Here is a 72089-nt window from a genome sequence, read left to right as displayed (position 1 = left end):
ATCAAGTGTGTTGCTATGAAACAAGAGCCACAAGCCTACTTTTTTCTAGAATGGAAATGGACTAGTAACAGGGACACGTGTGCATGCTAAGTTGCTTCAGTCGTGTTTGACTCTGTGCAACCCCACGGACTGCAGCCCGGCAGGCTCCTCTGTCCATGGGATTCCCAGGCTAAGAGTACTAGAGTGGGTGGCTATGCCCTCCTCCAGGGGATCTTCTCGATCCAGGGATTGAACCTGTGTCTCTTATGTCCTCTGCGTTGGCAGGTAGGTTCTTTACCATTAGTACCACCTAGGAAGCCCCAGTAACAGGGACAAGGCATGCTAATTCTGACCACATAGAATAACCCAACTTTCTGCAGTTGTTTCCCTGAAAACTGAAGAATGTGCTCTGTTCTTGTCTTTGCTGGTAGGTAAATTGAAAAAAAAAGTCCAACTTCTCTTTAATTCAACCCTATTAATTATGACTAATAGCCCCTGGCTTTATCACAGCTGCATGAAATATGATGTCTTCTGCAAGCTCTCTGCACAGGGATGAATATATATTTCCCTGTTTTCTCTCATCTTGACAGACCTTGTCCAAGAGAATTGGTGATATCACGGAAGGGGTTCTAGGACAGCATTAGCTCAGGGCCTAATAAAGAGATTTCTCTCGTAGATGTGGGTAATTAGGAATGACTCACTAACTGTGGAGTGCAGGATTAAAAGTGTTATTATTGTCTTATTAGAAGTGATGAGCCATAGGCAAGAGTATTTGCCTGGGAATGAGTCTACTGACAGCTTCTTGTAACTCTCATCTCTGATTAAAATGCTTAATTGATTCTAGAGCTTGGGTGCTAAAAACTCCAGTTCGTTTTGATACTAATGAGAGAAAAATGTTCTCCAGAGATATGCACATGGGGAGAAAGGAGGGAGGCATTCTTTGCTAATTAACAGCAGGTCAGCTGCTGAGTGTGAGGTAGTGAAGAGCGGCAGACCAGGAAAGACAGCTAACCCTGGTCGGTCCTCACTGTGCCATCTTGGCAGAACGGGTCTCTACCTCAATTTTCACATCTGTGCATGCGTGCAAAGTTGCTTCAGTCGTGTCCATCTCTTTGTGACCTTATAGACTGTAGCCCTCTAGGTTTCTCTGTCCATGGGATTCTCCGGGCAAGAATACTGCACTGGGTTGCCATTTCCTCTTCCAGGGGATCTTCCTGATCCAGGGCTCAAAGCTGCATCTCTTAAGTCTCCTGCATTGACAGGCAGGTTCCTTACCACTAGTGCCCCCCAGGAAGCCCTTCCACATCTGTAATAGGAGGATAACAATGCCTACCTCAAAGAGCTCTTGGGCACGAGACAAAGTCAGGGACATTGTGGGAGCTTACAAATGCTTCTCTCTCTCTCTCTTTTTTTAAAAATATTTATTTATTTATTTGGCTCCACCAGGTCTTAGTTGTGGCATTGCAGGATCTTCAATCTTTGTTGCAGCATTCAGGTTCTTTAGTTGTGACATGCGAACTCTTAGTTGCGGCATATGGGATCTAGTTTCCTGATCAAGGATGGAACCCCGGGCCCCCGCCATTGGGAGCGCAAAGTCTTAGCCACTGGGTCATCAGGGAAGTCCCTAACACCTTTCTTTTTCTTTCTTTCTTTCTTTTTTTAAAAAAATCTCTTCTTGGTTTTGTTAATTCTTTTCAAATCCCGACTAAGATATTACAGTCCCATTTGATGCATTATCATACTAGAGATATAGGCCAATACAGAAGGACTATTAAAAATGCCCCTCTATAAACTGGTAGATTACTTCAAATTAACTCTTATTCCAAAAGTGCTTTGGCCCCAAACTCATTTAGACATTCTCTTTGGAAAAATAAGAGAAATTCTCTTTGTTTCATCCATCCTGTCCATTTTCTTGCTGGTTCCTCCTACCTCTCCCCACTTCATTCAGTTAAGACAACACTTGGTCAGCAGGAAGAAGCCGGGAGGAAACAGAAAGGAGGGACAGAAACCATACTAACATACTGCTGGCTTCATTTTCCCCGTATCCTGTGATGGTTAATTTTATGTGTCAACTTAACTTGATCATATGGTACCTAGATGTTTGGTTAACCATTTTGCTGGGTATGTCTGTGAGGGTGTTTCAGGATGAGATTAGTAGACTGAGTAAAGCATATTGCCCTCCTCAATGTGGGTGGGCCTCATGCAACCCACTGAAGGCCTGGGTAGAACAAAATACTGGAGGAGAGAGAATTCTCTCTCTCTGCCTGTCTTAGAGCTGTCACTCTTCTGTCTTTGGACATAGGCTGAGCCTGAAATCACACTGTCAGCTCTCCTAGGGCTCCAGCTTGCCAACCACAGACCCATGGAATTTTCCTTGCTATGTTTTGGACTTGCTTTGTACCCATCACCCCTTCTTTCCAGTTTCTCCCTTTTGGAGTGAGGATGTGCATCCTATGTCTGTCCCACTAAGGTGTTTCGGAAGCACATAACTTGTCTTGTGGATCACAACAAACTCTGGCAAATTCTGAAAGACATGGGAATACCAGACCACCCGACCTGCCTCTTGAGAAACCTGTATGCAGGTCAGGAAACAACAGTTAGAACCGGACATGGAACAACAGACTGGTTCCACATAGGAAAAGGAGTACATCAAGGCTGTATATTGTCACCCTGCTTATTTAACTTCTATGCAGAGTACATTATGAGAAACGTTGGGCTGGAAGAAGCACAAGCCGGAATCAAGATTGCCTGGAGAAATATCAATAACCTCAGATATGCAGATGACACCACCCTTATGGCAGAAAGTAAAGAGGAACTAAAAACCCTCTTGATGAAAGTGAGAGAGGAGAGTGAAAAAGTTGGCTTAAAGCTCAACATTCAGAAAATGAAGATCATGGCATCCAGTCCCATCACTTCATGGCAAATAAATGGGGAAACAGTGGAAACAGTGTCAGACTTTATTTTTTGGGCTCCAAAATCACTGCAGATGGTGATTGCAGCCATGAAATGAAAGGACGCTTACTCCTTGGAAGGAAAGTTATGACCAACCTAGATAGCATATTCAAAAGCAGAGAGATTACTTTGCCAACAAAGGTCTGTCTAGTCAAGGCTATGGTTTTTTCCAGCAGTCATGTATGGATGTGAGAATTGGACTGTGAAGAAAGCTGAGCACCAAAGAACTGATGCTTTTGAACTGTGGTGTTGGAGCAGACTCTTGAAAGTCCCTTGGACTGCAAGGAGATCCAATTAGTCCATCCTAAAGGAGATCAGTCCTGGGTATTCATTGGAAGGACTGATGTTGAAGCTGAAACTCCAATACTTTGGCCACCTGATGCGAAGAGCTGACTCATTTGAAAAGACCCTGATGCTGGGAAAGATTGAGGGCAGGAGGAGAAGGGGACGACAGAGGATGAGATGATTGGATGGCATCACCGACACAATGGACATGGGTTTGGGTGGACTCCAGGAGTTGGTGATGTGTGCTGCGGTTCATGGGGTCTCAAAGAGTCGGACATGACTGAGTGACTGAACTGAACTGAACTGAACTTGTCTTTTTTTCCACATTCAGAACTGGAGAGGAACTTATCTCAGGGTGAATTGTACCTGGAGTCTCACTCATATCTGATTTAGATGACATTTAAGTGAGACTTCAGAGTTGATGCTGCAATGATATCAGACTTTTGGGACTGTTGAGGCAGAATGAATACATTTTGCATGAGAGATGGGCATAAATTTTGGGGGATTGGGGACAGAATGTGTCCCCCTAATATTCATATGTTGAACCTCTAATGTGATGATTTTTAAAGATGAGTCTTTGGAGTATGGTTGGGGTTAGATGAAGTCATGAAGGTGGGACCCGAATGATGGGGTTGTGTGCATGCTTAGCTGTGCCCGACTCTTTGCGACCCCATGGACTGTAGCCCATCAGGCTCTCTGTTCTTGGAATTTTCCAGGTGAGGATATTGGAGTAGGTTGCCATTTCCTTCTCCAGGGGATCTTCCTGACCCAGGGATGGAACCGTATCTCTTATGTCTGCTGCATTGGCAGGTGGGTACTTTACCACTAGCACCACCTGGGAAGCCCCACTAATGGAGTTAGTGGCTTTATAAGAAGAGAAAGAGAAAGATTGCTTTCCCTCTCTTCCACGTGAGGACACGATGAGAAGGTGGAGGTCTGTGAGCCAGACAGCCCTCGCCAAAACTTGACCTGGCTGGCACTTTGATCTTGGGCTTCCATTCTCTAGACTGTGAGAAATATCTTTGTTTAAGCCACCCAATCTGTGCTATTTTGTTATGGAAGCCTTAGCTGACAAATACAGGTCGCTTACCTTTTTTTTCCCCCACCAAGCTGTCCTCTTTCGTTTGGAGCTTGGGTATGAAGTTTGTGTGAATGTGCATATAGACAGTGCTAATTTCTGTGAAGTCCACCAGTGTCCAGAAAGTCAGCAAATGAGAGCTGACCATCACTTTGGGAATGTCACTCTTATTATACATCTATTGTACAAAAGCTTCTAATTCCCCAAATTATCTGAGCTGAGAATCTCTTCGTCAAGTAGAAGGGGACACAGAATAAAAACGTAAGCATTTATGTATTTGCAGTTTCAGAAATGGAGAACAAACTGGAAACTATGAAAAGATGAACAACTCATAGATGCTGATCTGGGAAGGAGTGGACCTCTCCCACCTCTTCCTCTCTCCTTCTCTTCTTCTATACCTGCACTCTAAAGAAAAGTGGATTGCATTTTTCCTTTTTAAAAAGTTCTCTTCTCCCCATCCCCCAACATAACTCTTTTCTCTGGAATCTCTGTTTCTTGGTAGCTGTTGTTTCTTAATGACTCAACCACTTACCTGGGACTTAAGACCATATGGTAGATAATGATGGTACCTATGTGGTAAACTATTTGGGAGATGCAAGGAATACTTAGTATTTATTTACTCCAGTCGTTAATTTGGAGTTCTGAGCCATTCAAAACCATGTGACTCCACCCCGGGCAAGGTTTGGTTTCTTCCTTTTGGAGAGAGGCTTTCAACACACATGGTTTCAAAAAAAAGTAAAACTCCATCTAATTGATCACTTTGCTAGATAACCGCAAATAGCAATTGTGAAATGCTAATAGCTCCTTACTATGAGCTTACATTTATTAACTAAACAGGTCCATGGATTAAGAACAGAAGTGTCAATGAACTTTTAAAGTCTGCTAATTTGTTGAACATTTAGGGCCGTTAATAAGTGCCTATTCATTGGAACATACACACACCTTTCCTCTGCTATATAAACGTTAGCTAACATCATAAGCATGTTGTTAGGAAAGCAGGATTGCAGAAGAGACTGCAGGTGCTGGGGTTGACTGTTGATAAGGCAGGGGCTCTAAATAGGATTTTGAATACTCATCTGCCATATTGCATGAACATTACAATACATGAATCGATTTGAAAAAGTATTGAATTAATTGCTGTTTTTCAGGAAGGTGCAGCAATTTCAACTTCTTTTCTTCTTTTTTAACAGGCTCCTGATATCCAGACCTGCAAAGGCTGCAGGATTTTGCTTAACACAATTAAGAAGTGCTGGTTCAGGCTTGGGTACAGTTGGAGATGAAGGACCCATTGCTGGAAGAGCTAGCTTTGAGGGAGAAACTGGTTTTTGCTGTAACAAAGGGTAGACTGTTAAAGATGAGTCATTTGATGGTAGTTATGTGTGTGTGTGTGTGTGTGTGTGTGTTTGGTGTGTTGGCTTAAGTTTCCAAATTGGGAAAACAAGAGTGAAGTTTCAGACTGGAGACTGCTGCTGCTAAGTCACTTCAGTCGTGTCCGACTCTGTGCAACCCCATAGATGGCAGCTGACCAGGCTCCCCCGTCCCTGGGATTCTCCAGGCAAGAACATTGGAGTGGGTTGCCATTTCCTTCTCCAATGCATGAAAGTGAAAAGTGAAAGTGAAGTCGCTCAGTTGTGTCCGACTCTTTGCGACCCCATGGACTGCAGCCTACCAGGCTCCTCCGTCCACCGGTTTTCCAGGCAAGAGTACTGGAGTGGGGTGCCATTGCCTTCACAGGCAACCTTTTTTATTTTTATTTATTTATTTATTTTTGTCTTTTAAATTTTATTTAATTTTAAACTTTACATAATTGTATTAGTTTTGCCAAATATCAAAATGAATCCACCATGGGTATACATGTGTTACCCATCCTGAACCCTCCTCCCTCCTCCCTCCCCATACCATCCCTCTGGGTCGTCCCAGTGCACTAGCCCCAAGCATCCAGTATCGTGCATCGAACCTGGACTGGCATCTCATTTCATACATGATATTTTACATGTTTCAATGCCATTCTCCCAAATCTTCCCACCCTCTCCCTCTCCCACAGAGTCCATAAGACTGTTCTATACGTCAGTGTCTCTTTTGCTGTCTCATACACAGGGTTATTGTTACCATCTTTCTAAATTCCATATAGATGCGTTAGTATACTGTATTGGTGTTTTTCCTTCTGGCTTACTTCACTCTGTATAATAGGCTCCAGTTTCATCCACCTCATTAGAACTGATTCAAATGTATTCTTTTTAATGGCTGAGTAATACTCCATTGTGTATATGTACCATAGCTTTCTTATCCATTCATCTGCTGATGGAAATCTAGGTTGCTTCCATGTCCTGGCTATTATAAACAGTGCTGTGATGAACATTGGGGTACACGTGTCTCTTTCCCTTCTGGTTTCCTTGGTGTGTATGCCCAGCAGTGGGATTGCTGGATCATAAGGCAGTTCTATTTCCAGTTTTTTAAGGAATCTCCACACTGTTCTCCATAGTGGCTGTACTAGTTTGCATTCCCACCAACAGTATAAGAGGGTTCCCTTTTCTCCACACCCTCTCCAGCATTTATTACTTGTAGACTTTTGGATCACAGCCATTCTGACTGGTGTGAAATGGTACCTCATAGTGGTTTTGATTTGCATTTCTCTGATAATGAGTGATGTTGAGCATCTTTTCATGTGTTTGTTAGCCATCTGTATGTCTTCTTTGGAGAAATGTCTATTTAGTTCTTTGGCCCATTTTTTGATTGGGTCATTTATTTTTCTGGAGTTGAGCTGTAGGAGTTGCTTGTATATTTTTGAGATTAGTTGTTTGTCAGTTGCTTCATTTGCTATTATTTTCTCCCATTCTGAAGGCTGTCTTTTCACCTTGCTAATAGTTTCCTTTGATGTGCAGAAGCTTTTTAGGTTAATTAGGCCCCATTTGTTTATTTTTGCTTTTATTTCCAATATTCTGGGAGGTGGGTCATAGAGGATCCTGCTGTGATGTATGTCAGAGAGTGTTTTGCCTATGTTCTCCTCTAGGAGTTTTATAGTTTCTGGTCTTACATTGAGATCTTTAATCCATTTTGAGTTTATTTTTGTGTATGGTGTTAGAAAGTGTTCTAGTTTCATTCTTTTACAAGTGGTTGACCAGATTTCCCGGCACCACTTGTTAAAGAGATTGTCTTTAATCCATTGTATATTCTTGCCTCCTTTGTCAAAGATAAGGTGTCCATATGTGCGTGGATTTATCTCTGGGCTTTCTATTTTGTTCCATTGATCTATACTTCTGTCTTTGTGCCAGTACCATACTGTCTTGATAACTGTGGCTTTGTAGTAGAGCCTGAAGTCAGGTAGGTTGATTCCTCCAGTTCCATTCTTCTTTCTCAGGATCGCTTTGGCTATTCGAGGTTTTTTGTATTTCCATACAAATTGTGAAATTATTTGTTCTAGCTCTGTGAAGAATACTGTTGGTAGCTTGATAGGGATTGCATTGAATCTATAAATTGCTTTGGGTAGTATACTCATTTTCACTATATTGATTCTTCCAATCCATGAACATGGTATATTTCTCCATCTATTAGTGTCCTCTTTGATTTCTTTCACCAGTGTTTTATAGTTTTCTATATATAGGTCTTTAGTTTCTTTAGGTAGATACATTCCCAAGTATTTTATTCTTTCCGTTGCAATGGTGAATGGAATTGTAGGCAACCTTTTTTAAAAAGTAGCTTTCCTTCAGCCTTAGGACCGCACTCAGGTCTTTTGTGGAGCTAGTTGTACTTTGGCTCCATCATTGTTTTATATGTTCTTTTATGCCTGTGTTCTGTGATGACCTTTTATTCTCTTTCTTTCTCTCTCCCTCCAACCTTCCGTCCTAACCCTCAACCACATTCGAGAACTGAAGGACCTTAGATTGTTCTCTCCCCTCTAATCAAAGCTTGCTTACCCTTCGTGAGAGTTCTGAGCTGCCCAGTGTTCTTCCTCTCCCAGCAGTAACTATTGAAACATGGGTGATATAATGGGCTGACTGGTGTTCCCCTTGTAATTCATGTTGGAATCCTAACCCTTGGTACCTCAGAATGAGACCTCATTTGGAAACAGAGTTGTTGCAGATGTAATTAGTAATGATGATGCCATACTGGAGGGGGATGGGCTCTAATTCAGTAAGATGGCTGTCCTTATAAAAGAGGAAATTTGCACAAAGACATACAGAGGGTAAATGTAGTATGAACTTGAAGGTAGAGATCAGGGCGATGCCTCTACAAGCCAAGAACTACCAAGGGTTCCCTGCAAATCAGCAAAGGCTAGAGAAGAGGCCTGGAGAAGAGGCTTGGATTTTTCTTCACAGCAGAAGGAATCAAAACCTGCTGACTCTTTGATCTCAGGCTTCCAGCTTCCAGAACTGTAAGGCAGTAAAGTTCTGTTGTTCCAAGCCCAGTTCATGGTCCTTTGCTACAGCAGCCCTAGCAAACTAATATGGGTGCTATTTTCTACTCAAGCCCATTTTGGGCCATAGTGAGGTGGTGGGAGAAGTGTCTGGAGGAGGTCGGGCAGACCCCTGACCTATGCACAGACCAGGAAGACCTGCCATCTACTCAGAGGCTTCTACCCCTCCAACCAGAAAGAACAATTCAACCTGGCTATCGCTACAGTTCAGCTCCAGCTTGGCTAATGCCATTTTGTGTGGCTCCTTGAACCAGCTGTAGACTCTTTTTCTGTCTCTGCCTGTGCCCGGGTGACATGATGACCAGGGGGCAGAGGATCATTAAATAGTCATTACTTTGTTTTTAGTTATAACTTTTATTTATTTATATTTTTGGCTGTGCTGAGTCTGTCGTGGTGTGCAGGCTTTCTCTAGTTGCAGTGAGTTGGCTCCTTTTTGTTGGGATGAGTGGGCTTCTCATTGTGGTGGCTTCCCTTGTGGAACCCAGGCTCTGGGTGCATGGGCTTCATAGTTGGGGCTCTCAGGCTCTGTGAAGCTCAGGTTTCAGTAGTTGTGGCACAGGGTCTCCTTAGTTGTGGCTCTCAGGTCCTAGAGCTCATGAGCTCAGTAGTTGCAGCTCATGGGCTCAGGAGTTGTGGTGCATGGGCTTTGACTGCCAGCAGCATGTGGAATCTTCCCAAACCAGTGGTTGAACCCATGTCTCCAGAATTGGCAGGCAATTTTTTTTATCCATTGTACCATCAGAGAAGTCCCAATAGTCATTAACACTCTGAAATGTCAGTTCTTGCCTTTCCTCTTGACATCACATAGATGAGGGACTGTCCTGTTGATTCCTAGACTATACCAGGTAATTCAAATTCACAAAATATGATGTTGGAGATGCTCTGTGGGTCCCAGTGCAAAATGAAAATGTGAGGCCCAGTGGGGTGGTGAAGTCAGTCTCTGCTTCCCTCATGCCAGCTGCCCTAACCTGTGCCTGGGTGTGCTCAGTACCTGGGTTGAGTTTGCCCCTCCCTGTCCCCCAGGTTGCCCATCAAACGTGCGGCAGTGCTGCCAGGATGACTCAGTCTTGAGATGTTGTGGAGTGAACATTGTTCTCTGATCCTCCCCCTGCTGGGGGCAGAGGATGAAGGCAGAGGGCAGGCGTCTCCCCACAGTGTTACTTTGTTTGCAGTCCAGTGGAGTACACAGTGGTTTAGGGATGGGGTCAGGAATGATGGACGAGGGTACCAGGGCAGAGACAGCAGACAGCTGAGAGGAGAGAAGGTGGGGAAATGTTGGTTGGTAGGAAGCATGTGAGACAAATCTCAAGCCCCCTGTTCTACTGTCCTATGGATTTTACTTGGTTGCTTTTTTGTTGTTCAGTCGCTAACTTGTGTCTGACTCTTTGTGACCCCATGTAGCCTGCCAGGGTCATCTGTCCATAAGCAAGAAGACTGGGTGGGCTGCCATTTCCTTCTCCAAGGGGATCTTCCTGACCCAGGGATTGAATTTGAGTCTCCTGCATTGGCAGGTGGATTCTTTACTGCTGAGCCACTAGGAAAACTGGTACAGACTTCACTTACTAAGCCCAAATTCAAGGACAAAATTATTAAGAATTTCAAGATGGCAAGGGGACAGAATTAAACTCCAAGTGCATGCATGCCCCTTCTGAGGCTGGGGACCTCAATGACCACACTTGTCCTGTTAGAGGTGCAACTGGTGTGGATGGAATTTTGTTTCAAGAATTTAAACACTACAATGCCATGCATCATATTAAGTAGCTGGAGGATGAATTCTTTGGGCAGAAAAAACAATGAAGAAACCCATGGGTGACCATTCACCCTTGATGTTTGGTTTCAAGACTGGATTAGAAGAAGGCTTGGTCCTTGCTAGATGAGATCATCTAGTCCAATCTGCTCATTTGACACGTGAGGAAATGAAAGCTTTCAAAACAGCCCAATGGCACACAGCTGGTTATAGTCAGATCTGGGGCAAAACCAATGTTATTTTGCTATCACCTGGATTTTAGAAGGACTTGGGAAACTTTTGAAAGTGATGAGTATATTTCTTACCTTGACTGGAGAGATGGTTTTATGGATGTTTCAGTTCAGTTCAGTCACTCAGTCGTGTCCGACTCTTTGCGACCCCATGAATCGCAGCACACCAGGCCTCCCTGTCCATCACCAACTCCCGGAGTTCACTCAAACTCACGTCCATCGAGTCGGTGATGCCATCCAGCCATCTCATCCTCTGTTGTCCCCTTCTCCTCCTACCCCCAATCCCTCCCAGCATCAGAGTCTTTTCCAATGAGCCAACTCTTCACATGAGGTGGCCAAGGTACTGGAGTTTCAGCTTTAGCATCATTCCTTCCAAAGAAATCCCAGGACTGATCTCCTTTAAAATGGACTGGTTGGATCTCCCTGCAGTCCAAGGGACTCTCAAGAGTCTTCTCCAACACCACAGTTCATAAGCATCAATTCTTCGGCACTCAGCTTTCTTCACAGTCCAACTCTCACATCCATACATGACTGCTGGAAAAACCATAGCCTTGACTAGACAGACCTTTGTTGGCAAAGTAATCTCTCTGCTTTTGAATATGCTATCTAGGTTGGTCATAACTTTCCTTCCAAGGAGTAAGCGTCTTTTAATTTCATGGATGCAATCACCACCTGCAGTGATTTTGGAGCCCCCAAAATAAAGTCTGACACTGTTTCCACTGTTTCCCCATCTATTTGCCATGAAGTGATGGGACCAGATGCCATGATCTTCGTTTTCTGAATGTTGAGCTTTAAGCCAACTTTTTCACTCTCCTCTTTCACTTTCATCAAGAGGCTTTTTAGTTCCTCTTCACTTTCTGCCATAAGGATGGTGTCATCTGCATATCTGAGGTTATTGATATTTCTCCAGGCAATCTTGATTCCAGCTTGTGCTTCTTCCAGCCCAACGTTTCTCATGATGTACTCTGCATATAAGTTAAATAAGCAGGGTGACAATATACAGCCTTGACGTACTCCTTTTCCTCTTTGGAACTGGTCTGTTTTTCCCTGTCCAGTTCTAACTGTTGTTTCCTGACCTGCATACAGGTTTCTCAAGAGGCAGGTCAGGTGGTCAGGTATTCCCATCTCTTTCAGCATTTCCCACAGTTTCTTGTGATCCACACAGTCAAAGGCTTTGGCATAGTCAATAAAGCAGAAGTAGATGTTTTTCTGGAACTCTCTTGCTTTTTCCATGATCCAGCGGATGTTGGAAATTTGATCTCTGGTTCCTCTGCCTTTTCTAAAACCAGCTTGAACATCTGGAAGTTCACGGTTCATGTATTACTGAAGCCTGGCTTGGAGAATTTTGAGCATTACTTTACTAGCGTGTGAGATGAGTGCAATTGTGCAGTAGTTTGAGCATTCTTTGGCATTGCCTTTCTTTGGGATTGGAATGAAAACTAACCTTTCCTGTGGCCTTTTCCTGACCAGTCCTGTGGCCACTGCTGAGTTTTCCAAATTTGCTGGCATATTGAGTGCAGCACTTTCACAGCATCATCTTTTAGGATTTGAAATAGCTCAACTGGAATTCCATCACCTCCACTAGCTTTGTTCATAGTGATGCTTTACATTTGTTAAAACTTACCAAGTTGTACATTTAAACATTTGGAGTTTATTGTATGTCAATTAGTCCTCAATAAGGGTGCTTAAAAACATTTATGGCAAGAATAAAAAAGTGACTTAAGAATAAGATAAATAGCCAGCAGTTTAAATTGGCCAGGACTACGGAACAGAAGTGAGTAGTTTGTTAGACAAATAGACAAACTGCCATTGGTTTCAGGCTCTGGGTTTACAAAGTGCTAATATTATCTCAAGAGAGTCTTCAAGGAGGAAATTCAATGTGAGAGACTGCATGGAGAAGGAAACCCACCCAAGGCCCAGCATAAATCAGGAAGCGTGGGAGTCCTGGCATGTTGAAGGTAAAAGAAGCCTTAGGGTCATACAATAGGTGGAGGAATTCTTAAAATGAACCTCACTTCGGACAGCAAGTTTGGGAGGGAGCTGTAAGAGGTTTCATCTCCATTTAATGGGGACAGTGTCTCTGCTGTCTTCGTTGCTGGAAATAGGGTTCCTCGTCTACCTGTAGGCTTCTGTTTTGAGTAGAATAGAGGAAAGGGACCCTCCCAGAGCCAGGCTGCTCTCCTGAGGACTCCTTGCCCACCTCCCTGCCCTCTTCCTCCCCTCTTCCCTCCCTTTCCACAAGGAGAATTTTAAGGCCAGGAAGGGCCTCCTTCTGACCCTTGGCAGGTGCTTGGGCTCCAGAATGGTTTGAGGCATTATCTTTCTTCAGAGATACATGACTCAAATGAGTCAGCAGGGAGGCAGATTAGAGCAGTCGAAAGAAAAACAGTAGGAGCTGTGAAAATAAAAAGCGGAGATTTTCAGTTTCATTTTGCACATCTTCATGGACTGTGGATCCGGGACATGTTCAGAGGTCCCTTGGCTCTGTGCTCTCCAGAAGGTCCGACACTCCTATTCCCTCCTGTGGGGCAGCAAGGCCTCTTCTCTTTGCGTTCCTCTCCCTGCACTGGGGAGATTTGGTTGCAACTCCAGGAATGCCTGGGAAATCGTGGGAACAGGTGAGAACAGGCTGGAAGGGTGTGGCAGCAGCAGGGGTGAGTGCTTCAGGTGAGTGAAAGGCAGTTGCAGTCCTCCTGAGCCCTCTCAGGAGGACCAGAGCCAAGGCCAGCAGGCTGGTTTTCTCTGGATGCTGAGTTTTCATTTAAAGGAGAGAGCTCTCCTTTTCTTTTATTGTGGACCATCTTAAAAGTCTTCATTGAATTTGTTACAATATTGCTTCTGCTTTATGGATTTTTTTTTTTATTTTGGCCAGGAGGCATGGTAGGATCTTAGCTCCCCAACCAGGGATTGAACCCACACCCCCTGCATTGGAAGGCGAAATCTTAACCACTGGACCACCAAGGAAGTCCCAGGGAGCTCTCTTTGTTTGATTTTGTCTATGTTGCCTGAAAAGTGAGTTGATCTTTCCCCAGTATCATCATTTTGTCCCACTGGATGAGTTGCTCTTAGAGACCTCTCCGCTGAGGTGGGGGTTGTATGAGCCCCAGTGTCTTCTCTAAAGGACTGGAATCATTGCTACTTTCCTAACTTAGCATCTCACCTGGGAAGGATATGAGCTAGCTGGTAGACCCTGGGCAGAGCACCCCCATGCTCTGCTCTTGTTGGGAAAGGTGGAGTAGGGTGGAGAGAAGGGGCCAAGAATGGACAGTGAGAGTGGCATTGTCCCTTGGGGTCTTGGTGACCCGAGTGTGTTCTGAAAATCCAGGAAGACACGTGAAAGAGGGAGAATTTGTCCTCATGTTTTCACAGCTGCTATGGTTAGGTCAGGCTGGCACATCTTGGAATTTTTTTTTTCCTTAAAAATGCACTGAGCACAGAAGAGTGACATCCACAAAAGAAACTTTGCCTGTAAATGGGAAGGACCCACTTCTTTTTCAGTGCTGATTTTGTTTTCATGGTTAATTATTTATTCATACATCTTGCCTCAGAGGTTTTATTTTGGCTCCCAAGTGATAAAAGCTCAAGGTCACAGGGGAAGTGTTTTCAAATGCTAAGTGATCCTCCTCCAACCTAATGTTGTAAAATTTTTATTTCAGGAGTGGTGTTGCTCTCAGGAGGGGTGATGACTTAATTTTAGCTCCCAGATGAAATATTGACTTCAGTGCTGATGAAGGATGGAAGACAGCACGGATCAGTGTAATGAGGGCCTTGGCTGAGCTGTCTCTACCCTGACTTGGCAACCCCTTCACGGTGGGGTGACCTTTACAAAGTGATGATGTGGACATGTGGGGGAGGAGAGGGCAGGGATCTCAAGATGCTAGGCTGCTGCTGATTGACTTTTGCCTCCATTGGAAGCAAACAAATATACTGAGGAAAACTCTGATTTTTCTTGCACCCTTTTTTGAAAGCTATAGATAGACTTGTCCAAAAGCAACTTTGCTTTCTCGTCCATTGACAACAATGGCCTTAAAAAATGCTGTATTTTCCTCTCACTGCATCACTGTGGGCTACCTAAAGAGGGTGAGATTAATTCATATGGGATGAAGAGTTAATTTATTAATTTATTAACTCTTCATTAATATTTTAGCCATTCCAGCCATTTATTTTAGATTGGTTCACTATTTTGAGGCTTAAATATTATTCTTTTTGCATAGTTACAAATGGTAACGTTCAAAAGGCACCAAATATAAGTCCTTTTACTCCAACTCCCTACCTCCCATCTTCAGAGGTAGCCACTCCAAACAATTTTGTTGATATTTTTCCAGAAATATTCTATATTTATAAATTTTGTATATATATAAACATTAAAAAATTAGTTGCTGCTGCTGTTAAGTCGCTTCAGTCGTGTCCAGCTCTGTGCAACCCCATAGACAGCAGCCCACCAGACTTCCCAGCCCCTGGGATTCTCCAGGCAAGAACACTGGAGTGGGTTGCCATTTCCTCCTCCAATGCATGAAAGTGAAAAGTGAAAGTGAAGTCGCTCAGTGGTGTCCGACTCTTAGTGACCCCATGGACTGCAGCCCACTAGGTTCCTCCGTCCAAGGGATTTTCCAGGCAAGAGTTCTGGAGTGGGGTGCCATTGATAGGATATTAGCAATTTTTCTTTAGATTACTCCATATTAGTACAAATAGCAGCTCTAAGAATTTGTAATGTCAGACATTCCAGCATTTGGTAGCAGAATTGGATATGGAACTCAGAAACATTAATTTGACCTCTATTTCTTTGCAATAAATCTCACTTATTTTCTTTTGATCTGGGAAGTATCTGTGGCCAAAAAGACACCCTACATGTACTTGTGTTAGTATACAGGCTGCTGTAACAAAGGAATCCCAAGGTTCAGTCGTTCAAAAGACATAGAAACTGACTCTCCCTCCTACGACAGCTCAGAGGGAAGTGGTCTAGGGCAGTGAAGGTGTCTTCCAGAGCAGATGATTAATTCTTGTTCCTCTAACCAGAGGTGGGAAAAATCTGTCGGGGAAGCACACATGCATATTTCCTTTTAGAAGCACAGCCTGTAGGTGGCGCATCTCATTTCTTACATGCTGTTGGCCAGAGTTTATTCACAGACCACATAGGCTGCCCAGCTAAAACACTGGAGCTTTGCAATTAAAGAAGGCAAAATGGATATTGTTGGCCAATCGGCAATCTTTTTCACAACTGGAGGGCCCAGTCCCACCTTTTAAAAAGATTGTTTATGTGTTTATTTTTGGTTGGACTGGGTCTTCCTTACCTTGTGTGGACTTCCGTTGCGGCAAGTGGGAGCTACTCCTTGCTGGGGTGCTAGGGCTTCTCTTTGTGGTGGCTTCTCCTGTTGCAGAGCATGGGCTTTAAGTGTAGGGGCTTCGGTAGTTTCAGCACATGGGCTCAGTGGTTGCAGCTCTCAGGCTCTAGAGTGCGGGCTCAGTACTTGCCATGGGCTTAGTTGCTCCGAGGTATGTGAAATCTTCCCAGACAAGGGATTGAACCCATGTCCCCTGCATTGGCAGGAGGATTCCCATCCACTGTACCACCGGGGAAGCCCCCTATTTCCAACTGTACCCAAGCTGACATGTAGTCACGGGGCTATTTCCTTTCACCCCTCTGCTCCCATTCTGGCTCATGGTGACACACATGTAACTCTTGGGTCTCCGTGGCTGAGATGGTAGGTCTGACAATTTCTGGGTTTTGACTGGAGGAGAGGAAGGAAGTTTAGCTCTCGCACCTGCTGCTCCACAGGAAGATGATGTCTTCAGCCTTCCTAACAGAAGGCAGAACGGTGTCTTGTTGTGCTGCCTGGCTCCAGGGCAAAGTCTGACCCCAAATGGAAAAGGGAACGCTGGAAAAGAGCTGAACAGAGCTTTGTGAGAGTTAGGGCTCAGGTGAGATAGTTCCGTGCAGACGAAGGGCAACAAGGTAACTGTCCATCATTTCTGCATGGGACACACTGGTGTCCTCCAATGGAGAAAGGAATTTACATTCTAGGGGAATCAGATGGGTATACTTTGGCCACCTGATGCGAAGAACTGACCCATTAGAAAAGACTGATGCTGGGAAAGACTGAAGGCAGGAGGAGAAGGGGACGACACAGGACAAAATAGTTGGATGGCATCACTGACTCAACGGACATGAATTTGAGCAAGCTCTGGAGTTGGTGTGGACTGGGAAGCCTGGTGTGCTGTAGTCCTTGGGGTCGCAAAGAGTCAGACACAGTTGAGCGATTGAACTAACTAACTGGAGTCAGATGGACAATAAGCAGAGCACATTAGTATGCTGTAGGGCATTTTATACAAGTGTTGTAGAGATAAATAATGAGGAAAGACAACAGGGACTATTGGATGGCCGTGGTGGAGATTTTTGCAATTTTGAGAGTTGTTGTTTGGTCACTCAGTCTTGTTGATCTTTCCCAGCATCAGGGTCTTTTCCAGTGAGTCGGTTCTTCACATCAGGTGGCCAAAGTATTGGAGTTTCGGCATCAGTCCTTTCAATGAATATTGAGGACTGATTTCCTTTAGGACTGACTGTTTTGATCTCCTTGCAGTCCAAGCATCTTCTCCAATACCACAGTTCAAAAGCGTCAATTCTTTGGTATTTAGCCTTCTTTATGGTCCAACTTTCACATTCATACATGACTACTGTAATAACCATAGCTTTGATTATATGGACTTTTGTCAGCAAAGTAATGTTTCTGTTTTTCAGTATGCTGTCTAGATTTGTCATAGGTTTTCTTCCAAGGAGCAAGCATCTTTTAATTTCATGGCTGCAGTCACTATCTACTGTGATTTTGGAGCCCAAGAAAATAGAGTCTTTCACTGTTTCTGTTATTTCCCCATCTATTTGCCATGAAGTGATGGGATCAGATGCCATGATCTTAGTTTTTTGAATGTTGAGAGGATATCTTTCTGATATACCTTTCTGACAAAGTGAAATGCCTCAAGGTGAGAGCATGCCAGGTGTATTTGCAGAAGAGAAAGGAGGCCAGTGTGGTTGGAGCTAAGTGAATGTGAGGCCGAATGGGAGGTGAGGTCCCAAAGGTGAGGAGAAAATATACTGTAGGGCCTCATAGGCATTGTGAGGATGTTGGCTTTAATGTGGAGTGAGAGGGTAAGTTTCTGTGGGGTTTTGGGAAGAGGAACAAAGGGATCTGATTTACTTGCTCTATAGCATCACCCTGGCTGTTAAATTGAAAGCTGACCCTAAGAAAGCAAGGGCTATTGTAATTATTTAGATGAGTGATGGTCACAATTTGGTTCAGGAGAAGTAGCCAGAAGGTTGCACTGGGGATGTGTTTTCAGGGTAGAGCCACAGTATGATGAAGGATTGGACGTGAGGGGGTCAGAGAAAGAGATGAATGAAGAATGACTCTAGAGTGTTTTGCCTGAATGATTGAGGATGGAGCTGCAATTTACTGACATGCAGAATTTACATGAGGAGCAAGATTTTGGAGGGAGAACAGGAGCTCAGGTTTTGAGATGTTAGGTTTGATATGGGAACTGGACATCCAAATGATATAACTGGAAGCCTTGGATTCAGCTATATCTTCAGTCGTATACCTCTTAGATTTTCCAGGTCTATGAGCTAATAGAATTTTTTTTTTGTGCTGGGCTCCTTACCTCAATGACTGCAGCTAAAAGTCCTAGTTTACTCAACATCTTATAAATTCTTGACTGCCTCTTTTTTATGTTTACCTTATCAGAGTTCACTGTGCCCATCCATGTCACTCTCTTGTCTTGGGTTATAAAGCATTAAAAGGTGAGAGTTAAGACTGTGGCCTTCTCTTTGAAGTTCCACCTAAGACTTTTCTGTGTGTGTGTGTGTGTATGTGTATTGTGAGACAGACTGTGTATTGAGGAAAACCATTAATACATTATATTCGATGTTAACTCAATTTAAAAGACATCTACTGAGTGGTGAATACGATAGTATCTGCCGTCACAAGCAAGGAAGACATATCAGCAGAAAGCTCTAAGGCACTGTGACATGAACCTGTACTGGACTATGGGAGTGTAGTTCAGGGGAAAATTAGTCCTGAGCAGGGAACTCTGGGCTTCTTTCTCTTTTCACCAGAGGAAACTGTGAGAAAGCATTAAGACTTGGCGTTTGGAGACTGCTGTTCCCATTCTAATCTCACTTATGTGATCTTGGGCAAGATACTTACCTTCTCTGGATGGATGTTGGACATACAGGGATGTAATTGGGAATCCTGGATTCAGTTGGGCTTAGTCAGAACTTGGATTTTCCAGTTCTCTAAGTCAATAGAACCCTCCTGTTTCTCACCTATCAAATGGACACAGTGACTTCTGCACAGCTTATGCTCCAGGGCTATAGTGAGAATTAAGTGTGATAATGAATGTGAAGGTGTTTTGGATTAGTACAAGGCCAAGAGAGAGGTTTTCATGAAAACCAAAGGATTCTATGAAGTACCCCAACTTCTTTAATTATAGAATTCATTTTCAAGACAATGAAAGAAATCTCACAGGAAAGCAGGAAGTCCATGGCTTCGCTTTCGGGGACTCACTATTTTAACCCCTCAAGTAACACAGAAGCCTCAGAGCAAGTACAATGACCAGGGCAGTTGTCCCCAGAGTCTGAGATATGGGGCAACTGTTGTCTTTTTTTCTATCTTGTCTGATTGCTAACGTGCTATGAAAGTACTTAGAGGCTGCCCAGAGGATGGGAGACCAAGAAAGAATGAAAAGTGTGTAGAAAGTATATATATGGCCAAGCAGTTGTGTTTACAGGACTGTGGTGGGAATTTGTATTCACAGTGTCACCAAGAGAGGAAGTTAGAAGTCGATCTCCTTCCTAGATATTTTTTCTTCTAAAACTGCTTGGAAGACATACCTCAGAAAGTTGAAAAATAGGCATCTGGTGTGTTAATCTCACACCATCAAGAGCAGCCTGTCTGGGGTGTCCAAGGGAGCATGAGTTATCTTGCAAGTTAGGCAAGGCTTTTCTGCTCTGGCTAAATAGCCCATTTTCCCCTGATACTCTATTTAGTGTTATTTTAGACTGAGGTTTGGAATTCAAGACTGTAAGAGTACCTTCAAGGAGGTAGGAGGTAAGGGAAAAGATAAATAAAAAGGATGGGGTCCCAAGAGACCCAATCAGGCATGGTTGATTTCTTTAAAGAAATATATTCTGCATTTGAAAATGTATAAAGAATATAAAATGATCATTGATACATGCACTAGAGTGTTTTTTGAAGACAGATTTCAAAGATTTGAAATTAATGCTAGCATTTTTAACTAGGTGATGGTTATCCTTTTACACATGGAACCATAAAGATGTAAAACTTGTGGAAGAACTAACAATCTGCAAAGCATAGGGATAACCTTGAAGCTACAATGATAGAGAAGTGTGATGAGGACAGAATGTGATAAAACATGTAAGGAGCAAAATCAGATGATCTATTGACTTTGGATCTTACTATTTCTTTTTATTTCCTCCTTTCCTTTTGTAAAATTTGAAATGCAATTGAAATGGCATGGAAGTGTTTCTAGCATATATTTTAATCATAGCTTGGGTCCAGCTTAGTGGTTCAAATTTTGAGTGTCATAGATGCTTAAAAACATTAGGGCTGGAAGTTACTGCTCAGCCTTTTTGATGAGGGTTTGAAATCAACCCTCACTTGATGTCTTCTAGCACTTAGAGCCTACAAAAGTGTTTCTGAAAGTGTATTCCATGGGCATCTTCAATGAGGTCCTAACAATTTTTGGGAAAAAGGACTTGGGTCACTCTTAAAGAAACTTCCTTCCTTTAGAACCTATCGAGTCTCTTGTACCCTAAGGTAGAGAGACTATCCAAGATGGGGTAGGGCTAGATGTGAAATGTAGTACGTGTAGTATCTAGAGTTTTCCAAAAATATTTAAATTAGCTAACTAATGATATTCCCACTTGGACTTTTCTCTGCTTTCTGCTTATATTTCAGTGAAAGTTTACACTGTACACAACACTCAGGAATTAAATGGTAGTTTGTGTATGTGTGCTTTAAATTTTAAAAAAGTTTACTTTTTAAAATCACCCAGAGGGATGGTATGGGGAGGGAGGAGAGAGGAGGGTTCAGGATGGGGAACACATGTATACCTGTGGCAGATTCATTTTGATATATGGCAAAACCAATACAATCTTGTAAGGTTAAATAAAAAAAAATAAAAAAAAATAAAAGCATAATTAAAACTTTAATCTGCCCTACTAAATAAAGCTTTATTGAGGGGTAATTGATGTAAATGAAAAGTCCGTATTCATAGTTCACGTGTAATTTGGTAAGTTTTGCCATATGAATACCCTTGGGAAAAGACCGCCACCATCGAGATAATGAACATGTCTGTCACCCTCGGCAGTTTTCTCGTGTGCATTTCCTTCCTCTTTCCCCCATCCCACCCCCAGGCAACTGCTGATAAATTTTCTTTTCTTTTTTTTTTTTTTTTGCTGATAAATTTTCTATCACTTTAGATTGGTTTAGATTCTCTAGAATTTTGCATAAATGGAATCAGGCAGTATATAGTTTTGATTTTTCAGTGTGGCATCTTTCACATATCATAATTATTCTGAAATTGATCCATGTTGTTCAGTGTCCAATGATGAGTTCTTCTACACTGCTGGGTGGAATCCCATTGCATGGTTATACCAGTTTGCTTATCTGTATACTTGGCTTGCTTCCAGTTTTTATTATTACAAATAAATGAATGTGCTAGGAATATTCATTACAAGCTATTTTGTCATCGAGATATAATTGACATATAGTACTTTGTTAGTTATTAGTTTCATATGTATAGCATAATAATTTCATATTTGTGTATATAACCACACTATAATTTGATATTGTAAAAGTTTGTAAATGATTACCACAGTTACTCTAGTTAACATCTATCACCATACATAGTAATGAAATTTTTATTCTTGTGGTGTGAACCTCTAAGACTCACTCCCTTACTATCTTTCAAATATGCAATACAGTATTATTAACTATAGTTACTATGCTGTACACTACATCTCCATGACATTTATTTTCTAGATAGAATTTTTGGGTACAAATCTTTATAAAGAATGCTCAAACTACTGCACAATTGCACTCATCTCACACGCTAGTAAAGTAATGCTCAAAATTCTCCAAGCCAAGCTTCAGCAATACATGAACCGTGAACTTCCAGATATACAAGCTGGTTTTAGAAAAGGCAGAGGAACCAGAGATCAAATTGCCAACATCCTCTGGATCATGGATGAATATAGAAAAACATCTATTTCTGCTTTCTTGACTATGCCAAAGCCTTTGACTGTGTGGATCACAATAAACTGTGGAAAATTCTGAAAGAGATGGGAATACCAGACCACTTGATCTGCCTCTTGAGAAACCTGTATGCAGGTCAGGAAGCAAAAGTTAGAACTGGACATGGAACAACAGACCGCTCCCAAAGAGGGAAAGGAGTACGTCAAGGCTGTATATTGTCACCCTGCTTATTTAACTTATATGCAGAGTACATCATGAGAAATGCTGGGCTGGAAGAAGCACAAGCCGGAATCAAGATTGCCGGGAGAAATATCAATAACCTCAGATATGCAGATGACACCACCCTTGTGGCAGAAAGGAACTAAAAAGCCTCTTGATGAAAGTGAAAGAGGAGAGTGAAAAAGTTGGCTTAAAGCTCAACATTCAGAAAACGAAGATCATGGCATCCGGTCCCATCACTTCATGACAAATAGATGGGGAAACAGTGGAAACAGTGTCAGACTTTGTTTTTTGGGGCTCCAAAATCACTGCAGATGGTGATTGCAGCCATGAAATTAAAAGACGCTTACTCCTTGGAAGGAAAGTTATGACCAACCTAGATAGCATATTGAAAAGCAGAGACATTACTTTGCCAACAAAGGTCCGTCTAGTCAAGGCTATGGTTTTTCCAGTAGTCGTGTATGGATGTGAAAGTTGGATTGTGGAGAAAGCTGAGCACCGAAGAATTGATGCTTTTGAACTGTGGTGTTGGAGAAGACTCTTGAGAGTCCCTTGGACTGCAAGGAGATCCAACCAGTCCATTCTAGAGGAGATCAGTCCTGGGTGTTCTTTGGAAGGAATGATGCTAAACTCCAGTACTTTGGCCACCTCATGCGAAGAGATGACTCATTGGAGAAGATTCTGATGCTGGGAGGGATTGGGGGTAGGAGGAGAAGGGGATGACAGAGGATGAGATGGCTGGATGGCATCACCGACTCGATGGACGTGAGTCTGAGGGAACTCCGGGAGTTGGTGATGGACAGGGAGGCCTGGTGTGCTGCGATTCATGGGGTCGCAAAGAGTCGGACACGACTGAACGACTGAACTGAACTGAACTGAATCTTTATATGGACATGTTTTCATTTCTTTTGGAAATATGCAGAAGTGGAACAGCTTCATCATATGGTAGGTATATGTTCATTTGAAGAAACTGTCAAATTGTTTTTATTTATTTTTATTTTATATTATCTTTTAAAAATATTTATTTATTTGGCGGCACCTGATCTTAGTCATGGCATATGGAATCTTTATTTGTGGCATGCAAGCTTTTAATTGTGGCATGTGGGATCTAATTTCTTGACCAGGGATCGAGCATGGGCCCCCTGCGTTGGGATTGGAGAGTCTTAGACACTGGACCACCAGGGACGTCCCTGTCAAACTGTTTTTGAAAGAGGTTCTTCCATTTTCCATTTCTACCAACAGTGTGTGAGAATCTCAACTCCTCCACATCCTCATCGCTGCTTAATATGGTCAGTCTTTTTACTTTTCAGTCATTCTTATAGGTAGGTACTAGTATTTTTCTGTGGTTTTAATTTGAATTTCCTTAATGACAAATGATGTTGAGCATCTTTTCATATCCTTATTTGCCATCTTTATATTTTTATCTAGTGACGAGTCTGTTCATATCTTTTGCCCAGATGCTTGGGGCTAGTGCACTGGGACGACGCAGAGGGATGGTATGGGGAGGGAGGAGGGAGGAGGGTTCAGGATGGGGAGCACATGTATACCTGTGGTGGATTCATTTTGATATTTGGCAAAACTAATACAATTTGTAAAGTTTAAAAATAAAATAAAATTAAAAAAATATTAGATTGTTCTTCTCTTATTATATTTTCAGTATTCTTCCTATTCTAGTTTTTTGTTAGATTATGATTTGTAATTTTTTCTTCCAATTTTGGGCTTGTCTTTTAATCTCTTTACAGTGACTTTTGAGAGCAGAATTTTAAGTTAAAATTCAATTTATCAATTTTTAATTTATAGATCTTTCTTTTGGTGTTATATATAAAATTTTTGGTAAATCCAGGTCACAAAGGTTTTTTTCTCTTATGTTTTATTCTAGGAATTGTATAGTTTTCACTTCTATATTTATAATTCCAATTTTTATATTTCATGCAAGATATAGATCAAGGTTCACTTTTTTTTGTGCATTGATGTCCAATTGTTCCAGCGCCCTTGTTGAGAAGATTATCATTTGTCTATTGAATTGCCTCGCACCTTGATAAAAAATATCAGTTGTCCTCACATATATGGGTTTATTTTTGAATCTCCACTCTTCTCCACTGATCTATTCGTTTGTCTACATGCCAACACCGCATTCTTGGTTAGTGTCAGTTCAGTTCACTTCAGTTGCTCAGTCGTGTCTGACTCTTTGTGACCCCATAGATTGCAGCACTCCAAGCCTCGGGGTCCACTGCCAACTCCTGGAGTTTACTCAAACTCGTGTCCATTGAGTTGGTGATGCCATCCAACCATCACATCCTCTGCTGTCCCCTTCTCCTCCTGCCTTCAATCTTTTCCAGCATCAGTGTCTTTTCAAATGAGTTAGTTCTTAGCATCAGGTGGCCAAAGTATTGGAGTTTCAGCTTCAACATCAGTCCTTCCAGTTAATATTCAGGACTGATTTCCTTAAGGATGGACTGGTTGGATCTCCTTGCAGTCCAAGGGACTCTCAAGACTCTTCTCCAACACCACAGTTCAAAAGCATCAATTCTTCGGTGCTCAGCCTTCTTTATAGTTCAACTCTCACATCCAAACATGACTACTGGAAAAACCATAGCTTTGACTAGACGGACCTTTGTTGCCAAAGTAATGTCTCTGCTTTTTAATATGCTGTCTAGGTTGGTCATAACTTTTTTTCCAAAAAGCAAGAGTCTTTTAATTTCATGGCTGCAATCATCATCTGCAGTGATTTTGGAGCCCCAGAAAATAAAGTCTGCCACTGTTTCCACTCTTTCCCCATCTATTTGCCATGAAGTGATGGGACCAGATGCCATGATCTTAGTTTTCTTTTTTTTTTTTTCTTCTGATTTTACATTGTGTATATTTCTCTGTTTAAAAATTTTTTTTGGCTTTATTTTTGAACTTTACAATATTGTATTGGTTTTGCCATATATCAACATGAATCCGCCACAGGTATACATGTGTTCCCCATCCTGAACCCTCCTCCCTCCTCCCTCCCTGTTCCATCCCTCTGGGTTGTCCTAGTGCACCAGCCCCAAGCATCCTGTATCCTGCATCGAACCTGGACTGGCGACTCATTTCATATATGATATTATACATGTTTCAATGCCATTCTCTCAAATCATCCCACCCTCTCCCTCTCCCACAGAGTCCAAAAGACTGTTTTATATGTTGAGCTTTAAGCCAACTTTTTCACTCTCCTCTTTCACTTTCATCAAGAAGCTCAGTTCTTCTTCACTTTCTGCCATAAGGATGGTGTCATCTGCATATCTGAGGTTATTGATATTTCTTCTGGCAATCTTGACTCCAGCCTGTGCTTCATCCAGCCCAGCGTTTCTCATGATGTACTCTGCATGTAAGTTAAATAAGCAGGGTGACAATATACAGCCTTGACGTACTCCTTTCCCTATTTGGAACCAGTCTGTTGTTCCATGTCCAGTTCTAACTGTTGCTTCCTGACCTGCACACAGATTTCTCAAGAAGCAGGTCAGGTGGTCTGGTATGCCCGTCTCTTTCAGAATTTTCCACAGTTTTTTGTGATCCACCCAGTCAAAGTCTTTGGCATAGTCAATAAAGCAGAAATAGATGTTTTTCTGGAACTCTCTTGCTTTTTCCATGATCCAGAGGATGTTGGAAATTTGATCTCTGGTTCCTCTGCCTTTTCTAAAACCAGCTTGAACATCTGGAAGTTCATGCTTCATCTATTGCTGAAGCCTGGCTTGGAGAATTTTGAGCATTACTTTACTAGAGTGTGAGATGAGTGCAATTGTGCAGTAGTTTGAGCATTCTTTGGCATTGCCTTTCTTTGGGATTGGAATGAAAACTAACCTTTTCCAGTCCTGTGGCCAGTGCTGAGTTTTCCAAATTTGCTGGCATATTGAGTACAGCACTATCACAGCATCATCTTTTAGGATTTGGAATAGCTCAACTGGAATTCTATCACCTCCACTTGCTTAGTTCAAAGTGATGCTTCCTAAGGCCCACTTGACTTCTCATTCCAGGATGTCTGGCTCTAGGTTGGTGATCACACCATTGTGATTATCTGGGTTGTGAAGATCTTTTTCGTATAGTTCTTTTGTGTATTCTTGCCACCTCTTCTTAATATCATCTACTTCTGTTAGGTCCATACCATTTCTGTCCTTTATTGAGCCCATCTTTGCATGAAATGTTCCCTTGGTATCTCTAATTTTCTTGAAGAGATCTCTAGACTTTCCCATTCTATTGCTTTCCTCTATTTCTTTGCATTGATCACTGAGGAAGGCTTTCTTACCTCTCCTTGCTATTCTTTGGAACTCTGCATTCAAATGGGTATATGTTTCCTTTTCTCCTTTGCCTTTCACTTCTCTTCTTTTCACAGCTATTTGTAAGGCCTCCTCAGACAACCATTTTGCCTTTTTTGCATTTCTTTTCCTTGGGGATGGTCTTGATCCCGCTTTCCTGTACATTGTCCAGAACCTCCATCCATAGTTCTTCAGGCACTCTATCAGATCTAATCCCTTGAATCTTTTTCTCATTTCCACTGTATAATCGTAAGGGATTTGATTTAGGTCAGACCTGAATGGTCTAGTGGTTTTCCCTACTTTCTTCAATTTAAGTCTGAATTTGGCAATAACGAGTAGTGCAGGGGCAACAAACTTTTTCTCTAATGATTCAGATAGTAAATATTTTAGGCTTTGTAGGGGCGCATGTGTCCTCTGTAGAATTTTTTAAAAACAACCTGTAAAAAAATATGAAAACTGTTCATAGCTTGAAGGTTGTAAAAAACAGGCAGGGGGTGGATTTTCTTCACCATCGCTCACATGGTAAAGAATCTGCCTGCAATGTGGGAGACCCAGGTTCGATCCCTGGGTAGGGAAGATCCCTTGAATAAGGGAATGGCAACCCACTCCAGTATTCTTGCCTGGTGAATTCCATGGACAGAGGAGCCTGGCAGGCTACAGTCCATGGGGTAGCAAAGAGACATGACTGAGTGACTAACACTAACACTTTCACTTTCTTGTCTGCTAAGTCCTATTTAGCTTTCTAATATATTTGGAAAGTAGGTTATGCTGGTTCTCTATCTTTGTTCTCCATTTTCAAAGTTGCTTTGGCTATTCTAGGTCCTTTGCATTTCCATATGAATTTCAGAATCAAGATGTCAATTTCTATAGAAAAGGGGACATTGATTAGTTTTTGTTTGGTTTTGGGGTTGCATTGTTTCTCTTGGTCAATTTTGGGAGAAATGACATCTTAACAATATTGATATATTTCCTAATCCCTAAATCTCCTACATGTCTAGGTCTTTGTTATTTTACTTTAGCTATATTTTGTCATTTTCAGTGTACAGGCCTTGTATTTCTTTTTATCAAATGTATCCCTAGGTATTTAACATTTTTTAAAATTACTGTAAACAGTAATGATTTGAAATTTCATTTCAATTTCTATTTTTGTTGCTAGTGTATGGAAATGAAGTAAAACTTTGTATGTTGATTTTGTACATGGCAGCTTTGCTAAACTTAATAATAATTCTGTTCTCCTTTTTGTAGATTCCATAAAATTTTCTGCATACATGATCTTATCATCTGCAAATATAGTTTTTTTTTTCTTCCCATTCTAGGCTTTTATCTCTTTTTCTTGAACTGGCTATGCATGCAGAACACTAGTGAAGAGAAGCGATGAGAAGAGACACACTTAACTTTTTTGTCTGATTGTAGGGAGTGTAGTAGTTTGCTTGGGCTATTATAATAAAATATTACAGAATGAGTGTATTTGAACCACAGAAACTTATTTCTCATATTTCTAGAAGTTAGAAGTCTGAGATCAAGGTATTGGCAGCTTTGGTTTTTTTGAGACTCTTCTCCTTGGTTTATAGATGGCTACCTTTTCCCTGTGCCCCCACAGTGGTTTTCCCTGTATGTCTGTACCCTAACCTCCTTTTCCTGTGTAAAGGCACCAGTCATTGGATTAGGGCCCATTCACATGAACTCCAGTAAAGGCCCTGTCTCCAAATATAGTCACATTCTGAGGCACTTTGAATTAGGGAAACAGAATTCAGCTGATGACAAAGCAAAAGCCTGTCTTTATTATTAAGACTTCTGTTATTATTGTCTTTTAAGTATGATGTTAGCTGTAGGTCTTTTGTAAATTCTTGTTATCAAGTTATGGAAGTTTCTATTCTTAGTTTGCTAAGAGTATTTATCAGAAATTAATGGAATTAATGTTGGAATTTGTCAAGTACTTTTTCTATATCTACTGAGATAATAATATAATTTTTCTTAGTTTGTTTACACTGAGCTTTTAGAGTGTTAAATCAGCCTTGATTTCCTGGGATAAGCTCCAGTTGGTCATGATGTATTAATCTTTTGATATATTATTGGCTTCAATTTTCAGAGATGCACTAGGTAATGAAACAATAAAACTATCAAGATTTAAGTTGCCTTTTTGCCCCAAACATAAAGAAGTAAATTCAAAACCAAAGGAAATATTTGAAAGAAAATTTATAGAATTAAAAAGATGGGAGAAATAGATGCTTATTATTTCATGTATAAAATGGAAGTTCGTGTTGCTAGCACTAAAAACTACATATTATTTCTGAAACTGTTTTAAAGCTGTTTGCTTGGAGATGGGTTATTCAGTGTCACTTTTCAGTGACACAGTAGCTTGATTTATATTTTTTATTTTGAAATTTAGTTTTACTTTCGTTCATTCGGCTGCACTCGGTCTTAGTTGCGGCACCTGGGATCTAGTTCCCTGACCAGGGATTGACCCTGTGCCCCCAGTCTTAGCCACTGGACCACCAGGGAAGTCCCTTGGTATATTTTTAAGCTGGATATTGATACAGAAAACCAACTTAAAGAATAAATAAGCTAGAAATGTATGTTTCATTGCACCTTGACTTATGCACATATATTGCTGTACTTGCAATTTTTTTTCATCTATCTCCAATTTGATGATGGCAGTTTGAAGAATTCATGTTTTTCAGCTTCATTGTCAACAGTTACAATTGGCTCCAAAATATGTAAAACTGATGGATTGTAAAATTAATGGTATGTTTCAGAGTTAGTTCTGTGTGGAAATATACTCTGATGTCACAGTTGTGGTGAGAAGAAAACTTTCTGCAGTAGATACCCCAGGTCAAGGAGGTTGGACCAGAAGGAAATTAATGTACTGCTTCCTTTACTAAGAAAGTCTTGCTATGAAAAAAATCAGTCAAAATAAACAACGTGCTGAGTGACAGAAAAACTGTAAATAAAGGGTAATGCATTAAGTTCTAGATAATTCTTTCTTTACTATTATAATATGGAAGGTGAATTATAAATGACTTTCACTGCATATTGAGGCACAATGATTGTGGAGAAGAAAAGCTGAGAATGCTTGATCTATTTATAGAACAAAAGCTTAATGTTCCTGAAAGATAAGAATTCTGTTGGATCTCATCTTGTTAAAGGGGTAAATTGGACAGCTGGATCTGCTTATTGGCCTGCTATCCTTGGTATTATAATGATGCTAATACTTCTAGGCAAGGAAAAGGTGTAGCGTGATTTTGAGTGGCAGATAAGATCAAAGGACAAGAACAAAAGATACACGCTTAGAAGAGCAGAGCTCCTACACATGGTTATGACATGTTTCATAATTTAAAAACACTGGTCAAAAGGTTACAATCTTGATATTTCAAAACTATAAATCACCAAACACCTTCTGGATTTTGGCAGCATTTTTGCATTGTATTTTCCATGAAAAGAAGATCTTTACATTGAAAATCTATGGACTGACATTCATTCCTTTCATTGAGAGATAATTTAGATTAAATTATAACTTTGTAGAGTGAGTTTTTGGAAGTGGTTACTTCCAAAAGGATTAAACCTGAATTGTGAAAAAAAGATTGCTGTCTTCATTTTGGATAAAAATCAGACATGAATCATCTAAGCTTGCTAAAATTACTTTAAAAATCATCTCTCTCCTCTCAACATACCTCAGTGAGACAGATTTCTGTACTGTCAGTGTTATTAAAACAAAGCACAGAAATAATTTAGATATACATTTTGACCAGCGAGACCATTATGATCAATCCAAGCTATTAATAAAGCAGATATGTTAACAAGCACAAAGCATGCTTGTTTGCCATGTTAAGGACTTTAATACTGGAAAATATGATGTGCCTTCAAAACACGCATTTAAGCATTTCATATGGGGACTCCCACTTGCACACATAACTGTTTGGTTACAATTGCAGAATGAAAAAATTACTTATTCACTTATACATATGCTTTCTATAGATAAGGTACACAGTTTTCCTTATCTTTTCTTTTTTCTAGATATTGTTTGTTCTTACAGTTATAAAACTGTGGCCACTGAATGTAATAATTAAGTTTGAGCTTATATGTTGTTTGTCTTTTTTTCCTGTTTCATTTTTCCCAGTATGTACTTCATTTTTTAAAAAAAGAAGTGTGGAGATTCCTTAAAAAACTGGAAATAGAACTGCCTTATGATCCAGCAATCCCACTGCTGGGCATACACACTGAGGAAACCAGAAGGGAAAGAGACACGTGTACCCCAATGTTCATCACAGCACTGTTTATAATAGCCAGGACATGGAAGCAACCTAGATGCCCATCAGCAGATGAATGGATAAGAAAGCTGTGGTACATATACACAATGGAGTATTACTCAGCCATTAAAAAGAATACATTTGAATCAGTTCTAATGAGGTGGATGAAACTGGAGCCTATTATACAGAGTGAAGTAAGCCAGAAGGAAAAACATCAATACAGTATACTAACGCATATATATGGAATTTAGAAAGATGGTAACAATAACCCGGTGTACGAGACAGCAAAAGAGACACTGATGTACAGAACAGTCTTATGGACTCTGTGGGAGAGGGAGAGGGTGGGAAGATTTGGGAGAATGACATTGAAACATGTAAAATATCATGTAAGAAACGAGTTGCCAGTCCAGGTTCGATGCACGATACTGGATGCTTGGGGCTAGTGCACTGGGACGACCCAAAGGGATGGTATGGGGAGGGAGGAGGGAGGAGGGTTCAGGATGGGGAACACATGTATACCCATGGTGGATTCATTTTGATATTTGGCAAAACTAATACAATTTGTAAAGTTTAAAAATAAAATAAAATAAAAAAATAATAAAGGAAATGAAAATAGGATATTGAAAAAAAATTTAAATAAAAAATGGTTAGGAAGAGGAAAAAAAAAAGTTAAACTTATTTTTTAGGCCAGTTTTAGGTTTACATAAAATGTACCCTACATCCAATTTCCATTTTTTCTAACATCTTATGTTGGCATGATACATTTGTCACAATCAGTGAACCAGTAATGATAAATTGTTATTAACTAAAGTCCATAGTCATTTGGGTTTCCTTAGGTTTTACTTGATGTCCTTCTTCTGTTCCAGGACCCCATTTAAGACACCACATTACATTTAATTATTGTGTCTTTAGGCTTCTCTTGACTATGATAATTTATGGAAATTTCCTGTTTTTGATGACCTTGACAGTTTTGGTCTCTCTAATTGGATCTTTTGTATACCATCCCTTAACTGAGACTTGTCTGATGTTTCTCTCTTGGTTAGACTGGAATTAGAGTAAATCATTTTTATCATATATTACAAAAGCACTGGTGAGTGGTGGATTGGAAATTTAAAACAAATGGGTACTTCTCCACAGATAGTTGATGAAACCCTTCTCTAGTAATACTGGGGTCACTTATAGAATTGAGGGTGTTCTGAATGACCTGGGGAAAGGTGGATTCAGGATGCCTCTAGATTCTGCCCTACTCCCCACACCAGTAGTAAACTTTCGTTCTAAAAAACTTTCCTCCAGAATCTTTCAGTCTCTGCATCTCACTCACAATTTTTGGATTTCAGGAGAGGGACTCTGATCAACTCAGTTTGGAGAAGGCAACTAGGAAATGTATGGTGATGGAGACCTGGCTTCAATCCCTGGGTTTGGAAGATCCCCTGGAGGAGGGCATGGCAACCGACTCCAGTATTCTTGCCCAGAGAATCCCCATGGACAGAGGAGCCTGGTGGGCTACAGTCCATGGAGTCGCAGAGTCGGACATGACTGACTGTCTAAGCACAGCACGCACAGGGGTTGTTTGACAGGTGTACAGGTCAGAGTAGGGGAGCTGTGTATCTGAGCTCATCACCCCTACTTCCGTCACAGCCTCATCCCGATTTCCACTTGTATCTACTACACACTCCTTGTTTCATAACTCCAAAGCCCTGGCTTTTCGTTCCTCTTTCAGGGAAGAAATTCGTTTACTTTCTGAAGAGAATGAGTAGATTTCTCTTACTGTCTCATCAAACAAGCCAGCCTGGGATTTGCTGCCTAAGGTAAGGCAACTACTCTCCATTCAATGCGTGTAATCAGTAGGACTCATTTTTGGATAGAAAATGTGTATAGCTCTTCTCTCTCAAATATGTTTTTGTTTAATGTTGCTCACTGTTGATGCCTTAATTAAATAAATGGACCAGTCACTGCAAACATAATACATAGATTTGCCTATTATCATGTTGTATGAGGAATAAATATGGAGTTCAGTTCAGTTCAGTTGCTCAGTCTTATTCGACTCTTTGTGACCTTATAGACTCCAGCACACCAGCCCTCCCTGTCTATCACCAACTCCCGGAGTTTACTCAAACTCATGTCCATTGAGTCCGTGATGCCATCCAACCATCTCATCCTTTGTCATCCCCTTCTCCTCCCTCCTTCAATCTTTCCCAGCATCAGGGTCTTTTCAAATGAGTCAGTTTTTCACATGAGGTTGCCAAAGTATTGGAGTTTGAGCTTCAGCATCAGTCCTTCCAATGAATATACAGGACTGATTTCCTTTAGGATGGACTGGTTGGATCTCCTTGCAGTCCAAGGGACTCTCAAGAGTCTTCTCCAGTACCATAGTTCAAAAGCATCAGTTCTTTGGTGCTCAGCTTTCATTACAGTCCAGCTCTTACATCCATACATGACTACTGGAAAAACCATAGCTTTGATTAGGTGGACCTTTGTTGGCAAAGTAATGTCTCTGCTTTTAATATGCCGTCTAGGTTGGTCATAACTTTTCGTCCAAGAAGCAAGCATCTTTTAATTTCATGTCTGCAATCACCATCTGCAGTGATTTTGGAGCCCCCCAAATAAAGTCTGACACTGTTTCCACTGTTTCCCCATCTATTTCCCATAAAGTGATGGGACCAGATGCCATGATCTTAGCTTTCTGAATGTTGAGTTTTAAGCCAAATTTTTCACTCTCCTCTTTCACTTTCATCAAGAGGCTATTTAGTTCTTCTTCACTTTCTGCCATAAGGATGGGTGTCATCTGCATATCTGAGGTTATTGATATTTCTCCTGGCAATCTTGATTCCGGCTTGTGCTTCTTCCAGCCCAGCATTTCTTATGATGTACTCTGCATATAAGTTAAATAAGCAGAGTGACAATATATAGCTTTGATGTACTCCTTTCCCTCTTTGGGACCGTTCTGTTGTTCCATGTCCAATTCTAATTGTTGCTTCCTGACCTGCATACAGATTTCTCAAGAGGCAGGTCAAGTGGTCTGGTATTCCCATGTCTTTCAGAATTTTCCAGAGTTTGTTGTGATCCACACAGTCAAAGGCTTTGGCATAGTCAATAAAGCAGAAGTAGATGTTTTTCTGAAACTCTTGCTTTTTCAGTGATCTAATGGATGTTGGCAATTGGAACCTCTAACTAAAGAGTTATGGTTTGGTTTGTCTACCTCCTGCTCCCCCTGTGGCTCTGCCACAGCCTCCTAACTGGCCTCCCTCCCACAAGACCTTGTTCCCTCCATCTGATCTGCACAGGAATCCTGTCCAAAGCCCAGGGCTTGAAGGGGCTCCCCTCACCTTACCACCCTTGGCTTGAAATCTTGTGTGTTCCTTCAACTGTCCATTGTGTTTAATCTGAAAGCCAGCAAATTCAGAATCACATGGGAGCTTGTTAAACATTGCAAATTCTCAGGCTACAGCCCAGATCTACTGAATCAGAAACTCTGGGGATAAGGCCCAGAAACTAGTGTTTTTTAAAAAAATACCTACTAGGAAATTCTGAAGGATGCTTAAGTTTGAGAACGATTGGCCAATGGGGGAAAAAATATAAGCTTCTGTCCTGAGAAATCTTTCAAAGCTTCCTCTGCTCTGGTCCCCATCAGCCTCTCCAGTTTCTCCACCTCCCCTGCCCTGAATTTTCCACCATGAGAGTGAGGAGCTGTGTGAAATTGCCTGCAGAGAATGAATGGATGCTTCTCCAGCTCATTTTTAGTTGTTACTCTAGCAGGGCTTCTGTGGGAAGGCTCTGGGCCCTTCTCTGGCCAACTCCTTCCGACACTTGAAGACTCAGCTTAGGTGTCATTTCTCCAGGAAGCCTTCTCCAGCCTCCCCATGTCCCCTTGGATGCTTCCATAGTGCCTTACGCCCATCTCTCTAAACCCATCACATTATATTTATCTGCTTATATTTTTCTGACATTAGATTGTTAGTTACTCTTATTAGGGACTATGCGTCTTTCATTTTTATCCATAGCACTTAGCCCAGTGTTTGGCCACTTAACATGCAGTCAGTTATTTAACAATCACTGAGTGATTTATGAATGAATGAAATAATGACTGCATAAATCTTTGTCAGTGTTTCTGTCACATCTGTGGTTCTATTCCTGCATTTTTTTTAGCCAAGGAAATTTTCCCTCCAGTTCATCAGGAAATGCTACCTCTATTCCTTTGGCTTTTGCTGGTTATCAAATGCAGAACAGATTCTTCCTGCTCTATTATTTCCACATTATGTATTTCAGGGCTCCCACACTTGGTGTAAGGGCCAGTCTTAGCTCCTTATCGGTCAGTGACATTATCATCATGTGAATTTTGTAGCCATAGAGTCTTCTGATAGATTTCTGTCATTCCACTGTAGACTCATGCATCTGAGTTTACTAAGTGTTCTTTGTGAAGTTAGTATTGACTGAAGGAGTACCAATGCTTTTAAAAATTTTTTCTCAATGCCCCCTTTGGGCTTCTATGCACTGCCAGGATAGAAGCATAAGTTTCAAAGAAAAGGAAATACATCTTGGGCTTCCCTGGTGGCTCAGTGGTGAAGAATCCACCTGCCAATGCAGGAGATGCAAGAGACATGGGTTTGATCCCTGGGTTGGGAAGATCCCCTGGAGTAGGATACAGCAACCCACTCCAATATCCTTGCCTAGGAAATCCCATGGACAGAAGAGCCTGGTGGGCTACAGTCCATGGGGTCACAAAGAGTCAGACACAACTTAGTGACTAATCAAGATCAACAAAAGTAAGAGACATTTTCATTGGCCATTAAAAAAAAAAAAAGAAGAAATACATCTCAATACCGTTTGTCTGTATTCTTATTTCTTCCTTTATTTAGAAACCCTGTGTCTTGCTTGGGCTGCCCAGGTAGTGCTAGTGGTAAAGAACCCACCTGCCAATGCAGCAGACTTAAGAGATGCAGGTTCGATCCCTGGGTTGGGAAGATTCCCTGGAGGAGGGCATGGCAACCAACTTCAGTATTCTTGCCTGGAGAATCCCCCTGGACAGAGGAGCCTGGCAGATAATGTCCATAGGATCGCAAAGAGTCAGACACAACTGAAGTGACTTAGCATGCATGCATGTGTCTTGCTTGCATCAGAGAAATGTGTAAACAGAAAAATTTGAAAATGAGATATTGATAGTCCTGTGTAATATAACACAAGCAGAAAACAAGATTTACTCCCAAAGCCATTTCTTTTGTTCCACATGCATGCAGCCCACCTGGGTAATCCAAACCTGTACACACACCGTCCCATCTGCTTTTAGACGTGGGGGTCAGACTAGTTCCTCCAGCAGAGGTTGTCAGCAAACCCTTCTTCCCAGTCTGCCCCTTGTCATCCCAGATTGTGGTTAGACATGTACTTTCTAGCCATGGATTTGGATGGAAAACTGTTAAATAAAAAATGATAATCATTAATGTCATCTTTTAAGTATTTCATATTTTTCTATGGGCTTTCTCTTTTATTACCACATTTAAAAAATTCTGATTAGCCTGTAAGTTGTTAAAGTTCATCTGTGAAAGTAACATTATTTCAAACATCCATAAGGAAGCTGTGACAGCAAATAGTGAATTTCCCAAGATGACAAGTTAGCAGAGGACCTGGAATAGAATATCTTCTACTTCTCACTTAGTTGCTGGGTAAGAAGGAGCCAAGAAGGAAGCAGCATGATGGCAGGTTGTTTGATGGAGGTGCAGAGCATTAGCAGGTGACTCACATGGATGTAGAGGACAGAGAAGTTCAAAGCAGGGGCTCTGGATTCAGACTGCCCGGTTTGAATTTTAGCTCCTCTACTTGCTTGATTGTATACACTGAGAAAGTTACTTAAAATCCATGAACCTTAGTTTCCTTCTCTGCAAATGAAAAAAAAAAATTGTAATAACTATTTCACGTGGTTGCTTTGTGACTTCATTACATTAATATGTAAAGAGAGCTTAAAATTATGCCTGGCACATAAATTCAAAATAAATATGGCAGGAGGAGAAGGGGATGACAGAGGATGAGATGATTGGATGGCATCACCGACTTCATGGACATGAGTCTGAGCAAGCTCTGGGAGATGGTGATGGACAGGGAGTTTTGGTGTGCTGCAGTCCATGGGCTCACAAAGAGTTGGACGTGACTGAGAGACTGAACTGAACTGAACTGATTATCACACTGAAAATTCCTCTGTAAAGACTTCTTTCATTATACCAATGAATCTGCGTGGCTTTTTCTTCTCTGAACACTAGCCATTTTTAAGCAAACTTGGAGCTTCCCAGGTGAATCTGAAACTGGCCCCCATGCATGGAGGGCAGGGAGAAACCGGAGAAATAGGAAGCCCCCTGCAGACTGTCGGGCCGCAAGGTTATAGGCAAGGGAACCTCTTTATGACGCTTGTCTTGGGTGGCTGAAAAATGATTTTCTCACCCACCTGCCAAAATCCTAAAAGTTTATACAGTAGCCTAAACTAGGTTCACTCACCTTCACAGGTCAAATAGTGTTGACATTATCACATCAGTTGGTGCAGCTTCTGGGAGCAGGGAAGGCAAGAGGCAGGTGCATTCCAAGACTGGAGAGGGCGTGAGGAGACGCCAGTTGCCTGGGTCCAGCACATGGGTATAACCAGTGGTCACTTCTCAGTGACCTCCCCCAACAGTCATTAAAGGACTTACTATTTTTTAATGACACAACTTAGCACTCCAGAACATACTTGCTAATACTCTTTAGTAATTCTTAAAGGCATATTCAGCTCATTTCCCCAATAATGTCACAAACTCCAGAGGCTGACTCTGTGTTGTATACAGCTTCAGAATCCCTTCCAAGCCCTTAATTAATATTTGGATGAATGATCTTTGGATAAAATTGCTTGGGTTCCATTATTTTCTCAAAGATTATTTTTTAAAACATACATTTGCCTGACATATTCGATTTTTATAGTCTTGTATGTCAATTACTTTATTTACATTTCACAATGACACCGTGCAGATGGAAACATTTTATTATACCCACTTTTGTTGTTGTTATCATCAGTGATTGATCAAGAACTCGTTGCGTATTCTTTGCAGAGTAGCCTCTTTGTTGTTGTTTAGTCGCTAAGTCATGTCTGATTCTTTGCGACCCCTTGAACTGTAGCATGCCAGGCTTCCCTGTCCTTCATTATCTCCCGGAGTTTGCTCAAACTCATGTCCGTTGAGTCAGTGATACCATCCAACCATCTCATCCTCTGTCTTTACAGATGACTATTATAAGCATTTGAGCATTGAAATGATACACTAAAGTACATGGGTTGAACTTTGAACCTGGGTTTCTGAACTCAAAATTAATCATTTTCGACTTCCCTGGTGGCTCAGATGGTAAAGTGTCTGTCTACAATGCAGGAGACCCATCGGTTCTTCTTCCCAACCTGGTTCAATCCCTGGGTTGGGAAGATCCCCTGGAGAAGGAAATGGCAATCCACTCCAGTACTATTGCCTGGAAAATCCCATGGACAGAGGAGCCTGGCAGGCTACAGTCCATGGGGTCGCAAAGAGTTGGACATGACTGAGCGACTTCACTTAGGTGTATGGTCAATTTAGACTGGACCAAACATCTGACAATCATTTATTTTACATATTTCTCCTTTTATTTCCTATTTGGAGATGTCTGTTTACAGAGTTGAAGCAGGCACATTCAGAAGGGGATGGAAATCAGGATTTCAATTAGAAAGAGATACAAGTAGAGTTGGACCACATCAGCCAAGTCATCTCAGACCTCTGGGGCAAGGACAGGCTGACCAGTAGGACTGGTGGCATGTGTCTTTTTGGACACTTGTGCAGACAAGTTGTGATCTTTGTAGAATATTGAAGCAAGGGGTGATTTATTTTTGATGACTTAAAAAAATAAAAGGAAAGGGAAAACAAACCCAAACAGAAATCTCTCCTTGTTAGGAAGGAATGTTATTTTCCAAGTATTAACGAATGCTTCTGAAATGCAAGTATTTATTGCACATATATTGTGTTGAAGTGAGATAGTCATTTAATCTTGGTGTTCTATGTTCAATGAGGTAGACATCAGTCTTTCCTCCTATTTATTAATTTGGAATATCCTGAAGTGACAATTCTAAGGGAGATATTTCCTTACTGTCCTGACCCTGCACTTTGATTCACAGCATGGCCATGATTTTCAGGTTATAACCACTATTCTCCTTTTCCCAGAGTTTTATTTTCTTTACTGGTAGGGTCAGAAACTCAACAGCAGAATGTGAGGGGATGGCAGGTATTTTAAGAGAGTTTAATAAATAAACCATTTTCAGAGGACATGGCAGGGTATAAAAAGCCACAAGTCTTGTGGCTTTTTATACCCTGGTATAGTCCCTTGTGAAGGATGAAGGGTGTTTCTAGAGGCCTGAGGAGATGAAGAGAAGACTGGTTACTGGAACTCAGACAGACAGTTGGGTGCAGAGGCTACCTGATTAGAGCATCAGGCCTCCATCTCAGGCATCAGCCAGGACTCTGAGGGGAGCCCAGAGCACCTGACCCTGTCTCCCCCCACCTCTCTCCCATTCATGCCAGTATTTCCATTGGCCGGATCCAACCAGGATCCGGAAAGCCTACTGATGGTGTTTGTACCAGTCACCCCCCAGGACGTAAGACGGCTAGAGAAGATGAAGAACGAATGGGGAGAGGGTGGTTGTAAGGGTGAATGAAAGATGCTGTTATTGTTTTAGTCACTAAGTCATGTCCAACTCTTTGTGACCTCATGGACTGTAGCCTGCCAGGCTCCTCTGTCACTGGGATTTCCCAGGTAAGAATACTGGAGTGGGTTGCCATTTCCTTCTCCAGGGGATCTTCCCAACCCAGGGATCCAACCCATGTCTCCTTCCTTGGCAGGCGGGTTCTTTACTGCTGAGCCATCAGGGAGGCAAATGCAAGATAGCTGTAAAACATTAGTGAATCTTTGCCAGAGAGGAGCATGTTTTTCCTGGATTACATGTGCCAGATACTGAAAGGTCAGCAACTTCCTAATCTAGTTGGATGCAGTGGGATTCTCTACTTGAAGTTTGTTCTGAGAGAATAGCTCTGTCTTAGAGTTAAGGGAAGGAAGGAGAATGCTATGTACTGAAATTTCTGCCTTAAAATTTCTGTGGTTTCTAGGAAGTCCATCCAGGGGTCGTGAACCTGGAAGAATAAGAAATGAAAATGATGTCTCTCTGGTAGTCAGAGGAAGGCGTGATTGCTTCTTCCTTCTGGGAGTATGTTTTGTCTAAAGAACTTCTCATGCCTTGGCTCTGTTTTACTCATCTCTGTGTTTTTCTCTTTCTGCACCCACCCACACATATACAAACACACTCACAGTTTATCATATTATGGTTCCTCGGGCATGGTAAGTTCATTTCTTGTGGAGTCTCCCTTGTCATCCAGAGTATGCTGAGTTACACTTCTCTGTGGCCTTGCTTGGGGAATGCAAACTCATTTTAGTTCTCATTTTAGTGGGAACTGAACGCACATCAAGTCACTGCATAAAATTCCTATAACATTCCTAAGGCATATATTCATGGTGTTAAGTTCTGCTTTGAATTAACTGCTTCATATTTTTCATTAATAAAGATAATAGAGATTGGCTTATATATTTTTGATCTGTATAATTTTTGTATAGTTATCAAAATGTCTCCAAGTATTTTGCAATAAATGATCACTTTGAGGCTTCATGTTGGATGATGACTGTTTTATTAGGTCCCACTTGAATTTTGTTTAGAATCCTCCTTTGAATTATGCATCACTGGCAGGGTGCTGTGGCGAGCAAAAAGGAATGACTAAGTGGCAGTGTCTCATGGAGATAGACTACAGAAGAAGTGCATGCCTGCGCACACCTGCACCATTAATTCCGGTACTGGTGGTAAATGAGATTCAGTTACAGGCGCAGTGGGAGAGCAGGGGAGGAGATATTGCTTTCCTCGTGTCTGTGCTGCAGCAGGTACTGTATCGTGTGCATGTAGGAGTTTGATTAATTCCTTTGGGGAATGGTCCTGACAGTGATGAGGAAGTTGCTGATGGCAATGAAGAATCATTTTGTTTTCCGGGTGGGTGGCTGCATCACAAACAGGGAGAAGCTGATCCAGGTTGCCTGATGAGATTGGCCTCCTAAGGACTTGAACGTGTGACTTTCCTGAGCCGCTGGCTGATTTTAGAAGTCCCACCTGCCTAAGGAACATCTTTGCTTCCCTGGTAGCCATTGCAAGCAAGCTCTGACACAGCTAGAAAATTTGCTGACTGTAATCAGAGAGTCAACCAGCTGTCCTTAAAGTAAGCAGACTGTTTACGTGGCCTCTTGGTCCAGTCAGACTCAGTGTTGAAGAATAAGTAGTTCATTCAGGAATAGCTGAGCTGCTGCTTTTTCCCTCAAACCCAAAGGCAAAATTAAAGCAGTAGAACATTTTTTTGCCAGTTACATTCTGTTTGAAAAGATGAAAAGATGAATCATCCTTATGTTTGTACTCAGAATCATCTAGTTAGGGGCAAGATTATTCACAGGCTAATTTTGTGTAGGAATCACGTTTTGACAGCATATCGATATCAGTAGATGTGTTTGCTCTGGGAAGGAAAAAAAAAAAAGCACATCTTGCAGATCAGGAGAAAACATGAGTTGCTTCTTCTCAAGTGTATCACTGTAATGTTTTTACATAGGTCAAAAGGTTATATGCGGGCTTCCCTGTGGCTCAGAGGTTAAAGCGTCTGTCTTCAATGTGGGAGACTCGGGTTCGATCCCTGGGCTGGGAAGATCCCCTGGAGAAGGAAATGGCACCCCACTCCAGAATTCTTGCCTCCGTGGACGGAGAAGCCTAGTAGGCTGCAGTCCATGGGGTCGCAAAGAGTCGGACACGACTGAGCGACTTCACTTTCCCTCATAGTTCAGTTGGTAAATAATTCGCCTGTAATGCGGGAGACCTGAGTTTGATCCCTGGGTTGGTAAGATCCCTGGAGAAGGGAAAGGCTACCCACCCCAGTATTTTGGACTGGAGGGATTCCATGGACTGTATAGTCCATGTGGTCACAAAGAGTCGAACATGACTAAGCAACTTTCACTTTCAAAGGTCATATGCAATGACATTTAAAAAACTAGCAGACAAAATCTCTGTTTTTGAGATTTGAGTAAGACTCAGTAATATCCTAAAAATAGCTATTCACTCTTCCTTTAATTAATTTAAAATTGAGTGAGATAGCAGTTCTAAGTACGTTTGAAATTCCTTACTTCCTGGGTTTGTCCCCCTTCTATCTTTCTTTGTCCTGGACAAAAGAGTCTAGAGGGAGAGAAGAACAGAAGGGTAATCTGAAGAAGTATGAGCAGCATCAAGGAGACAAAATTACCTTGAGAAGTTTGGGTCACTCATTGATGTATTCAACTTTGATGGTGGCGGGAGAATGCCTGATAGACTTTTCTGTACACAAGAATCATTTTCAATAAAAGCAATTTCAGTGGAAGTTTATGGGTATGACTGATCAGTGGGAAATTTCTAAATTTAACTTTAGATAAAAGTGGAAGTGAAAATTATTTTTTTCATCCATTTTTATTATGAGAAAGCAAATACTATTGGCCAATTAAAATATTGGATTTTCTTAGAGAGGTTCAGTTCAGTTCAGTTCAGTCGCTCAGTCGTGTCCCACTCTTTGTGACCCCATGAATTGCAGCATGAGCTAGATATAAATGATAAGATTTAAGTTCATATAAATAGACTATGCTCAAAAGATTCTTAGCTCTCTTACTCCTTTGCTCCCTTTGTTTCAGAAGGCTGGGGGCAATAAGAAAGGAAACAAATTTTGTATTATTATTATTATTTTTATTATTTTGTTTTTTTTTGCTGGGGCACCCAGGCTTGGGCTTAGTTGACTCTCAGCATGTGAGATCTTAGTTCCTGAAATGGGGATCAAACTTGCATCCTTAGCATTGGAAGAAAGATTCATAACCTTGGGACCACCAGGGCAGTCCCTGTAATTTTTTTTCATGCTTTTTCTCATTTGTTAACCATTTCCATAAATCTGAACAAGTTTGTCTTTTTTTATTATACATGAAAAATACCCTTCTCCTTCTTTACTATTTTTGCTTTCTTCACTGGTGTCTTGCTTCTTTCCTAGTGACCTTCTTGAGTACCATTTTGTTATACATAGGAGCTTTCTGAAGCTACTGAACCCTGTGACTCGACTATACCATGTCTAAGTAGCTTCAAACCTATGCTGTTAACTTCAGCCTAAAGTGTTAGTCACTCAGTCATGTCTGACTCCTTGTGACCCCATGGACTGTGGCCAGCCAGGCTCCTCTGTCCATTGAATTCTGCAGGCAAGAATAGTGGAGTGGCTAGCCATTCCCTTCTCCAAGGGATCTTCTCAATCCAGGGATGAAGTCAGGGTCTCCTGCATTGTAGGCAGATTTTTTACCATCTGAGCGACTGTGTGCTCTAAAGAATGTGAAAAACCATAGCATTTCCCAAGCTGTCATAAAATGTGACTCAGTGACCCATATGCAAGATAGCAAAAGAGACACAGATGTGAAGAACAGACTTTTGAACTCTGTGGGAGAAGGTGACGGTGGGGATGATCTGAGAGAATAGCACTGAAACATGTATATTATCATATGTGAAATAGGTCTCCAGTCCAGATTCGATGCATGAGACAGGGTTCTCAGGGCTGGTGCACTGGGATGACCCTGAGGGATGGGGTGGGGAAGGAGGTGGGGGGGGTTCAGGATGGGGAACACATGTACACCCATGGATAATTCATGTGAGTGTATGGCAAAAACCACTACAATATTGTAAAGTAATTAGCCTCCAAATAAAATAAATAAATTAAAAAAAAAATGTGACTCAGTCATCCTGCAGGCGGCTGTGTTACAAATGCTTAAAGGGATTCAGAATGAAAATTGACCCTCAAAAGTGACTGGAAGTAGAACCAGCAGCAAAATTAGACCTGTTGCTAGGAGGCTCTATTGCCCTTATAGCTGTACCTACTTCCAGGGTCTAAAAGTTGAAGGCTAGTGTTCATGCTGCCAAGCTGGCATCCCCCAGAGAAAACAGAGCAGGTGGCTGGCACTTATTCCAAAGGTGAAACTCAGTGCAGCAGCCCTTTCCTAGTTTTATTTTGTAATTCTACAGAGGTCTTTTCTATACCTAGAACATCTAGAAACTTTCTATGAAATTTGGTCAGCCTGCACTTGCCCTGATGCTGGGGAGAAGTTGTCTATTCCCTTTGAAGTTTCCTCTTATGACATAAGTTGGCCCAAGTGGTTAGGCGGATGCAGCTCTGAAGGTTATTTAGATTCCATGGCGGTCCTTAGACTGGAATGGCTGCAAGGTTGGGAGAGGGGATCCACTGTTTTATCCAAATGTCATCCACAGTGAGACTGACTGGATTCTCCAAATCACCCCTTTCCTTCATTTACAGAAGTAACTGGAGTTGACTGGAGAGCCACAGTGAAAGCCCTCCTGGCCTCTTGTCGACCCTGACTCTTCTTGTCATCAGATTAATCACAGTTCATGAGACAATTGTTTAAATGGCAAGGAACACTTAGATTTTGGAGCAGAGTGCCTGGGAGAATGGTTGACACATGGAGAGAAAAATGAAAGAACTCAGATAGCTCTTTAGAGAGAAGGACTGCTGGATTTTGCCAAAGGAAGCTGAGCAAATGCCAAGGAGAAGGGCAGGAGGAGACAGTGCCTTCAAGGACGGTCCCCAGTACCAGCCCAGGTCAGAACTGCAGCAGCCCCAGAGATACAAATGCAGAAGTTTGATGAGTGGTGGAAATCACTTAGAATTGTAAATTGATTTTTTAAGAACATTGGCTTTGGTGGCAACGGGGGTTGGGAGGATATAGGAAGCTGGATTACAAAGACCTAGAGCCTTTCAAGGAACACTAATTCAGTGGCAAGTTAATAGGCATTGAGAGGAAAAAAAGTAATTTGTTAGTCAAATAATTCTGAGAATTCTGGCTTAAACAAAGTCAATACCCTAGTGTTTCTGAAATCCTTTAATATATGTTTATGCAAAACAAATCCATGATGATGGTACATAAGATGCAGGATTTCCCCCATTTATATGAACATAAAAATTATTTATAAAGGACAATCTCATACAACTAGACTTTTGGGGAAACACATACAATACTGCCTTGGAAGGCAGATTGGAGGGAGTTGTTCAGTCACTAAGTCCTGTCCAATTCTTTAAACCTCATAAACTGCAGCACATGAGGCTTCCCTCTCCTTCACTATCTCCTGGAATTAAGACACAGTTCTAATTTCTCATAATTTTATCCAGTGAGGAAGAGGCTAAACAAGGACTCAAAAATAGGTGTTTACCAACTTCAGGATTTTTCCCAAACGTGAGTTCAACCCTGGCATTTAAAACAGAAGAACCTCAGTAATACTGTGTGTGAAAGCAACGATTAACTACTTTCATCGGATAGAAAAAGAGAAATTAAATTGTAAGCCTAGCATGTAGGAATTCTGTATGGGTTAGAATTTTGGTCCACTTGTGAGAAGATTATTTACTAATTGGTTATATAGTTTATGGGAGTTATGAGGGTCGGATGCATTTAGAGTGGGAGGAAGGAGATAGGAAGATTCAGTGTAGGTGTAATAAGTCTTCATTTAGTTGGAAATATTATTGGCCTGGGTTTCACTAGAGTAGAAACTGAGGGACCCTGGAACAGTGAGCTTGTTTTCTTACATCAAGAAGTATAATTGGCTAGAGTGAATGAAAAGATAGAATTATGGTCACCTACTATCACATCTTGAATTTTGAAGATTACTGAAAAATGCTTACCTACCTATTTTTTTTTTTCTCTGCATATCTCCAGGGATTGGTCCTCTTACTAAGTGGAACTTCACCAGTAAGTTCACCAGTCTGATTTTGGCCACTGCTTAGGACTTTGGGCTGCCACTCATTCTGTTTGCAACTCAGTTTCTCTGATTGAATGGGAACAATAATTTAACCTGTTTCACTTCTCTTCTATAGTTAATAATTGACTAGTTCAATAAATATTTACAGAGGCTCTATTGAGCATGAGGCACTCTTTCAGATTCGAAGAGGGACATACAACTGAACAAAACAGAGTTTAATTCTTCATAGAGGAGGCAAAACAGGAAATAAATGAACCTATAACATAATACCAGATCAGTGATTAATGTTATAAAGAAAAATAAAGGAGCATAGAGGCCTAGAAGAGCTTCCTTGGTGGCTCAGATGGTAAAAAAATCTGCCTTCAATGTGGAATACCTGGGTTCAATCCCTGGGTCAGGAAGATCCCATGGAGAAGGGAATGGCTACTCAATCTAGTATTCTCTTGTCTGAAAAATTCCATGGACAGAGGAGTTTGGCAGGCTACAATCCATGGGGTCACAAAGAGTTGGACATGACCCAGTGACATAAACATAAAGGGCTAAAGAGATAGGAAGGTTAGGAACAGCATCTTTAAGGATGTGACATTTGAGTATAAACTTATATAAAGTGAAGGATTGAGCCAATGAATGTCTTAGGGAAAAAAAAAAAACAAAAAAAACCCCATCAGGTTCAAAGCCTGAGATGTGAATGTTCTTGGCAGGATAATTACTATAACAACAACAACTAACTCCACCATATTTTAGTGGTTTAATACAACAAAATTTTCTTTTTCCTTTATATCAGTGTCTAGCAGGCATCAGTGGCTATGGGAGTTCTGGTCCACTTAGTCATTCAGGGATCCAGGCTGAGGACCTTTGATACTTTAAAAAATGGCTCTCAAGGTTGCCATGGGGATCATGTATAGGCCAGAGTTGGACACGACTGAACGACTGAACTGAACTGAACAGGCCAGAATGAAGAGGGTACAGAAAGTGAGAGCAAGAAGTACCACACAAATGGATTAAGAGACCAGGTCTGCATGCAGCATACATAATTTCAAGCTTTCTCTTTAACTTTTAGAAAAATCTTTTTGTTTTATATTGGAGTATAGTCAAAGCTGGATTTACGAAAGGCAGAGATAAAATTGCCAACATCTGTTGGATCATAGAAAAAGCAAGAGAGTTTCAGAAAAACATCTACTTTTGCTTTATTGACTACACTGAAACCTTTGACTGTATGGATCAAAACAAACTGTGGAAAATTCTTCAAGAGATGGAAATACCAGACCACCTTACCTGCCTCCTGAGAAATCTATATGTAGATCAAGAAGCAACAGTTAGAACCAGACGTGGAACAACGGACTGGTTCCAAATCAGGAAAGGATTTCGTCAAGGCTGTATATTGTCACCCTGCTTATTTAACTTATATGCAGAGTACATCATGAAAAACACTGGGCTGGATGAAGCACAAGCTGCAATCAAGATTGCCAGGAGAAATATCAATAACCTCAGATATGCAGATGACACCACCCTTATGGCAGAAAGCAAAGAACTGAGGAGTCCCTTGATGAAAGTGAAAGTGGAGAGTGAAAAAGCTGGCTTAAAACTCAACATTAAAAAAACTAGGATCATGGCATCCGGTCCCATTACTTCATGGCAAATAGATGGGGAAACAATGGAAACAGTGACAGACTATTTCCTTGGGCTCCAAAATCACTGTAGATGGTGACTGCAGCCATAAAATTAAAAGACACTTGCTCATTGGAAGAAAAGCTATCACCAGCCTAGACAGAACATTAAAAAGCAGAGACTACTTTTCTGACAAAGGTCTGTCTAGTCAAAGCTATGGTTTTTCCAGTAGTCATGTATGGAAGTGAGAGTTGGACTATAAAGAAAGCTGAGCACTGAAGGATTGATGCTTTTGAACTGTGGTGTTGGAGAAGACTCTTGAGAGTCCCTTGGACTGCAAGGAGATTCAACCAGTCCATCCTAAAGGAGATCAGTCTGAGTATTCATTAGAAGGACTGATGTTGAAGCTAAAACTCCAATCTTTTGGCCACCTAATGTGAACTGATTCATTGTAAACACCCTGATACTGGGAAAGATTGAAGGCAGGAGAAGGGGACCACAGAGGATGAGATGGTTGAATATTATCACTGCCTTGATGGACATGAGTTTGAGCAAGTTCTGGGAGTTGGTGATGGGCAGGGAAGCCTGGTGTGCTGCAGTCCACAGGGTTGCAAAAAGTCAGACCAGACTGAGGGACTGAACTGAACTGAATAGGTAATAGGTAATCACAACAATGTTGTGATTGTTGGTTTCGGTGTGTACAGTGAAGTGATTCAGTATACCACATAGACATGCACCTATTCTTTTTCAAATTCTTTTCCCATTTAGGTTATTACATAACATCGAGCAGAGTTCTCTGTGCTATACAGTAGGTCCTTTTTGGCTATGCATTTTAAATATAATGGTGTGTACATGTCCATCCCAAACTTCCAATCCATCCCTCTCCCAACTCTTCTCCTCTGGTAACCATAAGTTTGTTCTCTAAGTCTGTGAGTCTTATTCTGTTTTGTAAATAAGTTCATTTGTAATTTTTGTAATTTTTATATTTCCCTGTCTCTATCTGACTTACTTCACTCAATATGACTATCTCTAGGTCTATCAAAGTTGCTGCAAATGGCGTTATTTTATTCTTTTTAATGGTTGAGTAATATCCCATTGTATATATTTTCCACATCTTCTTTATCCATTTTTCAAGTTTTATAGTAGGACTATGCATTACTGTGGGCCTCAATTTTATTGACTAGGATCATATCATTCCACCTAACTTATATCAGAATTCTTTTTTCCCACCTGACGCATAAATCCTTCCTCATTTTCTCCCCTGTAGCTAGCATATTGACTACTTCTGTCCTATTAGATTGGATTTTGCATGGATGTGGATGCCAGTTAGAGAGATCTCTGAACTGCCCGGTCATTTGGAGGAATTTATATGGGAGTCCTTGCTTTTCTTGGGTCTTCATCAGTTTTCCTCTGACTCCTCTTCCAGTAATTATCTACCCCCTCTCACCCCACCCCACCCCATCACCATGCCAACTGGAGGACTGGGGAACCTGGAGTGGGAACTCACTCAAGTCAGAACCACTGGGGCTGAACCTGGATGGAGCACACAGGCTTTAGAAAATCTGAAACCTTAAGCAGGCCCTGTCCCTGGAGAAGAGTCACCTGAGACTTTCAGGGAGTTCCAGTCTTATTAAGATGAGGGAATGCTAAGATAGCATTGTTTGAAAAGTTAGAAGGGGTTTCAGAGAGTCGTTAATTTACATATCGAGTGGTCAGTATCTTACTTGAGGAATTTAAAGCTGTTGTAAATGGATTATTAAACGGTGATCCCTAAAGTCCACAGTTGGCAACTGTTAAGGTTAAATTATTAACAAGAAACCATATTTGTAGGATGGATGAGGTTGTAAAATCAGATTTTCTGGAGTATTTAATTAAAATGGACTATGTAAGTTTTCCCCTTTCTTGTTCTATTCCTTGGATTATCACTTAAATTAAAAATCTTGGCTCTCATGGTTTTATTTTATTAGGCTTACATTTGTTTGACTTCAAATCACTCAGATGATTTTCAGGAATACTTATGACCATTTGATCATCAGTGCTGTAGTTTTATGGGACTTCTGCTGTTTTTCAGAAGGTGTTGCTTTTTCCCGCATCTTTGCACACCAGGGTGGTATATATGACCATCCTTTCTTAGATGTTTTGTAAAGGTGTTTTAAGATTTTTAGCGGGGAGGGGCTCTTCTTTCAGTGCTGATGAATACCCACGTATTTCATCAGGAACTGAGTAGCATGATTCACAGCTAGCAGTCTAACCCCAGCCCATTCTCCGAGCCAGGTGACAAGTCTCATAGACTAGGTTAGTCAGCCCTGTGGCCACAATCCAGGCTCAATTTCCATCAGAGCCAGAACATATTAGATGTAGGAAAACTGGAATAGCTTTTTGATGTCAATGTGTATTTATTCTTTCTTCATGTCAGTGGGTCCTGATATAAAACTTGACTTATATACCCAATCATGGAGAGATGGTCTAACCTTTGACTAATAAGGTAAAATTATTGTTTGAATCTAGCTTTTTCTGTGAAGAAAAAACAGTATACCAGAGGAATGGGAGAGATATGTCAGTTTTGCTTTTGAAGAGTTTCTTTTTCTCTCTCTCCTTTGGAATAGTGAAATTACCTTTTTTTGCATTTGATTTTATTTCTCTTCTCATTCTGTGGGGACATTCTTGGAAGGCAGAACTTGTAGCATCTTTCCCCAAACATGAAGGAATGTGCTCCTCACACAGGCAGAGCCCTAGGCTCATGACACTTTCTTCATTTTTAGGCTAGAACCCTGGGATGCATTTAAAAGACCTGAGTGAAACTGGAATCATCTAAGTAGCAGGGGAGACATGATTTTGAAAAGAACATAGAAGGACAAGCTGAAAATGGGACTTTGCCTAAAATCTGCCATGAGAATTTAAGTTGTGGACGATGAGAAATTGTAGAGTAAAGAAATGGATATATGCAAATGGGTATACAATAATCATGTGGACACACATTTCTGCTGGCTCTTAACCAGCATCCCATGGAGTAGAACTGTCAGGATTAATTACTTAGATTGTGTATGCTGCTGCTGCTGCTGCTAAGTGGCTTCAGTCGTGTCCGACTCTGTGCGACCCCATAGAGGGCAGCCCACCAGGCTCCCCCGACCCTGGGATTCTCCAGGCAAGAACACTGGAGTGGGTTGCCATTTCCTTCTCCAACGCATGAAAGTATAGAGAGTGCCAAAATGAAAACCTCTGTGAGTGCCAAGCTTTATCAGTTTGCATCACAACTTAGATATTTGGTGGAATAGCAGAGGGATTAGACATTTTCAGAAAATCTATTTTGTTTGACCTCTCTCACTTTCAGGATTGTATTTTTTGGGGGGAGGGTCAGGGAGAGGGGGTAAGGCCATGGTTCCATTTCACTGATGTTCAATGGCTCGTAATTCTTTGTAGCTATTTTTGGTTACTTTTCTTTTTTAATAACTTGTTATCTCCTGTAGATCTTGCATATTATTTTGGTTCTTTTAAAACATACTTCAGGTTAAAGTTGATGCTGTATTTTACACACAACCAGAATTCTGGTTAGAATAAATGGGAAGAGTAAATGAAGCTGGAGGGCAGGTCTCAGAAACTGTCTTAGTTGTAGACCTTTGACAAATTCTTCCCTTAAGAATGGAGCTATCTTCCCCGTCCCAACTCCAGCTATAGCATCCTGTGGATGGAAGGGGCTGGTATCATGCAAACATGTGCAAGAAAACTGGTCATACTCCACAGTGCACATACCTGTCATTCAACAAATGCATGTAAAGTACTTCCTTTCCCTTCTTTTTTGTTTTTAGTTAGTACTTTCTTAGTAATAGTAGTAGTGTTAGTCGCTCAGTCGTGTCTGACTCTTTGCAACCCCATGGACTGTAGGCACCTCTGTCCAGGGAATTCTCCAGGCAAGAATATTGGAGTGGGATGGCATTTCCTATTCCAGGGGATCTTCCTAGCCCAGGGATCATCTTCTGTGCCTCCTGCATTGGCAGGCAGATTCTTTACCATTGTGCCACCTAGGAAGCCCAATTATTACCTTACGTATCTCCTACTACAAAAAAAGGAAGCAGAACACCCTGGGGGCCTTTTGGGGGTCTGGAAGGCAGCATATTCTACTCCAAGGAATGGAGGAAAGGCTTTGTTCTCGTTTCATATGCTTCAGGTTAAAGTCAATGCTCTATTTTATACACAGTGAGAATTCTGTTAGGATAAATGGGAAGAGTAAATGAAGCTGGACGGCAGGTCTCAGAAACTGTCCCTACAGTTTGGCTACAGAATGGCTACAGAAAGCCGTTCCCTTCTCCAGGTCTCCTGCATTGCAGGCGGATTCTTTACTGTCTGAGCCACCCGGGAAGCCCCACTTTCTTAGTAAACACTTTTTATTTTGTAGCCTTTGTAAGCAGCACATGTTTATTAAGCTCTGCAAAACTCTGCATGGGTGCTAGTGATGCAGAAATCAACATGATAAGAGTTCTTACTATTAAGTGGCTTGTCTGAGTAGAGAGATAGACAAGAAAATTGATGCTCCATGGTGTCACAGGTGTCGAATACTGCCTCAGCACAAGGTATATTTCATCAATGACACATCCATTTTTTTTTCTTTCAATGTTGCACAATTCTCAACTGTTTCTTTTTTTTTAATTAAAAAAAATATTTATTCTGCTGCACCAGGTCCCGGTTGCAACATGCAGGATCTCTGATCTTCATTGCAGCATGTGGAAGCTTTAATTACACATTTGGGGTCAAATTCCCTGACCGGGGATTGAACCTGGGCCCCTTGCATTGGGAGTATGGAGTCTGAGCCACTGGACCATTAGGGAAGACCCTCAGCTGTTTCTTTTCAAATAAATTTCTTTTCTGTATAGTGACATGCTATCCTTCTGGAGAGTGTATTGAATTTCCTTATTCTATGAAAGTGTGTAAGTGAAAGTATTAAGTCGCTCAGTCGTGTCTGACTCTTTGCGACCTCATGACTGTAGCCCACCAGACTTCTCTGTCCATGGGATTCTCCAGGTGAGAATACTGGAGTGGATTGCCATTCCCTTCTCCAGGGGATCTTTCTGACCCAGGGGTTGAACCCAGGTCTCCTGCATTGCAGGCAGATTCTTTACCATTTACACCATTAGGGAACCTGTATGCTTATGAGCCTCTGTTCATGCTACACCACTGGGTGGATTTTCAGTGCACTGTTTGTCTCTTCAAGTATTTCTAAGCTATTGTTTTATTCATTTATTGTGTGAAGTTAATGGCTTTAAACTGGACCATAGACTCTCTTTCCAAATACTAAACCAGTTGAACAAACAAAATGTGTAAAAATAAACTATTTCACTTCAGATTCAAGCCAGAATTTGGCATGAACGTGATGATAGAACATCCACTGGGAATGATTGAACAAAGAGAAGAAGAAATGGAGTTGTTTTTGTTTCAGTAGCAGAAGCCTACAGATCTGGGAAATTCTACAGGAAAACGGTTCTTATAACTTTGTTCTTAAGGAAAATAAACCCAGTGGGGCCAGGATTCAGCCCCAGTTTCAGTGACCACAACAGTGACTCTTCAAATAAAGTCCTGGATTGATTAGAGAATAGGAAAATGTTTTGAGTCAGGTGACACCATAAATCAAATGAATTATTCTAATAGGAAGATAGCAAGAAGTAGCAGCAGGAGAAGTCTGAAATGACTGACTGAGAGCTTGTCCCCAAATAGGTTGATCAACCAGCATTTTATTAACAGTCACCTGTTTTGCCACTGAGACTCAGGAGCTGAGCTGTCAACTACTTTGAAGTCACCTGTGGTCAAGAACCTGCTTTAGAGACTTCCCTGGTGGTCCAGTGGTTAAGAATTCACCTTGCAACGCAGGGGTCACTGGTTTGATCCCTGGCTGGGAACTAAGAACCCTCATGCCAGGGGGTAGCTAAGTTCATGCACCGCAGCTACCGAGCCCCCGCACTCTAGAGCCTGCTTGCTGTAACTATGAAGCGTGCACCCCACAACTAGAGAGTCCTTGTGCTGCAACGAAAGATACTGCATGATGCATTGAAGGTCACATATACCGCAACTAAGACCTGACACAGCCAAAATAAATAGACAAGTATTTTTAAAAAAGAATCTGCTTTATTCCCTGATTTTAAACTGAGGATCACATACTTGGAAGACAAGTTTAATGACCTCACAGCTAGGGAAAACTTCAGAACCTCATTTTCATTTCTTTGATCTCTTTTTCTTATATTGACTGTCCTTCTGGAATTATTTCCTTTATCGCAATTACTCCATCATAAGTTCCTTTCTGACAAGATTTTTGATGGTAAACTCTCAGCCATTGTTTATTCATAAGTGACTTAATTTCACTCCCGTTCTTGAACATGGTTTTGCTGTTAAAATGTTTATGCTGACAATTATTTTATCTCAATACCTTAAAGATACTATTCAACTGTCTTCTGGATTCTATGATTGATTTGGGGAAGTTTACTGTCATTTTTGTTGTCTTTCCTTGTTAGGTAATCCATCCCTTCTTTCCGGCTGCTTTATCAACCTTCTCTTTGTATTTGTTTTCCAACTTTATTACCATATGTCTTGCATGAATTTGTTTTTCTTTTTCCTATTTGGAATATCCTGGGCTTCCTGGATCTGTAGATTCATATTATCTCTCAGCTATGATACATTTGAAGACATGATATTTTACAACAATGCCTCCCCTTATTGTTTTTATTCTATCTTTTTTTGGGAAACTGAAACATGCATGATAAACCTTTTATTTAGTGTTCATATCAGTAACCTCTCTTTCATATTTCCCATCTTTGTATGTAATGTGGCAATTTTTGATATATATTCATTGATCCTTCCTTTTAGTTATACCTAATCTGCTGTTTTGGAGAAGGAAATGGCAACCCGCTCCAGTACTCTTGCCTGGAAAATTCCAAAAATGGGGGAGCCTGGTAGCCTATAGTTCATGGGGTCACAAAGAGTTGGACGTGACTGAGCAGCTTCATTTTCTTTCTATAGTTCCTTTTGGAGAAGAAAATGGCAACCCACTCCAGTGTTCTTGCCTGGAGAATCCCATGGACAGAGGGGCCTGGTGGGGCTGCGGTCTATGGGGTTGCAAAGAGTCAGACACGACTAAGCAACTAACACACACACAATCTACTGTTTAACTCTATCCTTCAATTTAAAAAATTAAGTTCTATTCATGCTATTGTCTGAATGTTTGTGTCCCCCTGAATTTCATATATTGAAATCCTAATCCCCAAAGATGATGGTATTAGGAGGTGAGGCCTCTGGGAGATGCTTAGATCATGAGAGTGGAGTCCTCAAAAATGGGATTAGCACTTTATCAAAGAGGCTCCAAAGAGAGACCCAGATCCTTCTGCCACGTGAGAATGTAATGAGAAGTCCATGATCTGGAAGCAAGTCCTCATTCAATCATGCTGGCACCCTAATCTTGAATTTCTAGCCTCCAGAACCATGAGTGACAAATTTTTGCCACTTGCTCTGTGATGTTTTGTTATAGTAGCTTTAATGGACTAAGAAAATTTGTTTGCTTGCTTGTTTGTTTTTAATCTGAACAGATAACAGTCATAGGGATAAAAATTCAAAAAGCACCAACTACTATCATTATCTAGTGAAATGTCTACCACGTACCTCTACTCCATGTCCACCTAGTTCCCCTTCATTACATTTTTGATACCAATCTCTATGTTGCTCTTTCCATCAATCAGTTCTCAGCTTTCCTATTGCTTGCACTTCAGTGATGTTTAGCATTGCCAATCACACCTCCTCATCTCCAGGAACATCACACACCTCTGTATGCACTGAATGCTCCCCAGTCTCCTTTTCTGTGTTCTCTTTTCATCACTCATATTCATATTGAGTTACACCAGGGCTCAGTTCTTTACCTTATTTAGTTATTTGCTCTACTTGGCAATCTCTTATTGCTTGTTAATTTCATCAAGTCCGTGGATTTAGATGTCATCTGGATATTCATAACAGTAAAATTTATGTTTCCTGCCTAAATTCCTCATCCAAACTTCAGATTTGTATAACCAGTCACCTACTTAAAATTTCTATTTGGATATCTAATAGACATCGCAAAAGTAACGTGTCAAAAACAAGACTCTAGATTTTTTCTCAAAAATCTGCTCCAGTATCCTTCTCCATCTTCAGTGAAGGTAATTTTATCCTTCTTGAGGCCTTGGCATTAACACCTACATTCTGCTGAAAATTTGTTCCTACTCACCTTTTAAAGTGTGTGGAAGTCTGTTTGGCCTAGAAGGATATCATTCTCTTTCAACTTTATTTCTCTGATTACTAATGATTTTGAGCCTATTTATGAACTGTCCTTGGTTCTCATCTGTGTTTTAGGCAATATCCTTAACACAACATGTCCTTAGCCCATTTATTTTTCTGTTTGGTTGTTTTTATTTTTGTTCTGTAACCTTTTGTATTATGATGTTGAGGTCAGTGCCTGGTCTCAGGATGAATTAATTTAAGTTTCTGAAGGATAAGGTTGTGGGCTAGACTATGAAAACAAATATATTAATTATTTGGAGAACAGAAAGGCATCCTAATTGTTTTCACATATATTGAATCTTTAGTGGACAAACTTTTGGAGGTTTTTTAACACTTATCAGAGTCATGTGCCAAAGGAGGCACTTACTTTCCACTTCTGTGAATCTGAGCTCTTAACATTTTTCTTAGAATGTGAGTAAAGTGGATGGCTTTCAGACTTTCTGCTGACTGAGATTCTAGCTCATCCTCATTTCTCATTTCCTTCTCTTCTCCTGTTCTGATTTCTAAGCAGTAGTAAACCCCAAATCAGAATAATTATATGGATCACAGAACTAACTTCCTCAATTCTGCTTCATTATACTTGAAATAGAATGTTCTAGATTAATATTTTGATAAGGAAAACATCTGTTCAGTTTTTATATTACTACTGATACTGAATGACTTGAAAATTTCACCTGCAGCCTGTTCTCCAGTTTCTTAGGGAACCTTCTTGGGAATAACCTTCTGGCATAGCTCTTGACTTGACCACATGTTTGCTCATTAGAAGATCAGAACCCAGTTTAGTGTTATTAAATTCTTTAAAAACATTCTCTTACGTTGAGACCAAATAGTGGGAGTATTGCTCTGAAAAACTGAGGTTATGGACTGAAGCATTCTGATCTAGTTGTTTCTAAAACTGTACTTTTGAATTTTGTGGAATCCAAGAGATTCAGAAGCAGTGGCTCAGGGACTGTCACGTGACCATAGCAGGGCTGAGGTGGAGACACTCCTGCTCCACCCTGCTTCTATTATTTTATTCATTATTTAGTTAGTCAGGTAATCCCTATGCTGGTTAAAGTGGACAGTTGATTTTAACCACTTTAATGATGAAGTATCCCACTTTTTAGGGATAAAAGTTAGTTTCAACTGGTGGACTGATCAAAATTTTACTTTCCTTATGTCATCTGCAGATTGTCTCTGCTGGTCAGTATTGAGCTATAATAGGTGAGAAGGAAATGGCAACCCACTCCAATATTCTTGCCTAGAGAATCCTGTGGACAGAGGAGCCTGGTGGGCTGCTGTCCATAGGGTCGCATAGAGTTGGACAGAACTGAAGCGACTTAGCATGCATGCATGCGTTGGAGAAGGAAATGGCAACCCACTCCAGTGTTCTTGCCTGGAGAATCCAGGGACAGAGGAGCCTGGTGGGCTGCCATCTATGGGGTCTCACAGAGTTGGACACGACTGAAGTGACTTAGCAGCAGCAGCAGCAGCAGCAGCAGCAGGCACCATGAAGGAGTGGGAATACACTTGCCCTCAAGCTGCTTTATAATACAGTAAGTAAAAAGTATATATCATGTGTGCATGTGTACACACATCATGTATTTGAAAATCTCCAAAATAAGAGGACAACATTCAAAAGAAAACTGACAGCATAGCCTGGTGAGTGAATGGGTCATACTGAGTAAAACCTGGGATTCAGGAGTCTACTGACTTTGGTCTAAGTTCAAAATTTTCCTCATCTCTAAAATATTGCTGACTGCATGGGGTTGGTGTGAGGTTTATAGGAGATAATGTGTGTGAAATTATAGTTACTGCACCGCATAGTTGCTCAATAAATGCTACTTCCTTTTCTTTCTCTCTGATCTTCTCCTCCTTTCACAGACATTGAGCTGCCTTATTTTAATCCCTATCCATCCAGTTCATGTTCTGAAGTTTTATCTTTGACACTTTCCAGTGTGTTTGTGTATATACATATGCACACATGCATGTCCTGTTTACTGTTATTTCTTACTAAGCTATAAATACCTTAAAGGTAAGGGTATTCGTATTCCTTCGTGATGCCTATTATAGCTTCATATTTGTTTCCTGACACACAGGATGGAATAACATCTATTACTGTGTCTAAACCCATATATTGGAGAAGGCAATGGCACCCCACTCCAGTACTCTTGCCTGGAAATCCCATGGATGGAGGAGCCTGGTGGGCTGCTGTCTGTGGGGTCGCTAAGAGTTGGACACGACTGAGCGACTTCACTTTCACTTTTCACTTTCATGCATTGGAGAAGGAAATGGCAACACACTCCAGTGTTCTTGCCTGGAGAATCCCAGGGACAGGGGAGCCTGATGGGCTGCCGTCTATGGGGTTGCACAGAGTCAGACACGACTGAAGCGACTTAGCAGCAGCAGCAGCAGCAAACCCATATATACCCTCCAGCATAAAAATACCCAACAAGATAGCACAGCATCTGATTCTTGAGTCTCTGGGCTTATAGGCTTTTTCCTTGGTTAGGGTCTAGGGAATATAAAATTTGTGGCAAAATTAACGGAAATGAAGAGATGACAAAATGCACTTTAGAGCACATCTCCCATCGTCCCAATATGCCTACCAAAAAACTTCACTGAAAATCCCTTTGGAGAAAGGTGGTCAATGGGTCACTGCAATTTTATAATCCTTAGGATTGTGATTCACATCTGCAAATGATTTTGGCAAATTCTGATCCAAGTTTGAGTTGGAGTTAACACTATGTCAACAAACTATAAAAGTTTGAAGCAAAACCAAGGAAAGGCTTTCTTTAAGAAACAAAATCATGAAGGGTGGGCCTTTTGTCAGTCTAAAAAAGAAAATTCATATTATCTATGTTTGGTTTCAGAGATTTATGTTTTAAGCCTAAAATAGTTCATGTAGCTAAAATAGTAAGCTGTGCCTGAATATGCATTTAAATAAACCTTATGACTAACCAAATGATGAAACATTTTGCACTTCATATGGAAGAAATCCTCTCAAAATCTTGTAAATGCATTTACCATTTCTTACAACCTCTTGGAAACTTAGCTCCATTTGGCATATGCTTAGAGGCTGTGTCGTTTGGGTTTTTACACCTTGTTTCTAAATGGGCTTCCTGGGTGGAGCAGTGGTAAAGAATCTGCCTGCCAAGCAGGTGACACAGGTTCAAGCCCTGGGTTGGGAAGATCCCCTGGAAAAGGAAATGGCAATTCACTCCCATATTCTTGCCTGAAAAAGTCCCATGGACAGAGGAGCCTGGCAGGCTACAGTCCATGGGACTGCAAAGAGTCAGAGATGAGTTAGCTACTAAACAGCAGGTGTCTAAATGCTACCAAATACTGAGATCCTGGGATTCAAGAAAGCATCTGCAGGGCTTGATGGGTTCTTAACCAATCAATTGGATGAGTTAATGTGTTGCATCAAGATTGTCACAGTGACTGGATGCTGACTTATTCCCTGGCACTGAGGTAGGGTGGTGTAGACAAAATAAAACTAAAAAGAAGCTTCCAGGAACTTTCATGCTTGGCTGTCCTGAGCTGAGGAAAAAAATTCACAGAACATTTTGGGCTTTGAGAGTTATGTCAAATCTTTAAAAATGCTGCCATTTTTAGCTCTCAGTAAAGGATTGAGCCATATCACAAACCAGCCGCAGTTGCTGCCCTCTCACTCTAACTTAGGCTGGATTCTCTTTTTTAACTTCTTGAATGTTCAAGTCAAATATTTTTTCTTCCAATGACTCAACCATCGAAGAGAGTGTTTGGGTCATACAGCCCTTTGCCAACTTTGGAAATACGCATTTAACTTTTGTGAAAAGAAAGCTGTGATCTCAAGTGGCTATGGAAATATTAATGATAAAATATAATCAGATTCCTGTGCTTACACGGTACCAGCCAGTGATATAAGTATTAATTATATATGAACTCATCTAATCCTAACAACATTATGAGGAAGATGCTATTATCATGTGCATTTTGCAGATGAGAAAACTGAGGCCCAATATAAATTATGTACATAATTAACTTGGTCAGTATCAGTCAGCTAATAAGTGATGAGGCTGGTCTTTGAACCTGGTGACCAGATAATGGATAGCAATTGTTCATGGTGTCAGAACTGGGAATAGCATTTGGACATGAGAGGCTATTGAAGGGATAGGCTCAACCTGCCGACTTGGAGCTAAGGGATTTAGGCAGAAGGGTTAGAATTTCCTGAGGCTTGACTCTCATTTGCTGTTTACTCTCTTTGCTATTAAGGCTGCAATCCTGAAGTTTAACTGGCAAGATTTAAAGAGCTGAACCGACTTATGTCAGTCTAAAAGGTTCTTGGTTCTTAAGTTTCTCCTTTGGTTTCCCAAGTTTCCTGAAAACTTTGTGTGATTTCATGTGCTTTCAGAGAAAGCCAGGTTCTTATTCCTAATACACCCATCATGCACCACACTAACGATGGGGCTGACTCCAACCCAGTGGAGTATGTCAGAGGTCTTCTGACCACATTTCCTAAACTGTTGTCTGGGTTTTGTCAAGTACCAAGAGAGTGGCCTTGCCCTGGAACTTGCCCCAAATATTTTTTCCTCTTTTTCTAGGGGAACTTCCTGACCCAGAGATTAAACTCACATCTTCCACTGGCCCGTGTGTTCTTTACTACTAGCACCACCTGGAAAGTTCATCTTTTCTTCATCTTTCTAATAAATCCAATTCATTAAGATTATTATGACAAGCAGGAACATTTGCCTTGTCATTTTCCTGCCAAAGAAACACAGCATCTTCTAGGAGCATCTTGTCTTGAAAAACAAGTGCCTTTGAGAGCCCAGGCCGGGGTAACTACAAATAAGTGTTGTGCATGAAAATAAAAGAAGCAAATAGAATTCAGACTATTCTAGATTAAATCAAAGAACAAGAAAAAGTTTCCAAAGTTCATGAGAACACAGAGAGTACCTCAGAAAAAAAATAACACACAATGGGTTTGAGGTACTGGTGGGCCGCTGGTGAGTGAAGCCAGCCAGTTATGCATTCAGCTTCTAGCTTTACAAGTGACTTCTGGAAGTAGGATTCAGAAGAGAAAATAATACATGGCATCATGATCAGAAAAAGAATTCCTGTGCATTTCTATTGGGAGTAATGGAGAGAAATGAGTATGCACATTAGAATTGTTGTTGTTCAGTTGCTAAGTTGTGTCTGATTCTTTGTGACCTCATGGACTGCAGCATGGTAGGCTCCTCACTCCTACAAAATCTCCTGGAGCTTGCTCAAATTCATGTCCTTTGAGTCAGTGATGCCATATAACCATTTCTCCCTCTGTCGTCCCCTTCTCCTTTTGCCTTCCATCTTTCCCAGCATCAGGGTATTTTCTAACAAGTTGGCTCTTGGCATCAAATGGCTAAAGTATTGGAACAACAGTATTGGAGTATTCAGCAACAGTCTTTCCACTGAATATTCAGGGTTGATTTCCTTTAGGATTGACTGGTATGATCTCCTTGCTGTCCAAGGGGACTCTCAAGAGTCTTCTCCAGCGCCACAATTCAAAACCATCAATTCTTTGGTGCTCAGCCTTTTTTATGGTCCGACTCTTGCATTTGTACATGACTACTAGAAAAACCACAGCTTTAAGTATGTGGACCTTTGTCAGAAAAGTGAAGTCTCTGCTTTTTAATATGCTGTCTAGGTTTGTCATAGCTTTCTTTACAAGGAGCAAATGTCTTTTAATTTCATGACAGTAACAGATTTTATTTTTGGGGACTCCAAAATCACTGTGGACAGTGAGTGCAGCCATAAAATTAAAAGATTAGAGGGGCCCACTTTAGTAATTTCAGCAAGAGACAACTTCAGTGTTAAAAACAATGTCATTGATAATAATGACTTTTAATTGCAAAATCTGTGACTACAATGTTGTGTTGGGGGTCACCCAGACTATGCCAGATTCAGGGATTTGTTGGAAGTTTCACAGAATTCACCATACAGTTATTTTCATGAAAAGTGCAAGTTTTAGTCACTAAGTAGTGTCTGACTCTTTGTGACCTTATGGACTATATAGCCTGCCAGGCTCCTCTGTCCATGGAATTCTCCAGGCAAGAATACTGGAGTGGGTAGCCATTCCTTTCTCCAGAGGATCTTCCCAAGCCAGGGATTGAACTGGGTATCCTGTATTGCATGGAGATTCTTTACTATTTGAGCCACCAGGGAAGCCCATGGCTGTGGTTTATTTCAAAAGATCGACAGCAAAATCAGCAATGGGAAAAGGTATGTGAGTGATGTCCAAAGAAATCCAAGTGCATGCTTTCAAGTGCAGTCACTCAGGACTCAATTTCCCCAGCAACAAGTCATGACAGCACAGGTGAAATGCTGCCAACTGGAAAGAACCTTAGAGACTCAATGCCCAGGGTTTTTATTGGGGGATCATCATATCAGCCTATCTGCCAACAAATATAAAAATTCCAGACTTTTAGAAGGACAGCAGGGGTTCATCACAAACCATTTTATTTGTATAAGCAGTGTAGGCACAGTGGGCCAGTTGTAAGTTAAGGTGGTGGAAACCCTCCTGAAATCCAAGTTCCCAGAGGCCAGCCAAAGGTAAACGTTCCAAGTAGGTCTAAGGATAACTTGATATGGTAACTCATTTCTGCACAACTGGAAAGTAGCATGATTGATTGGGGAACACTGACATAAAGATAAGCTTAGTATAAATGATCAAACAGTGGGATTTCTGAAGTTTAGCTTGCATCTCTAGAGGAGACAGACTCAAAGTCAAAGTGGCCCTTGATGTAACATGACAAATCTTCTTTGGAGGGATAAAACACAATCGCTGTTCCATGAGAATTCCAGATCTACAATTACCTCCCCCAATCCTACTTCCCCACCTTTGTCTTTTCTCTGAGCGTAACTAGGCAAGTCATTTGAACATAAACGCTTGTGTTTTAAAATAACATGAGAAATTTTCTTCTGGGATAACATTTGTAAATTCTTTGGCCTATTGGTGTGAAAACTACCATTTAAAGGTAAAGTTCTTACTAGCCTCTCAGAACACATGGGAATTTCAAAGCTGCACTGCAAGTGTCCATATAGGGGTTTTTCTTCATGAGTGTTAGTTGTTAATGTTACACGTTCAGACACTGTGATGAAGTTTGTTTCTATGGAGACTCTAAACATGGTATGTCAAGTGTGCCATTAAACCTGAACTTCTCTAAATTCTGTGCTTGTGGCCTCATAAAGAACTAAATGAGATTTTTTTTAAGTCTTTAGAAAGTAACAAAGCTATTCTGGAATGGGAATAGAAATGACACGCCTATAATCAGAGATTCTACAGATGAAAAAGGCCTTATTAGGTCATCTAGTTTGCAGCTGGGTTCTTCTCAGTACAGCTGCCGTGTTTAAACAGGGTCAGACTCAATGTTCCAATATATCTCTGAGAAGGCTCTGCGACCATCTGATTAAACTGGAAATTTTTCACCTAGAAGATTATTGTGTAAGTTACCTAGGAGCTATTACATATAACCAATGAAGAAGGGTATATTTTGATGGTGAGTATGGGGGCAAAGAGCTGGTACAAGGGCCTCTTGAAAGAAGAATGAATTAAAATTCCAAAGTTTGGTTTATATTCTTCCTGAACATTCAGAAAGGGAGAGGTGGAGATGCAGACAGAGTGAGAAATTGCTGTGCTGAGTACTCAGCACTGAAGGGAGTTATAGAGAAGGTGATGGAAGAGCTTATGCTTAAAAGGCTCACTGCTAAATAGGTTTAACAGGAAAGTCCAAATGTGTATTTAAGAACAATACAGAAAATTCTTTCTCCTTGTATTCTCCAAATTGGCCCATTGTGAAAATCCAATTGTCTGTCATCTTTTATTTATAATGCCATTCATTGACTGTCAGAAGTCACAGGCTTCCCCCTCTGCCCCTCAAGCAATAAGAGGGCTGGATCTTGGCTTCCCTAGTATATTCTCTTGCCCAGCATTTCTGGTGTCTTTTAGTATATATTTCTGAGATAGGGAGCTAGACTGTTAACATCCAGTTTGCTTTGAAATGAAACGGATGTGGCCATCCACACCATTATGCCTTACATCAGTTTACTATTTTCATAGACATGTTAGTTTTATAAGTAAGAGAAAAGTAACCATACATACCTTATAAAATTTCAGATTTACTCTAAGAAAGGACTTCAGAAGTTGGGAAGAAAAGAATCCTGAGGGCTTCCTCCTTTTTTCTTCCTCACTCACCTCCTCCATCCTTCTTTTCCTTAATCATTTCATCTAATTAATATTTGTTAAAACAATTCTATGCATCAGGTACTGTGATCGATTCTAGGTTCCTGCACTTCAAGAACTCTTTTTCTCTAATAGAAGATCAAATATATAATATAGTATGATAAAGTCTATGAAGGTGAAAGAACAGAATGCTGGAGGAAACACATAATGTAATCTAACTCAGTTTATCTAAGTCAAAGAAAATTCTGTATAGGAAGTGACAGATGGGCTGATACCTAATGGGTAAGTAGGAATTAGTCATGTAAAAGAAAGGTGAAAATACTGGTCACTGGAAGAAGGTAGAACAACTGAGAAGGCCTATAGGTTTAGAAGAGCAGGGCCCAGGCAGACAACTGAAACACACCCCGTGTACCTGGCGCATACAGCAGGGATGCATGGAACGATGTTGGTGAACTGGGGAGGGAGAAAATGTGCTGAGATAGAAGAACGAAAAGGTGATCAGAAACCAGATCAGGAGGTTATGCTTAGCGAGGTGAATTTTCCCCATGGAGCAATAGAACTCGTTGAAGAGAGATAATATGTAAGAGAAAGCCATTAAGTGCATGCTTTTAGAAATATAACTAGACCTTTCTGCATAAGATGGAAACTCAGTGTCTGAAGAGGTTAAGCCAGTGGGGTTCTGTACTTAGGAACACCAGGCATGTAAAGTTTGGGGTTCCAATGAAAATAGGGGAATTAACTGAAGGTTGATGTTCTGAACAATGACTGTTGTGCATTTTCCCAATCGTGTCCAACTCTTTGCAACCCCATGGACTGCAGTACACCAGGCCTCCCTGTCCCTCACTATCTCCCAGAGTTTGCCCAAGTTCGTGTTCATTGCATCAGTGATGCCATCCAGCCATCTCATCCTCTGAGATCCTCTTCTCCTTCTGCCCTTGACATTTCCCAGCATCAGGGACTTTTCCAATGAGTCGTCTGTTTGCATCAGATGATCAAAACATTGGAGCTTCAGCTTCAGCATCAGTCCTTCCAGTAAATATTCAGTGTTGATTTCCCTTAAGATTGACTGGTTTGATCTCTTTGCTGGCCAAGGGACTTTCAGGAGTCTTTTCCAGCACCACAGTTTGAAGGCATCCATTCTTTGGCATTCTGAACAATGATATCCATACCCTAAATCCCTTTCAAATCCCTTGTCTTAAAAATCCCTAAATCCCTTGCCTTCTAAAATGGTCACAGTTGGGTTTTCAGTTATCTCTCACTCCAATCTCCTGGCAGAAAATTGAAAAATTTAATTCTGGAAGATATCTGCACAATACAAATAACATAGTACAAATAAAGTTATTTAGGGATCTGCAAAGGAACGGCTTGGCCCCTGTTGTAACACACTATGCTGAGGCCTTGTTGTCGTTGTTTGTTGCTAAGTCATGTCCGACTCTATCTGTGACCCCATGGATTGTAGCCCACCAGGCTCCTCTGTCCATGGAATTTCCCAGGCAAGAATACTGGAAAAGGTTGTCACTTCCTTCTCCAGGGGCTCTTCCTTCTCCAGGGATTGAACCTGTATCTCCTGTATTGGAGACTTTGGATTGAATTCTTTACCACTGAGCCACCAGGGAAGCCCGTGGTGAAGACTACTAGGTGATAAGCCACATACCTGTGTACAAACTCCTAATCAGGTTTTTAGTGTATCTTCCTTTAAAATGACAGTATGACAAACCATCAGCAGATATATTTGATGTGAGCCTTGACCTGAAAGCAAGAGTCCAAATTAAACAGAAAAAACCCCCAAAGCCTTCAGAAGAAAGAAAAAGTGTGGAAAAGTATAACACATTTTTTTTTTAAAGAGCATATTCTTATAGAAGTAAGAGATGATACTTCATTTGTACAATAAGGACTGGCAAATTTACTGGAGAAAAGGACATTGACATAATTAAAAAGAGTTCTTTGAAATGAAAGTTATTATAGAAACTATAAAATACTTAATAAAGCATTTGGAAGACAAAATGAGGGAATGTTTCAGACAGTAGCATAGGAGAAAAAAGATGGGCAATGGAATAATAAAGGTAAGAAAACTAGAGAGCCAGACGTGGAGGTCCAAATTTAAGACTAACAGTTTTACAACAAGAAAATTAAAGGAAAACATCAAAGAAGTAATTCAAGAAAATTTCCTAGAACTGAGGAATATGAGTTTTCAGATTGAAAGAGCCCCTGAGTGATCAGTGCAATGCGTCAAAGAAGACCCATTATGGTGCACATTAAATACGAACTCTCAGAACACTGGGGCCAAAGAGAGGGTTCCAAGACCTCCCCTTTAGAGAAAAAGAGGTCACATACATAAGATGAAGAACCAGAATGGCTTTCAACTTCTCAAGGGTAAAAATGAAAGCTGGAAGGAAAAGGAAGAAGAATGTCTTTTTAAGTTCCATCATGTCCAAACTGATTAAGCGTGACTCTTGAGTACAGCATTTCAGAGAGGCAAGATTTCAGTTTTATTTCCTCTGGGGATGAGTGGAGTAAGCGAGGGAGAGAGAAATAGGATCCAGGAAGCAGGGGGTCGGGGTGACCAGACCCACTTGGATGGTGGTGAAGGGAGTCCCCAGCCCATCGCTCTGCAGGAGGTATGCAGAGCAGCAGTCTGGACCGGGCAGACTGGGGAGGCTCCAGGAGCAAAGTCTCAAGAAGATGAAATGGGTACCCAAGCTCACGTGGTTGAATGATTTGAGACCAGACTTACACTGCTGGTGGGGAATTGGGGAGTGAGTGAGTAACAAGTACCTGCAACGTTCAGTAACAATCCATTTCCTTGGCTTTTCTAGTTTATAGGACTGCATTGCGGCTCCCAGACCCTATCTCCTTCAAATCTCTCTTGGCTGAGGTTACATTTTTTTTTTTTTTTGTAGTAGAATCTCTTTCTACCCACTTGGTTAATCTAAAATAATGTCCATATCTCAATATCCTTAATTAAAATCTGCAAATTTTCTATTGCCATAAAGTGTTACACTTCCTGGTTCCAATGATTGTTAATAGCAGCTTAATATCTTTGAGAGCCATTATTCAGCCTGACATTGCTCTAAAAATGGAACCAATTATGAAGTCAAGAGAAAAATGTTATATAAGAGTGGAAATTTAATTGCTGTATACTGCATGGCTGCCTGTGAATAACATTTACATGGTCCTAGTCACATTAACCTGATTATGAATTCCATCCCGCATTTCAATATAATTATTCCAGAGGATGAAGGAAGGAAAGCTTGTGTGTGTGTATGTGTTTGTGTGGCTTTGGGAGATAGTGGTTGGGAAGATAGCTAAACCATTATTCTCTACTATAGGAATTTAATAAATGATATCTAAATCTGAAAAATCAAGAACTTGTATGCTGTTGAGAGTAATATAAATATGCTCTTGGTATTTTGTAAACACCAAAATACTAAAAAGGATAAAAAGTGATTGTCATTGGGCATCAAGGGAATAGGATGGTGGGGAAGTTTAGGGACTGGCTGTTTTTCCTAGTAAGTCTTACAAAGTTTTGCATAAAAATACAATTAAAGTGAGAAAGGTTAGATTAACTTCTTAGGTAAGTGTACAGAAACATTTCTGTAGTGCGATGGTTACATTGGGCAGGAAAAAAAGTGCATCTTTCTAGTTGAAGTGTGGAAAGGACAAGGTAGAAGTTGGGAGACTAACTAAGAAGTTGGGAATGTGAAGAAGAGGAGGGATTAGGTGATATGTAGATGGTATATTGGACAGAAATCGCTAATTTATTAGATGTGAGGATTGAGGAAAAAGGAGGCATTACGTTTGACACTCAGTTTTCTGGTCCTGGCATCTGGGTTGATGATGATGCCATCCAATAAAAAAGGGAATTCAGGGAGAGGAGACACTTTGGTATTTGGTGACTGGACATACATGGGTAGACTCTCAGCACTGGGTGTGTGTATTTAGGAGCTAGTAGGATACGGGACGCATATGGACCGCAAGGAGATCCACCAGTCCATTCTGAAGGAGACCAGCCCTGGGATTTCCTTGGAAGGAATGATGCTAAAGCTGAAACTCCAGTACTTTGGCCACCTCATGTGAAGGGTTGACTCATTGGAAAAGACTCTGATGCTGGGAGTGGTTGGGGGCAGGAGGAGAAGGGGATGACAGAGGATGAGATGGCTGGATGGCATCACTGACTCGATGGATATGAGTCTGAGTGGACTCTGGGAGATGGTGATGGACAGGGAGGCCTGGCGTGCTGCGATTCATGGGGTTGCAAAGAGTCAGACACGACTGAGCGACTGAACTGAGCATATGGGATGTGCAGAGACCCTTATCCTATTATCCTAATGGAAAAATGCAACCCAGAATAAAATACGAGAAAAGCATCCATAAGACCTGGAGTGGGGTGCCGTTGCCTTCTCCAGTAGCAGCAGCAGCAGATGGGAGGCATGAGAAGGAATGACTATGACCTTCCAGGACAGCCTGTCTCTGAGAGGGTTCTGAGAAACAAGTATTATGGGAGGAGATGTGGGCCTTTCTACTCTTTTATTTCTCTGCTTGATTCTGCTTCTTTACTTATCAAATGGACAAGAGAGGTTGAGAAATCACTTAATATTTCAATGCTTATAAACTTACAGAGCATTTCTCTTTCTTTCCCAACAGAGTCGCATACACTTCAGGAGGGCATATGTAAATATTGTTCCAAGATTAATATTTAAATAAAGAAAATGGTTCATAAAAGCCTATGTATCTATATGGTCTAGTTTATAGTAGATGGTTAAAACTTTCCATGTGTCAGCAGATTCTTTTAAAGATTTGGTAATTGGGATGTGCAGAGACCCTTATCCTATTATCCTAATGGAAAAATACAACCCAGAATAAAATGCTTGAAAAGCATCCATAAGACCTCATCTAATCATGTGTGAAATGCAGTAGTAGTCAGCACACTCTGGGTGATGCTCAAGGTCAGTCCAGGTGCGACAAAGAAAGGACCATCCATTGAGCTCAGCGCATAGCTGGTATATTTTGTTCCTCTGTATGTACTTGTTTTTTTTTCCTCTGGCTGCTTTTGAGATTTTTCTCTTTAATGTTGGCATTCAGCAATTTGATTATGATGTGCCTTTTAAAAAAATGTTTATATTGGTTAGGGTTTGCTGAACCTCTTAGACGTGTGCAATTTTAGTTTTCATCAAATTTGACAAATAGCCTCTATTCCTTCAAGTAATTTTCTTGAATCTTTCCCCTCTTTCTTTGAGATGTCAATTACACATACATTGGATCTATAGATATTGTTATATATTAGTATGGTTCTGATTATTTTATTTGAGTCTTTTTTCTCCATGTACTTCATTTTAGATAGTTTCTTTTTTAAAATTGAAGTACAGTTTAATTACAATATTATATTAGTTTCAGGTGTACAACATAGTAATTCATATTTTATCAGATCAGATCAGATCAGTCGCTCAGTCGTGTCCAACTCTTTGCGACCCCATGAATCGCAGCATGCCAGGCCTCCCTGTCCATCACCAACTCCCGGAGTTCACTCAGACTCAACGTCCATCGAGTCAGTGATGCCATCCAGCCATCTCATCCTCTTTCGTCCCCTTCTCCTCCTGCCCCCAATCCCTCCCAGCACCAGAGTCTTTTCCAATGAGTCAACTCTTCGCATGAGGTGGCCAAAGTACTGGAGTTTCAGCTTTAGCATCATTCCTTCCAAAGAAATCCCAGGGCTGATCTCCTTCAGAATGGACTGGTTGGATCTCCTTGCAGTCCAAGGGACTCTCAAGAGTCTTCTCCAACACCACACTTCAAAAGCATCAATTCTTCAGCGCTCAGCCTTCTTCACAGTCCAACTCTCACATCCGTACATGACCACTGGAAAAACTATAGCCTTGACTAGACGAACCTTTGTTGGCAAAGTAATGTCTCTGCTTTTGAATATGCTATCTAGGTTGGTCATAACTTTCCTTCCAAGGAGTAAGCGTCTTTTAATTTCATGGCTGCAGTCACCATCTGCAGTGATTTTGGGGCCCAAAAAAATGAAGTCTGACACTGTTTTCACTGTTTCCCCATCTATTTCCCATGAAGTGATGGGACTGGATGCCATGATCTTCGTTTTCTGAATGTTGAGCTTTAAGCCAACTTCTTCACTCTCCACTTTCACTTTCATCAAGAGGCTTTTGAGTTCCTCTTCACTTTCTGCCATAAGGGTGGTGTCATCTGCATATCTGAGGTTACTGATATTTCTCCTGGCAATCTTGATTCCAGTTTGTGTTTCTTCCAGCCCAGCATTTCTCATGATGTACTCTGCATACAAGTTAAATAAGCAGGGTGATAATATACAGCCTTGACGAACTCCTTTTCCTATTTGGAACCAGTCTGTTGTTCCATGTCCAGCTCTAACTGTTGCTTCCTGACCTGCATACAAATTTCTCAAGAGGCAGATCAGGTGGTCTGGTATTCCCATCTCTTTCAGAATTTTCCACAGTTTATTGTGATCCACACAGTCAAAGGCTTTGGCATAGTCAAGAAAGCAGAAATAGATGTTTTTCTGGAACTCTCTTGCTTTTTCCATGATCCAGCGGATGTTGGCAATTTGATCTGGCAATTTGATCATATTTTATAGACTATCACAAAATAATAGCTACATTTACCTGTGCTGCATAATATGTTTGTTACTTATTTATTTTATACATAGTAGTTTGTACTTAATTGAAGACCCCTATCCTGCCCCTTCCTGCTTCCTTCTCCCCAGTGGTAACCACTAGTTTGTAGTTTATATCTGTAAGTCTGTTTTGTTACATACATTTGATTGTTTTATATTTTAGATACCACATCCAAGTGATAAATAGAGTATTTGTCATAATCTGACGTATATCACTAATGTAATACCCTCTAGGTCCATCCACACTGTTGCAAATGCAGAATTTGATTTTTTATAGCTAATATCCCATAGTGTCTCTGTGTGTGTGTGTGTGTGTGTGTGTGTATAAAGCATCTTTATCCATTCATTTGTTGACAGACACTTAGATTGCATCCATATTTTGACTATTATAAATAATGCTGCTATGAACATTGGGGTACATGCATCTTTTTGAATTAGAGTTTTCATTTTCTTTGGATGCATACCTAGCTATGGAATTGCTGGATCATGTGGTAGTTCTATTTTTAGTTTTTTGAGAAATGGCCATACTGTTTTCCGTAGTGGTTGCACCAATTTACATTTCCACTGAGAGTGTACAAAGGATCACTTTTCTCCACATCCTCACCAACATTTAATACTTGTAGACTCTTTTTGATGACAGCCACCCTGATAGGCATGAGGTGATACACCGCTGTGGTTTTGATTTGCATTTCTCTGTTGATTCACAATGTTGAGGATTTTTCATGTGCTTGTTGACCAACTATTTATCTTCTTTAAAGATTGTCTATTCATGTCTTCTGCCCATTTTTTTAAACTAGGTTGTTTGTCTTTTTGATATTGAGTCATATGAAGTATTTATATATTTTACATATAAAATTTATATATTTTGCATATGACCCTTTTAGGTCATATCATTTGCAAATACTTTTTCCCATTCAATAGGCTGTTTTTCCACTTTGTTGATAGTTTCCATTGCTGTGCAAAAGCTTTTAATTTAATAATCCCATTTTATCTTTGCTCTATTGTTTTTTTATGGTTTTTTACCTTAAAAGTAAAATATTGCTGCAATTTAAGCCCAAGAGTGTTCTGCCTATGTTTTCTCTAGGAGTTTTATAGTATTTGGTCTTACATTTAGGCCTTTAACCTGTTTAGAGTTTATTTTTTTGTGTATGGTGTGAGAAAATGTTCCAATTTCACTCCTTTATGTATAGCTGTCCAGTTTCCCAGCAGCACTTATTGAAGAGGTTGTCTTTTCTCCATCGCATGTTCTTGCCTGCTTGCTCATGGATTAATCGACTGTAAGCGCATAGGTTTATTCTAGTCCATATTATGTTCCACTGAACTCTGTGCATTTTGTGCCAGCACCACACTCTTTTGATTACTCTTGGTTTATAGCATAGTCTGAAGACAGAATGTAATGCTTCAAGCTTTGTTTTTTTTCACATTTAAGATTAGTTTGGCAATTTGGTTTTTTTTGTGGTTCCTTGTATATTTTAGAATTACTTGTTACACTTCTGTGAGACATGATTGGAATATTTTTATAAAATTGCATTGCATATGTAGATTGATTTGGGTAGGATGGCCATTTCTGCAACATTAATTCTTCTAATCCAAAGACATGGGATATTGTTCTTCTTTTAATATTACCAATTAACTTCATAAATTTTTTTATAGTTATCAGAGTTTTATAGTCTTTCACTTCCTTAGTTAAATTTATTCCTAGATATTTTATTTTTGATGTAACTTTAAATAAGATTTTTTTATTGCTTTGAATTTCTGTTATTTCATTATTTTATTATTTTTGAAGCAAATTTACATAGGATTGTTTTA

The sequence above is a fragment of the Bos javanicus genome, chromosome 16 (genome assembly GCF_032452875.1).
Source record: "Bos javanicus breed banteng chromosome 16, ARS-OSU_banteng_1.0, whole genome shotgun sequence".
Lineage (NCBI taxonomy): Eukaryota > Metazoa > Chordata > Mammalia > Artiodactyla > Bovidae > Bos > Bos javanicus.
The sequence above is the reverse complement of the archived record's forward strand: the minus strand, read 5'-3'. Positions refer to the sequence as shown.